We start from the raw sequence: 72,089 nt of genomic DNA on the forward strand, positions 1-72,089 counted from the left end.
TAAAACTTTTTTTTAAACTTCCTTACCATATACACTTCTTGATTTGAGTTGAGTGAAGAGTATGATTTCTTGCTCGTTCCTTTTAGCTTTAAAAGCTAGGTTATGAGTTGGCTCTTTTTTATTTCTTAGACCTGTATATCGAGTTTCGTGTAATTCTAAAATTGAAAACAAACTTTCTAAGGTACTTACCTCAAGATCCTCGGAGATGTAGAAAGAATCTACTATGGATGTCTAGTCTGGGGTTCTTGGAAAGACATTGAGAGCGTATCAGAGAGAATCCCAATTTGTTACTGTCTCTCTGAGGTTGGTGATTCTGATAATCAATTCTTTGAGTCTAGAGTGTAGCTGAGCAACCGTTTCCCCTTCTTTAAGTCAGAAGTTGCTGAGTTGGTTCTAAAGGAGATCTCTTTTTGAGAGTTTGGTTTTCGAGGTTCCTTCGTGTAACCCTAGGAACTTCTCCTACAATTCTTTAGCTGATCCATTAGTGCCGACCCAATTGACTTCTTGTGGTAGTAGTACATTCAACAGATGAAATTCTACTTTTTCGTTGGCCACGAAGTCTGCTTGCTCCTTATTGGTCCAATATTGTTCTTCATTTTCAGCTCCATGCTGATCTATGAGTGCTAAAAAACTAAATTCAAAGTTAGTAATATATTGAAATTAGTTTTGAAGAATACCTCTATTTTCTTCTTTCAGATGGTGAAGTCCTCCTCAAAATTTATTAGATGAATGCTCGCTTCGACTATTTCTTTTTGCTTCAGTTGACGATTAGTCCTTCTGAGATAGTTGACCTCTGATATCAATTGTAGGTCCCGATGAGGGTCGGTAAGAGGGGGTGAATTACCTATAAGTTAAAATTTAAACCAAATTATTTTGCTATCGTTCTTAGCAAAGACGAACCCGAGTTAGTTGAATAATAAAAACATAAATTAAAATAATAAGAGATAACAAATTTTACTTAGTTACAACCGGGGAGGTTGTTAATCCAAGACAGATGAACACACACTATCAAGCTCCTTCATTGAAGGTGGGGTAACTTCTTACAACATTTAAGAATAGAAATGAAAGTATAGTGTTCATTGTTAAGAGTTGTGTTAAAGTCCTAGAACCAGAGCTTTATTTATAGCTTACTGGTTGATTTTGTCTGTTGTCTGACGTCGTAGCTCCGGACGCCTGGAGCAGGTCCGAGCATTCCCAGCGGTGCACTTTATCTGCTTTATAATGGCTCTTCAACTGCTTAATGGTCATACTTGATCCTCGCCCGGGCGCATGGATCAGTCTGGGCGCATGGAGTGTTACTAACGTGGACCCAAACTCTATCCATGCTGCAATGTCTTCGAAAGGGCGCTTATGCTAGCCCAAGGTGGTCTGGGCACCTGGACAAGTTCAAGCACCTCAAGTCTAGGCTCCTAGACTTGGTCAAGGGGCCTGGACAAGTCAACTTCATGTTGACTTATTTTGTTGATGCTACGGTCACTTAGGTGATTCTCCAGTCATCCAGAGTTGAGCTCATCCGAACCTAACTCTGGCCTTCTCCTCGAGTAGTCTTTCTCTTCAACTTCTCATCCCTCGGAAGCATCGTGCGTGTCCTTCTCGTTCACCAGTGTACTCTTCTATAGCCCCCCATCTCTCGGATGCATCGACCCCGTCGACTCGCTTCCTATGTCATCCTTCTCGCTAGTTGCTTCTTCCACTTGACTTCCTATGTTCCTCCACATTTAGACACAAGGATCAAACACAGCAGAACCTAACTTAACTCCGTTGAACACATTAAATCTATACCGGGGTATTTACATATATAATATGACTCTAAAAAAGGAGTGGTTTGATATCTATAGGTCAGTAGATTTTGGTTCAGTGTTGATGGGAAATAATATATCATGTAAAGTTATCGGCATAGGAAACATCAAAATCAATATGTTTGATGTGTGATCAGTATATACTAGAACTAAGGAAGAATTTAGTCTCTAAATGGTATTGGTTGTAGTTATAAATCAGTAAATGGGATAATAAAAGTCAGCAAGGGAACTTTAATAGTAATAAAAGGATAAAAGTTAGTGGGGAACATCTATAAGTTGATAGAGACTACAGTTGTAGGTGAAGTCGCCTCAGTGGAGTCTAAATTAAACAATACTGTCTTGTGGCATATATGACTATGACATATGGGTGAAAGTGAGATAATAGAACTTCACAAGAAAGATTTGTTGAAGGACATCAATATATGTAAGCTTGAACTCTACAAATTATGTGTTCTTATGAAACATAGCAAATTGCAATTCAAATGGCAATGTACAAGATAGAAGGAATTCTAGACTATGTACATACAAATCTTTAGGAATCGGCCAGTGTAGTATCACGAGAAGGATACTTGTATTTTTTGAATTTTACTGATAATTACTCATAAAATGTTTGATATACTTTATACATCACAAGTCGAAAACTTCTGTAAAATTTAAACGATGTAAAATTGAAGTGGAGAACCAGATCAGAAGGAAGATCAAATGTCTTAGGTCAGAAAATAGGATCGAGTACACAGATTCAAAGTTTCAAGAATTTTGTGAGTAACATGAGATTATGTAACATTTCTCGGTTCACCGGACACCACAGCAGAACGGTGTGGTGGAAATGTTGAATAAGACAATCATTGAGAAGACAAGATGTCTCAAGTTGAATGTAGGACTAGCAATAAATTTTTAGGCGGAAGCAGTTAACATAGCATGTTATCTCATTAATAGATCATCAAGGGTAGTACTAGAAAACAAAGTATCATAGAAAGTATGAACAGAGAATCCAATAGATTACTCTCATCTTTGAGTTTTTGGATGTCCAACCTATATACATATATTTAGTGAAAAAATATTAAAGTTAGATATGAAGTCAAAGCAGTGCATTTTTCTGGATATCAGAAAGGAGTTAAAAGCTCCAAGTTTTGGGATCCTAAGGCAAATAAAGTGATAATCAGTAGAGATGTGATGTTCAAAGAGAATGCCATGCTACAATGTGTTGGATTGAATTTAAGCTAGAGGGGGGTGAATAGCGATTTAAAAATTAATTTCAAAGAGATGCAGCAGAAAAAGAAAAGACATAGAGAATCAAGAACACCAAGATTTTACTTGGTTCGGAGCCTAGGTCGACTCCTACTACAAGGCTCGCGGTCGTTGACCGCTTTTGGTGGGAAATCACTATCAATCCGTAAAATGGTTACAATTTGAAAGTACAAATATTAAATGAAGAACAAGTATACCGACAATGCAAAGGGTGAAGAAAATTAGAAGTCGGATGTCGAAGTAGCAGAGCGCAGTTGAAGACTTTGAAGCAGCGTATAGGAGCACACGATGTTTTGTTCGAATTGATTAAAGAGACTGCACCCCGAGGCTCCCTTTTATAGCAACTATGAGACTGATCCAAATCCTCGATCCTCGCGATCAGCTTTGACCCGAAGCAAATCGGTCGACCGATCCCCGATTCGGTCGACCGATCAGATGATCTCCACCTCATCTGATCTGCTCGCTCCGCTCCGCTCTGGTCAAATCCTATCCAAGGTTCGGTCGACCGATAAACAGGTTCGGTCGACCGATCAGTCTTCTCTGACCCGATCATCTCGGTCCACTCCAGTCGATGATCATCCTTAGTTCGGTCGACCGATCCCCTGGTTGAACCCGATCCAGCCGCTGGAGCTTTGACCTGCCGCTGCTTGGGGGTTCGGTCGACCGATCGAGAGGTTCGGTCGACCGATCCCGGTCAGTTCTAACCCTGCATAAAAATGTTAGTTTCCTACAAAACAGAGTTAGAACAGAAAAAAGAATAAATTAGATTCCTTCTCACCGAGACCGGAATCTAGTAAAGATCTTGACTTAGAGTTTCGAAACGGCTCTAAGTCGGATCGGCGCCTAAGTTCCCTTCCTGGGAACGCGTCCTCACAGTCACTCAACTCCAGTGACTTACCTTCACCCACCTGCCAAACGTCCGGTTAGCCCTTCGACCCGTCTGGACTTCGTGCCAGCTATCCGGTCAGCCCGTCGACCTAGCTGGGCTTCGTGCCAAACGTCCGGTCGGCCCGTCGACCCGTTTGGACTTCGTGCCAGCTATCCGGTCGACCCGTTGACCTAGCTGGGCTTTATACCAAACATCCGGTCAGCCCGTCGACCTGTCTGGACTTCTCCTGCACACTCAATCAAAGTGTTAGACAACAACAAAACTAATTTAACCTAATTTGTCATTCATCAAAATCTGAGTTAGACCGTTAGTGCTAACCGCACCAACACAATGTACTTAGGAAGAAAGAAACACCATAAAACAATAAAGAGAAAGATGTTGTGCATGTGAAACTAGAGAGTCATGACTCCGATGATTCTAGCTAAGAGCACATGGAACATTGCACTATAGCTAGTAGCAGAACGAGACAAGTTGTAAAGCCACCCACTAGATACGGATTCGAAGACTTGGTATCTTATGTGTTTATCACCAATAGTGAATACCTGTTGGTGTAGTTTACATTAACAGTCTAATTCAAGTTTTAGTGAATGATAAGTGAGTTAAGTCAGGAGTCTTTGTGTTCTAAGTACTCTACCAAGTGTGCAGGAATTGATGGATCTTGAGGACCTGACACCAGGTTGAAATCCAACTAGGTTCGCGGGACCGGATAGTTAGTGTGAAGTCCAGATAGGTCAACAGGCCTACCTGATATATGGTAGAAAGTTCAATTGGGTCCGCGGGACTTGACAGTCGATATAAGTCCAATTGGATCTGTGGACTTGACAGCTGACATGAAAACCTGGTGGGTCAAAAGGCTAGTCAACCGACTGCAAGTTGGTAAGTAAAGGTAAGTCAACGGAGGAGAGTGACTCGATGAAGGCGCGTCCCGATTGAGGGACAGTAGATGTTGGTCCAGTTTAGGTTCATTTTGGACCCCTAAACTGAGACCTTGACTAAATTCTGGTCTCGGGAAGACAGGGTCTAATTACTACGCAGTATTATTGTGCTAACACTTGTCTTACAGGTTATTATTTGGTTTATTGGACTAACACGCTTTGCAAGGCAATAAGAGCACAAAAAAGTCTTGGGTGAATAGTACCCAAGGCACCTTTCACGGGATTGAAGGCGCCTTCAAGTACTGAAGGCACCTTGGCACTATTCATAGAAGGCACCTTCAATGCATGGAAGGCGCCTTCCACGGGATAAATTTCAGAATTCGTCAAAGATAAAAACCAAGCTGTTTAGGATAGACTTTCCACATTAGAGGTGCCTTCTGTTGGATCGAAAAGAATTTAGATATCTCCACAATTGCATGATATTGTCCACTTTGGGCCTAAGCCCTCATGGTTTTGCTCTTGGGCTCTCCCCAAAAGGCCTCATGTCAATGGGGATATCTTTTCCTCTTATAAACCCATGATCTTTTCCATGTGTTTTTAATATGGGACTATGTTTGCAACCTTGCAACCTTAACAATCCCCCCCTCAAACAAAGGACCATAGGCCTCCCACGTCCGATCCTTAACCCACCAGGTCTTCCTGCCCCTCGGTCCACCCGACCTACTAGGACTTCCTTGCCTAGTCACAACTAGGACTTCCTGTCTGGTGTCTGGTCCTCTTGATCCAAACATAGGAGCCCCCACTTTCTTTGTTTAAGGTCAATATTGTACCCACATGGTTCAATCAGATCATAGCTCTTGTGCACAGTCGGCGGTTAAACCTTCTGGCAGTCCGGGCTCTGATACCAATTGTTGAATCGAAAAGAATTTAGATATCTCCACAATTGCATGATATTGTCCACTTTGGGCCTAAGCCCTCATGGTTTTGCTCTTGGGTTCTCCCCAAAAGGCCTCATGCCAATGGAGATATCTTTTCCTCTTATAAACCCATGATCTTTTCCATGTGTTTTCAATATGGGACTATGTTTGCCATGCTCAATAAAGGGAGTGCTCTCCTAAGCCATCACATAATTCACTCTAACAATCATCTACACTTCCAATTAGACTTCCGAATGCTCTAGCTTTCTGCTACAACTCTGCTATGATGTTGTCACGCTCGTCTACCGCTAAGAAGCCACCCAAACACTAAGCTCAAGTCGACCTTCTTCGAAAGAGTGTTTGGTAATCTTTTATTTTGTACACTTAATTATTGCAAAAGGACAAGTGCAGTGTGTTGCACCTGTTCTAAATTTTTTTGTACTCGATTATCTCTTTCGGAGTTGCTGAACAAGGAATTTTAGTGGATTACCCATCGATAGGTCCGCAGGACCTGGGTCTTGGAGTAGGAGTCGCCGAAAGCTCCGAACTAAATAAAATCGACCATGTCTGTCTTTGTTCTTTTTAATCTCTATATTTTTCTGCTGCGTACTTTGTTTTAAAAATGAAAAAGATTTATTTTTTAAAACCACGTGATTCATCCCCCCTTCTCACGTGCAACTTGATCCAACAATATCTTACATCTTTTCAGGAGGTGACATACAACTCTAAGATGGACAAGTAGATGGATGCTATGACAGAGAAGATAGAGTTGCTGCATGAGAACCAAACGAGGGATTTAGTGAAACTTTCTGAGGGAAAATGAGCTATAGAGTGCAAGTGAGTTATTGCAAAAAAGATGAAAGAGGTTGACAAATTGAAGAGATTGCTGAGCAAGGAATTTAACATGAAAAATTTGGATGAGGGTAAGAAGATTCTTGGGATAAAGGTTCACACGGAAAGAGCTGCATAGAGATTATAGTTGTCTCAAAGTAGCTATGTGGAGAAAGTGTTGGATAGGTTCAACATGAAAAATGTAAACTTAGTGAGCACACCCCCATATTCAGTGTCCAAAGATGGATGAGAAGATTCAAGAGATGTCAAAGGTTCCTTATGCCAGTGCAGTTGGTTATCTGATGTATGTCATGGTTTGCATGAGATCAGATTTGACACAAGTAGTTGGTATGGTGAGCAAGTTTCTATCAAATTCTGATCGCCCACATTAGGATGTAGTGAAGTGGATTTTTAGATACTTGAGAAATACAACTGATTATGACATTATGTAGTAGACAACAGGAAAATCCTTTAGTTGCTGAGAAGACCTATCTGTTGAAATTTTATGATACAATCTATTATTGCATTATTTACTATAGAGTTGGAGTACATGGTATTGGTACCCCGTGATAGTTTTGATGTGATCAACTAAGTCACGTTAGGTCTTGTTGGTGTTTAACCCTGTGTCTAAGTGTGCAGGAGCTTAGGAGCAAAGGAAGTCGAGCGGAAGACGCGGCTAGCAAAAAAGACGGCACGGAAGATGCGGCTAGAGAGAAAGACGACATGGAAGAGAGCCGACGAGTTCGCTGTGTCTGAGGGACAAGGAGCTGCAAAAGAGTACACTGGCAGATGAGAAGGATGCACCCAGCGATCCGAGAGACAAGAAGTCGGGGCGGAAGCCTGCTCGAGGTGAAGGCCGGAAATTGAGTTTGGGTGAGCCTTATTTCAGTTGGCCGCGATCACCCAGGCGATTGGAGCAGTAGAAGAGTGAAAGGAGGCTGGAAATACAGCTGGAGACGCCTTGAAAGGGAATTAAAGGCGTCTCCAAGGTGTCTGCGCGGTGCCTCTGCGCCTCACTGTGGAAGGCGCATTCGATGAACAGTACGAAGGTGCCTCCCAACCTTATGGAAGGCACCTTCGACCAAGTAGAAGTGAATGTCGACGAGGATAAAACTTTATCCTCGCTTGCCTCGTTGGAGGCGCCTTCCAGCCCTATGGAATGCGTCTTCCAACCACGGATAATTTTTCCCAGGGACTATAAAAAGACCCCTGGACCTAAGAAATTGTAGAACAACTTCTGTATTCATTTGCTAATTACTTTCTGAGTTTCCAATGAGTGTAAGAGGCTTCTCCACTTTCAAAGAAGGAGATCTTTAGTGCGTTTACTTGCCTTGGATTAACAATCTCCCCGGTTGTAACCAAGTAACTCTTTTGATCTCGTTTTTTTTTCATTGTTCATTTAGTCTATACTTTTTACTACTAATCTGAGTTAAAAGTTCGAGGAATGTTCATTTTTTATTTCAAGGCTATTCTCTCCCCTCCTTCCGACCTACCTGGGCCATCAAGTGGTATCAGAGCCCCACAGCTTCAGGAGGATTAATCGCCGAACGAAACACACGAGATGGCCGAATCAAGCATCCACCCACCAAAATTTGAGGGGGGATTCACCAACTGGAAGAAAAAAATGAAGGTATTTTTCAAAAATGATTTTGATTTGCTTTTAATAATGGAATTTGGTTTTGTAGCACCCAAAGATAAAGAAAAATACCATTAGACCAAAAAGGAGCAGGTCGATTTTATGGCAAGCGGCAAAGCAGAGTTCCATCTGCTGAGCATTTTACCATCACAAGAAGTCAACTGGATCAGAGCCTAGTAGTTTGCGAAGGAGCTCTGGGAAAAATTCCTAGAACTACATAAAGGAACCTCAGAGGCAAAACTCACGGGACCGGATTTGTTCAAAAACCAGATCAGCAACATCAAACTGGAATAAGGTGAAACCGTTGCACACCTTCACTCAAGGATCAAGAAGCTCATCATTGGACTCAGGAATTTCGAAGAAAAGGTAAGTAACCGAGATTCACTAAGGTACGTTCTTAATGCATTCCCTAGAAATACTGAATGAGCATCATTAGTAGATGCTTATTATATATCTAAGGATCTAGTTTCAACTACTTTAGAAGAATTATTTTCAACTTTTAAAATCCATGAAACGAGATGTGCAGGTCCGAAGAAGGAGCATAACATTGCCTTAAAGGCAAATGCAGACGAACAAGATTCAAAATCTTCTCTCGACGATAATGATACATCACTGATGGTATGTAAATTTAAAAAGTTATTCAAAACTAAAAGATTTAATCAAGTGCAAGGTAGAAAAAAAATGATAAGATACTACCACTTCAATGAAGAAAGACATATGAAAAATAACTGTCCTAAATTGAAAGACAAGGACAAGAGTAAGAACAAGAAGTCAACCCAAGCGAATAAGTACAAAAATATGAAGGCGATGTGGGACTAAACATCGTCCGAATCAGAAATTGAAGTCATCGTCGGACTTGTGCTAGTGGCAAGTCACCAAGATGAAGGAGACGAAGCAAGCTCATCCGAAATGAGCATCGAAAACATCGATGAAGGGGAGCGATATCAGAAGAAAGTAGTACTTCAGGGGAAGCTTCGGATCACGGGATCGATAAGGTAAGTCAAATACGATCTCTTCCTCCTGACAAATTATTTCAATTTGTTAAATCATTAACAAAGAATTATTGTAAATTAAAAAAAAAGAAGTTAAAGACTTAAAGTCAACTCTAGCTAAATCGTGTCCATTAGAAGACTATGATAAAATAAAAATTGAAAATGAAAACTTGCAAAAAGAAATAGAAACTTTGAAAAATCACACATGCTCAAATATTCAACATATTAGAAAATATACTAGATTGAATTGATACCTTAAATACCATAAGGGACAAATTAGGAAATTTTCAAAGAAACATGTACCTAAGAAATTTTAATTAACTCAGTAGGAAGGAACCTATATTGGGTTCCAAAATCATATTTGGATTAAATGTTTTTAAATTATGACTTTCAGAATAAATTAAATATTAAATTTCTTAAATCATACTTTCAAGAGGTTTTCTCTAGAAATTGGTTGTTGTTCCAATATTCAAGAAGACCTAGTGTCTCGCTACAGCCTGAGAGCCAATTATTGAAATAGGTATTTAATTGACTAATTGTTAAGTATTTAGAAGTTATAAAAACACTTTAATTTTCTGTTAAAAATTAATTAAATATTTTTTTAATTAATTCTTATCTTTTTAAGAATAGTTAGAAATCTTTTCACTAATTTTATTATTTTTACTCTTAGACTTTTAAATGAACCTCATTTTTAACGTGTTCAAAAGGGGGAGTAGGGAAGAAGTACAAGTCTAGAGGGTACTTGCAATTTTTTTTAAAAAAAATTAGTAAAAACTTTTTTTGTAAAATTTTTCTAGCAAATTTTATTTAGAAAAATTTTCATACTTGCAAAAAATTAGAAATTTTTTTAATTACCCTAACTTAACTTGGGTTTGATCACATCAAAAAGGAGGAGATTGTTGGTACCTCGTAGTAGTTTTGATGTGATCAACCAAGTCAGGTTAGGTCCTATTGGTGTTTAACCCTATGTCTAAGTGTGCAGGAGTTTAGGAGCACAGGAAATCGAGTGGAAGACGCGGCTAGCGAGAAAGATAACACGGAAGAGAGTCGACGGGCTCGGTGCGTCTAAGGGACGAGGAGTTGCGAAAGAGTATACCGGCGGACGAGAAGGCACCACGTGGCGGTCCAAGGGACGAGAAGCCGGAGCGGAAGCCTGCTCGAGGAGAAGGATGAAAATTGGATTCGAGTGAGCTATATTTCGGTTAGCCGTGATCACCCAGACGATTGGAGCAGTAGAAGAGCGAAAGGAGACTGGAAATACTGTTGGAGGCGCCTTCAAAGGGAATTGAAGGCGCCTCCAAGGCGTTTGCACGGCACCTCCGTGCCTCACTGTGAAAGACGCCTTCCATGGCTAGAAGGCGCCTTCGATGAACAGTACGAAGGCGCCTCTCAGCCTTATGGAAGGCGCCTTCGACCAGGCTAGCCTTATGGAAGGCGCCTTCGACCAGGCAGAAGTGAACGTTGGCGAGGATAAAACTTTATCCTCGCTTGCCTCACTGGAGGCGCTTTTCAGCCCTATGGAAGGCGTCTTCTAGCCACGGATAACTTTTCCCAGGGGCTATAAAAAGACCCCTGGACCTAGGAAATTGTAGAATAACTTCTGTATTCATTTGCTAATTATTTTATGAGCTTCCAACGAGTGTAGAGGCTTCTCCGCCTTTAAAGAAAGAGATCTTTAGTGTGTTTACTTGCCTTGAATTAACAACCTCTCCGGTTATAACAAAATAACTATTTTGGCCTCGTTTTTTTATTGTTCATTTAGTCTGTATTTTTTACTACTAATCTGAGTTAAAAGTTTGAGGAAGATTCGTTTTTTATTGCAGGGCTATTCTCTCCCCTCCTTCAGGCCTACCTGAGCCATCACATGGCAGCAGCAAAAGCAGCGAAGTTTTATGACTTACAAGGTTGGTTAGAGAACTGAGCGTTCATCAAGATAAAATTAAGTTGTTATATGATAATTAAAGTACTATTTATTTGACGAAAAATTATGTGTATCACGTGAAAACTAAGTATATTGATGCAATGTTTAGAGTTGATTGTTTTTGAAGAAAGTTTATCAAAGTCATGTTCAGACCAAATGTTTTCTAGAGTGCACTTACTTTTAATAATTTTTAAAAGAAAAATATCCTTTTTTACCGAATGGATAAATAAGGACGCGCTTTTTATTTTTTACAAAAATTTCCTGTAGAGATGAAAATAGATAAAATAAAAATAAAAAATCATTTTCAACTTACTTAAAAATTTGTTAATAATAAATAAAGTGAAATAAGGTATTGTTTGATAACTATGCAAAACAACATATGAAAAAAAAATTAATAACTTAAGAACATGTAATTTATTATGTTACTAATAATTATAATTACTTATGTTTTAGTTGATCAAATTAATTTAAAACAACAGTTTGTAGCTAGTTAACTGAAGTTTGATCTTAATGACAAAAGAGCATGTCTCGCAACCATTGATCTAAATCTTCTTAGCATTTGGTTTCACTCCAAGCCATTTGTGATCTGTCGAAGAACAAGCTCTTCGTCGGTTGCAAGCTCGTTCATAGCCCGCTCAAACTGCGCAACCAATTCAGGATCAAACACGACTCCTTCATCCTCCCTTTTGTCTCCCTGCTTTGAAAATTTTCCGAATTTAGTGGTGACATAAGGCTCTTGGTCGTCTCGTTGCGGCCATTCCTTCTGACTTCCCGTCTCCGCGAACTCAAAAGGAGGAACCTCAAGCACTGAGAGCTCCTTGGCCATAGCTTTTCTCTTTGAATCAATGTTTGTTGTGACTTCTTTCTCAATCGTCTTGTCATTGTCTTCTTCTTCGTCGTCGTCTTCTTCTAAGCCAGCCAACAGATCCCAAGTATTGATGATTTCGACATGGACAACCGCATTGCTCTCCACGGGCATGGTTGAGTTCTTCTCATGCTCCGCTCCATTTTTGTAGCTGACCAATTCTTCCAATCCCTTTGCAGGTCTCCTTTTTAATCTTCTCTCAAGATCCTCTTGAAAGTGCCATGATCTAGCTAAAATCTTAGAAGCAGCACACCCCATTTCCTTTCTACTTCAGAAAATAAACAAAAACAAAAATCTTATAAGACTTTCAGAGTCAGAAAGAACTACATGAACATTCATGAAAAGGAGTAGTGTAGCATACCTGCTAAAAGGATTCATGAAAGCACTCCCTCCCTCATCTTCCAAGTAATGTTTGAGAGAGATTCGGCATGAAAGGAACTAAAGTAGTCCATTGCGATCCCCACTTGGAAAGGATCTCATTCTTAAATCTTAAGAGAATTCAAAACCCTTGTGGTCCACACATGGAGACAAAGACAATGGCTCTTTTAATTATCCAAAGAATGGATTAGTTGAGGATTGAGTTCTGGGTTTGATTTTGCAGTTTAACTTCAAAACTCTCAGTTGCCCTCGACCAAAGAGATTCCTGTTGCCTTTCTAAATTATCAATCCTTTTTTGGAGCAGTGACTTTAAAGAGTCAGCAAGAAACAGGGAAGCTGTTCTCTTTTAAGGACGCAGTAAAGGAGCTTTACCATCACACAAGTGCACTTGGATGTGCAACACATGTACTTCGAGATTGATGAATTTAATTCAAATTCATCGAATTCAACCAATGACGAACTGGCATGTGTCCAAACATTTTACCCACACTCAAGAAAGAATAAAGAACGAGAACAAACTAGAATAAATGACAACAATCAAAAGGAGTCCTAAATTATGTAAATCATCAAAGGACGTCGTTTTTCAAAAATAAAAAAATAAAAAATAAAAAAAATTCAAAAGGACGCCCCCACCATGTGTTTTATCCTAAAATACCCTCTTACAATATTATTAGTAGTTAGTTGTAACTACTACAACGTGTAGAAATTATTACGTGTAACACTTATATAATACTGTTGTAGTGTTGTAGTAGCTACTTAGTAGTTTCTACACATTTGTTTTCAAATGATTTTAACCAATTTAAAATATTTTTAATAAAGTTTAAATAATTTTAACTAAGTAGTAAAGAGTATTTTGATATAATAGTGTTCAGAATATATGATTTGGGGTTTAAGAGTATAGGTTTAAGATTTAATTACAACTGTTTTAAAGTGATTTTGATTAATTTAAAACGATTTTGATGAAGTTTTAAATAATTTTGACAACTTAGGAAAAAATATTTTGATATAATAATGATTTGCGTATAGTAATTTTGATTAAAGTGAAATAGTTAATTTTTCATATTGTCGCAACTACCAAGTAGCTTTTACACATTGTAGTTGTTGTACATTTGTACCTACACTCTAAATTTTAAAATCTTGAACCTTAAATTCTAAACTTTAAACAATATTATATTGAACTACTCTTTACCAACTTGATCAAAATTATTTAAATTTCATCAAAGTTACTTTAAAACAATTATGACAATTACTTAGTAGCTTTCTGCACGTTTTGACAGCTACTTAATAGCTTTTATACGTTGTAGCAGCTAGTCGTAGCTACTACAATAGCATTGGAAGTAAGAAACAATGTTGTAGCAGCTACTCAATAGTTACCGATAGTTACTACAACATGTAGCAGCTACTCGATAGCTACTACAACAACGTTAGATAAGGGGTATTTGGGGAATAAAATATTTGATGGGGCGCCCTTTTGATTTTTTTTAAAAGAACATCCTTTTGATGATTTGTATAATTTGAGACGCCCTTTTAATTTTTTTTCTTTTTTAAAAAGGAACGCTCTTTTGATGATTTGTATAATTTAAGATGTCCTTTTGATTTTTGCCATAGAATAAATATGCTTATAATAAGGACAAGAATTTAATTACTTTAAAATCTAATAAATAGAATAAATATGCTACTTTTATTATTCCTAAAATATTTAATATTGTATATTAAAATGTTGAGCTAGACTTGGCACATGGGTCATGCTTGACTAGGCTCGTGTTGTGTCCCGCCAATCCTGATTCATGTGGCAAAAGGCGATTCGCTCGCCCCCAGCACCCCCGCCAACCCGTCCCTAGGCTAACACTGAGGAGGTAAATCACGGATGGCTACTAGCCATTAGTACAGGTGGTAAGACATGGGGGGAGGCATGCTCGCCGCCTATCTTGATTCATGCTTGTGTTAGGGCAAGCATGTGAGTCGTAGCCCCTCCCTTGAGTATGGACCACAATACGGGCCAAGCATGCAATGACATGATTCATTTCCATCTAGGGTAGGTCGCGGGTGATTCTCCTAGTTACCAAAGTCAATGTTGCACCCCATGTAACCTACTTGGACCACAAACACTTGACAGTTCAACCGAACTAAAGATGACACTCCACTTGCTTCTACTAAACTTCTAGTAATTCAACTGAACTAAACATGACTCTCCACTCAACTTAGTTGATCTCTTCCTGCCCTATCTTCTCTAGCCAACTTTCTCAACCAAGGTTTAAACTATATCTAGCAATTTACTCATGTTGTTTAGAATCTTACTTTCTGTTGAGAGATCAATAAGAAGATTGCTTATCGATCTCAGAAATGAATTCAGCCAGTTGAAAGAGAATCTATATCGCATGCTATCTCCATATGGAGGATAAAGTCTAGATCTTAAAGAGCAGTTTAAAGCAAGAAATGAGTAAAAGACACCTTTAAATAAGAAAAATTATGGCTGATTTCTTTCTCTGTGTTCTTTTAGATTTTATCTGCTGAACACTAAACACAGATCTTTTCAGTAGTTATCAAAAACAACAAGGATAGAAAGTAAGCAAAGCAAAGGAGACTGTCTGGTGTATTATAGCCATTTAGAACTTGTAATTAGGTGCATGGATTATGGAAAATATACATATTTCTTGAGCAGAGCTAAACCTTACAACTTTTGAGAAAGTAAAAAAGCTTTACCTCGGAAAGGATACTTTCAGAGCATCATGCTATGCCTACCAAAACTCGAAAATTAAGATCTTTGTCGGAAACATCCCTTTTAATACAATAGCTACTCCAGTATTGTTAAGAAAACCAGCATATCGAACGGGGTTCTTATTCTTGGATGCTAGGCAGTCATCTGTGCAACTTCCAGTATCAACTGTCAGTATCGTGATCTGGTAATGAATAAGAGAGAATACCTGATCCTTGATGACAGGTTTCTGTTATCTGCCTCTTTGCACTATCAAGATCACCGCAGAATTGCAGGATAATAGAACGATGGACCCATCCGACTTGATGCAGGTGCCTGGAAATTTGGATATGGAATAAGAGCACCTTGGCTTTGTGTGCTGAACCTTTGATTCATAAAACTAGCATTTGTCACTGGTTGAAAATTAGCAAATAAAGCTGAAGGTCTGCCTGAGACATTCCTATTCTGGCTTTCCAATGGAAAGCAAGCAAAGGGTCTTGGAGCTAAAGCACTCGGCCCATACGCACTAAGCAATGAAGTGTTTGTGGTATTCTTTAGGGAGCCTTTGAGTTCATTCTCATGCTGTGAACATCGGTCATCAATGACAATCACCTCATTCATCGCATAAGGAGAGCAAGAGCCATGCCTTTGGAATGGTGTCTGCTGCATGTGTTGATCTGGTTTTATTGTCCAAGCAGGATGAAGAGGAGCCCTGGCAGTGTTGCCCATTGCAATGGTAGGTAAATGTGGAAACACAGTGGGGTCACCAGTTAATAAAGCATGATGAATGGCTTGCGAGCCAACTATAGGTTGATGGCAGTGATATGAACTATCTTGTTGCATGAGGTGGTTGATGGAAGCAAATCCAGTAGAAACAGAATTCACATACGGTGTATGGTCTGGAGCAATAGTTTGAGGATACATAAGCGGTTCGTTGTTTACAACCATTAGGTTTTTACCCATCAATCGAAGTACCGGGTTAGAACTGGATTGGTTCAGTGACTGAGGTGATGGAGAACCTAAATCAGTGTATGATCCATAACTTCCAGAAAAATCAATTGAATTGTTGTAATTGGACTGCTGTGATGATTTGGATATACTATTACTCCTGGGACTCTGATATGTTTTGAAGGAGGAAGATATTCTTGGCCCAATAAACAAGTTTGAAACTCGATTTTCCTTAGTTGTCCTGGAAGTTTCATTATGGCTTGGTAACTGTAAATCTTTCGAAATGCTCTCCCTGCATGAACAGCAAAATGGCTTCTCATTCAAGCATTTCTTAGGTGTTGTTTCTGCTAGATCATCCTTCTTGTGTTCTCTACTATTGAAATTTCTTTGTTCAGTATTCTCAGTGAGTTCAGCAGTCTGAGATTCAAAACTCCTCATTGAGAGTTCAGGTTCTGGATCTTTCGATCTGGAGCCTTCATAAGGCATTAAGGAGACATAAGATCCTGCAGAAGTTGGTGATCCAGATTGGCCAGTGTCCAGGTGCAAATGCCTATGGTGATTTTCAGCTGATATTAATGAAGTCATTGATGGGCTCTTAGAGGGCACCTTGAGTTCCATACCCCCGTGACTAGTTAGACAACCGATAGAATCTTGAGCAGATGTGGTTTCAGCTTGATATTTTTTTAATAGAACTGCACAAGAGACTTCAACATCTTTGTCTACAGTGGCAACTTCCATTTGAATATCTTCATATTCAACATCTTCGCAGGATACATCATTGCAAATGAATTCTTGCTGGCCAGATCTTTTCTCAAAGTTATCTACATGGACTTTGCCAACTGCATGTCGAGAAGAACATGATTTGTTTCTGAAACTAATTTCCAGTTTATCTGAGTTGACAAAATCATTGGAAACATGATCACCACCAGCTTCTCCTGGTGCTCCGTGACTCTGATCTTCTACTAGAGCATCTGAGTCTTCAACTTGACTATTGTTGCACCGAGGTATTGCAGGGTGTATCAAATTATTGTGTTCTCGCTCTTCAACTGTCTTTGATAATCCTGGTCTCTCAGACTCTGTGTTATTGCCTCGGATTGGAAACTCATGGTTATTAGTAAAATTATTCAGCGAACCAAATTCATGATTGTGTACTGCCCTATTTCTTCTCACAATCAAATTATTGGTAGTTCCATGCACTCCATCATTAGGTAGTAAAAATGGTGGTCCTCTCTTGCAAGTTCTCAAAGCCGATCTGTGCTTACGGAACTTAAAGGTCTTAAGTGCCTTTTCATTTGACTCACCTTTACTTCCTTCCAAATGGAAATACGGTCTCTTAACTAGGATTTCCTTTTTGGAAGTGAAAATAGCTTCTTCCTCCAACGGAGATTGTAACGTATTCAAACACTTGTTAGATTTTTTACAAATGCCCAGGTCAATCGCCACTGGTTTTTTTCCACTAGATAGGAACTTATCAGATGGCTTTGACGATTTGAGGAGACCAATAGTTGAACAAGCACCTCTCGAAGACCATTTGTGATTGGAAATAGGTATTTCTGAAGACTTCCCTTTCATATCATTTGTGAGGCGATTGTCATTATACAAGCAATCAACTCTCTTCATTTTCGGAGAACCAGTCAATACTTCTGATGACCTAAAGAATTTATTGGCTTCACTACTGACAGCTGAAGAATTCCATTGGTGATTCTCCGCCAAAATGCTCCTATGTACTAGTGTTGTGTTGTCCACGCTCTCACTTCTGCTTTTAGGAACATTTATCGGGATATCTGATTGTATAGAGCAAACCCAAGGTTTCGAAGTTGCAGGAGCAGTGCTCTCAACTTGTTTCTCAGTATGCAATGCAGCTGGCTGAACATGATCTTGCTGATGGACAGCAGATTGATCATCATCATCAAATGTGGCTGCAAACTGAGAACAACATAACCGAATTCATGTTATATAAAGACAATCATGAACATCAGAGGTAGTTTCTCCATAAATAAACTGAATAAGTAACAATTATAGATCATAATCTTAGGACAAAGGCAAGTTGCTAGAATAGAACAAGGTGGTCCTCGGTTATTAAAACAATATTGTGGAGAATTGAAAGAGCCAAAATTAGAACTCAATTACTGTTGATATTATATATGTATAAAAACTGTGATTAAAGTTCTGAAGCTAAAAGTAGCAGTCATACAACCATGAAATAGTATATTGGATTATATTTGAAGGGGAGTATACCCTTATTTAGAAGTTTTTCCATTCCACTACAATTGAGGCATTGGGGAGGTTCATGATTGTCTTACAGGTCTTCCACAGTTATAGATTTTATGTAAAATAATATCATATAATTCTTTAATAAATTCAAGGTTCAATGACTGAATTTACCTTATGAGGATCCTACGTATTCTAGCACAGTGATATGAAAATCGATGGACATTACGGCTATCAAATGTGTGGTCTTTCTCATTTCCACCACTTTATTAATGGGTGTTGGTTCATTTATTTTCCTTTCATCTCTTCAACGCATGAACGTCAGCAGTACTTCCTTGATATATATGTGATTTTTCTTAACATTCCTTTACATGAGTCCCGCTTTGACTTTGTATTTGCTTCAAAAATTTTGCTCCGATAACATGTATTCTTATGGTCCAAGTTGTGTCCTATTCACATTATTGTTTCGTGCAGCTTCCTTTTCTTCTATCCTTCTTTCATCTTCTATGCGCTATTTATCCTTTCGCTTTGTCCAAATGTAAGTTCATTATCAGCTGGATGATAAACTTGTTTGAATCAAATGGTTAGAAGTTCTAGTATTCATGGATAATCCACCTTTGTATCTTAAGGGACTTTCTATTTCACACAGAATATGAAATTCTTAAAGATTTTGCCTATTGAAATTTGCATAACATTATTTCGGTGATGGTGAACACTAAAAATTCTCAAGTGAAATCACAAGTTATCATATGGAGCACAATAAAAGTACCTGAGTTTTAGACTGTTTGAATAACAGTTTCCTTTTTTGTGCCTTCATTTTAGTATCCTTCAAGTGTTTCAGTGCTAAATCCTTCTTCTTTCTTTGCAAAATACAATTTCCTGGTTCTGCAATTGCATTCTTCCACATATTAAGGTCATCCGGTGCTGGTTCATTAATCTTCGACAAAATCCCAAGTTTCATACCTTTTGAGTCAACATAAACAGCACTGTCATTTCCATTCTCTAGACATTCAGTTGCAGACATCTTGGGTCTCTTGGTCTCATTGGCAACCCCACTGGTTGGTGTTGCCAGCAAAGCGAGCTCCACGGCCCAATTTGTACCATTTCTCCTATCAAGGTCTTCAAGAGTGGCACGAGGAGCTGTCATGTAAATCTCGGTCATCAATCTCTTCTTCCTTTGTTTAGCTTTAATCTTTGGGACCTCGCCTGAAATGCCCTTCACATTTGAGTCCATGGAGAGACACTGGTCGATGTGCGCATTCAAAGTAGTGTTCGAACTGGATGAAAATGCTTTACAAACTGGACAAATCTTCGAAGCCATAGGATCCGAAACGGAACCGGAATTATCTAGTGTGTTGCCTTCCTTATTGATCTCGGAGATAACACCCAGCTTAACTTTCAATCTGCACTTCTTTTCGAGTGGCTTCTGTAGCTTCTCCAACTTCTGTCTAGGCACAAGAGAATCAAAATCCGGTGATGCTTCAGTGCTATCGGCTACGGAACAAATGAGTTCAGCATCATGGTCATGTTGAATCAGTTCATCTGAATTTGTTCCTTCATCCAGTGGAGATATTTCGGCCTCAGACGTCGACTCTATAGCTGGATCAGAAGAGTTTGAATCGAATTCCTTTAAAAGTAAAGGCGATTCCAATCTGATATCTGAAGTCTTCCAGATGATGGCACCAACATTTCTAGGCTCAATAGGATCGACTTCGGCTTCGGCTTCGGGTTCGACAATAAGTTGTTCTGACTTTCTCAAGCACTGGGATCTCACCAGATCAGGAGGTTCAAATGGTGGAAGTAGATTCTTGACACCATGCTTCATGCAAATTTGGAGGAACTGCTGCGAAAAAGGCCAACTAGTCTCGATGCAGCTACGCCGCCGCGATGCAAGAACATAATTCCTGAAAATAAGATCATGAGCTCCATCACCCTCCAGTGGAACATGAAGAAATCCTACTATATTTGGTGGTTCTACAAGGAAGAACATTCATAGTTTACACAAGAACAATGAATCAAATTAAATTGCACACCTAATGGAAAATTTAGAGGTTGGATTTTCTTCAAGTTCTACTCTTTCTGCCTCTTCGAAGGCAATCGTTTCAGGAGCCTTCTCATGAGATTTCAGTGCTGCGAGATCTGAGGAACATGAAGGATCTGGAGGAGTTTCGATGGATGATAACATCTGCAGAAGCCCTCTTCAGCGTCCCTCCCTGAATCTTCAAACCCTACGAGCCCAAGAGCTTTGCTGCTACAGGGCCTTCTCTGCTGATTGGCCTCCAGCATAACCAAGGACATAAAAAAAGAAGAAGAAAAAGCTTCCAATCAGGCAAGAAGAAGGCCCAACTTTTTCCTCTCTCTACAATTGATTTGATGCCTGTGACATGATACGGCACAAAATCAAGCCAAAAATAAACAACAATAAGATCGACTGATCTTCTGTAGCATTATTTCATGTAGAGCTAAGTTAACATTGAATTAATTAGAAACTTAGGATTTCCAGATGATCTTATATGTCAGTCACCTCTCGAGAACTATCATTTTATGTGAGCAAAGAGGGGAACAGGAGCGTGCTCAGAAAAGTTGTTGGCAAAAGTTAACTCTTCTGGATTACTAGGAAGATCAGCAAAAGAACAAAAAGGGTGAGGTGGGAAAAAACAGAAATTTGTTGCAAAGCCATCACATGAAATGATAAGAAGATTAGAAGAAGAAAAAATCCATGGTGAATTTCTTCTCCGGTAGAGAAAAACCACACAGGTGTGAGGCTCCCAGCGGAGTTCATGGAGGAAGAAGAATGACATGGAAGCTCTATAGAACACTTGGCCTAAATCATGACCTTGGAAAAAAAAAAAGAAGAAGAAGAAAAGGAAATACTATTTCCAGATTCTATCGCGAGTTGATTGAGACCCAGCGAGTGATAATCCCAAATCACAACCAGAGAGAAAAAAGGGGGGAGATGATGAGAAGATTAGAGAGTGATCAGGAGAGTTTGAAGAAAAACCAACAAATACAGTGGCCACTCCACCGGAATCTACTACAAGGAGAACGCGAACCGAAGAAGAAGAAGAAGATCGTGCCAAAAAAAACTTACTTTCTCATGGATCCTAAAGAACCAGACAGATCGAGCGAGTTTGAGAGGGGAAAGGAGGCAGCTTGCTATGCCATGAGTGGCGAGGAAGAGGAAGAGGAGGAGAAGAAGACGAGGAGGAGGAAAGCAGCTTCTCTTCTCTTCTCTTCTCTTGTATGTGGATCTCTGGGAGAAATAGAAGATAAGAAGAAACCAGCACCCACTCAACTCATCCTCATCCCAGGCATCAGGTTCTCCACCAAAAGCAGGCTTGCAACAGCAACATCACAAAGAGAAAGGAGAGAGAAAAGAGAGAGAGAGAGGGGAACATGGAGGAGTTTACAGGGAGCTGTCCTATCCTACACCTACAATATTGCAACCTTTGTTTATCTTCTCCCTCTTTCATGATTGTGGATGAATTAAAGCGAGGGTAAACTTTTGACCCTCCTTTGCAGTAAAACTACAAGATGCCTCCTTTACCTTTCTTTTCAGTCGCTGCTGCCAATGTCATCCATCGTCCAAATCTCTCTCTCTCTCTCGCTCTCGCTCGTCGAGCCAAAATTGCCCCTGCCTATCTGCCCTCATCCATGACTTTTGCGATCTTCCCAATAAAAAAAGACGCAAATTTATCAAAGCACGCAAGAAAAATGCTCAGTAAATCCACCAACTTAAGATTAGATTTAGATTTAGATTTGGATTTAGAAAAATTCTAGCAAGAACAGGAGTGGGTCCTCGGTGTCTCTTTGTACTGCACTAGCGAGAAGGTGATGGGGAATCATCGGCTTTTACGTAGTACCTCCATTAACAACACAAGTAGTCAGTATATTTCATTTTCTGCTAAAGATCAGGTCAACTCTAGACTGCCCAAGGTGAGATCACTCCCACAATTACACTAATGTTCGTGCCTATCAGGAAGTAAAAGAATTATACCGTAAAAATATATCCATAAACAAGGTGAAAGGAAAGTAAATGGATAAAAAACGAACAAGCAGAAGTAGGTGACATTTTTTGCTCATGGTTAAATCAGGATTTTATTTTAAGAGATTAAATTTAAAGTAAATCATCGTCATAAAAAAACTAATACATCATATTCATAGACGGAGTTAAAAATTTTATATTGAGGGAACCAAATGTATACATTGAGGGGAGTCAATCGTATTGTTACCTTCTATTCACTTCTCTTTCATTCTCTATTCTTATATACCTCATACACTTCTTATACTTAAAATTTGAGAGGAGGTAATCGACTCCATCATCCCCTTTGGCTCTGTCCTCATCATATTATATAACAAGTCTTTCCTAAGATAATATTGTAACAAAATATAAAAATAAATAATTTTAAAAACAAAAGATTAAAAGAGTATAAAAAAATAACCATACAAGGCTCTAAACATATAATTAATCAAATTTATTGATACTATGATTTATTTTACAAGATTTCTCATCAAATTTGGGTTAAATTTAAAATCTTGGATATAGAGAAGAGAATATATTGGACTAGTTAAAAAATTTATAATGGACTTTGAGTATTTAGATTAGGTAGTATATCCCTATGAGGAGGGGCTAGCCTAGGCTTTTAGCCCGGGCTAGCCCCCTCTTATGGTTCGCCTCTGTTTCTGTTGTCGCGGTGAAGTCGTGCCTTAACCTGGGAGTTTGTCGTAAGGTCACAACCTCGGACTCACATCTCGTTTGAAGATTAGCGAGGACAAATAGAAGTCAATTCCGTCTAAACTACAAAAACTACAAACAAATTTAGAATTTGTGCGTCTATATTATTTTTAATAAGTAAACAATAAAAAATACCTCTACTAGTATCCAATCCATCTTTTATAAAGGTGACGATAAATTGAATTCAGATTGAATTTCATATCTTTCATCTCCATACTCATCGACTATTAGAAATTCATCCTCGTACTCATACCTAATAAAGTATCAAATATCTTTTATATTAATAAATTTTCTTCTTTCCATCAAACTATCATCTTTTAACAAAATATATTAGATAAATTAAACATCAATAAAGTTTACCTCTCGATATCCTCTCCTATTCAGATAGGATATCGGATCCTATATCAGATCTAGAGAAAATTGTCATCCCTATAATCCTCCTATACCCTCAAGAAAATAGAGTATAAATAACCAAAAAAAAAAAAAAAACTTTTTCTATCCGCTTTGAAGTTTCAACGCAGATGGCTTCTTATTCTGTCCATGAATTCGCCATCTTTAGATTAAACCTGGTTGACTTAGCTCCGCTTTATGTTCTTCCCCATGGCGATCGATCGCCCTTCGAGTGTTGGCGAGCCAACTCATTTAAGGAGATGGATGGCGATGGATAACAACATCCACTCAAACGGGTGGCGAGAAGCCTAGCAAGGACAGGTTTAATGCTTTTCTGGATTCATTAAATTTTCACCTTTGGAAGAAAAAAAAAAAGAAAAGAAAGAAAATTGGCTCGTCCTCATCCTCTTCTTTGGGACTTGAATGGAGCTGCAAAAAACTGAAAAGAAAAAATAATTGTAAGACAATAAAGAAATGAGTGGTTTTTGTTTTTTATGTGGAGCCGAATTTCCAGGAATCCCATCCCTGCTTTTGATATTTTAGAACAGATGCATCTAAAGTGGCAAAGTGCCCTACTCCTTTTTCACAAAGGCAAATGGACAAGTGGGTTCATTGCAGCAACGATCTTGTTTTGTTCTTCGCCTGCTAAGCCTCATGTGCCATTGTTTTTGTTTTGTTTAGATTTAGCTCAATTAAGATTAATTTGAAGGGAGACGATTTTCTCTTCTAATTCACCTATCAGCTAAATTCGGATAATTTAACTTTGCTGCTAATTCTGATGATCTTATTTATTCTTTTAAATATTTTGAGACAACATATGCCTGTGCTTTACAGGTGAATGGATCTATTGTTTGGATTATTATAAAAGAATCTATTCGATTATTAATTTCTAAAATATTTAAATAAATAATATGAATTATAGAAGTTTAATGAATCATATATCTTTTAGAAGACTTAAGTCATGTTTTTTAGATTTATGAATTCAAAAACCTTTTTAATTTAGTATTTTTAGGGATTGATATGTAAGATATTGGTGACCTCCATGTATAGTCAAAAAGTCAACGTTTTAGGTGACATGGAGGTTAAAGTATAAGATGGACCAACTAAGATAAGTCATCAATCAATCCATTAAAGGTAACCAAGCCGAGCAAATCGCCCTAGGCGGGGGGATTTAACTCCTCACAATATATTCCTACCAATACAAAAAGATTAGCCGGTCCGGTTTCCCCAACCCCATCGACTCAGTTCAACACGACACAATATATGCCTTTAGGCCGAGTGCAAAGAGACTAGTCGGTAGGGTTTCCTCAACCTCAAGGGCTCAATTCCCCACAACACATTCCTCTCTGCTAACGTAGAAAGGCTAGCTGGTCGGGTTTCCCCGACTTCATGGGCTTAGCTCCCCACGACAAACAACACATGTCTCTCGACCAAACACAGAGAGGCTAGCCGGTCGACTTTTCCCGACACCAGGGGCTCAATTCCCCATAACAATACAACACATTCCACTTTAATGAATGCAGAAAGGCTAGTTGGTCAGGTTTCCCCAACCTAGCAGCTCAGCTCCCCGCAACAAAATCATACATTCCTTTCTACCAAATTTAGAGAGGCTAGTCGGTTGGATTTCCCTGATCCCATGAGTCAACTCCCCGTAACAAAACCACACATTCATCTCTGTAGAACTCATCGAATTTTGTTGAGTTCCAGGACTCTATTCCTTTTATTTTTCACATTCTCTTGATGGGCCCTCATCCCTAAGAGCCCAATAAACGAACAGTACAGTCTCATAGACCCCCATGGTCTACGGATTGTATCCTCATACATGCCATATGTATAATTGTCAAAAGCATGTGCAACAGTAATCATCCTACGACTATAGAATATGGGTGATATGACTATACAATACATCCAAGATACAACAATGGGATATTTCTCACTCCGATAAGACATCCAATTAATGCTAGAATGATGTATTATAAAAAGGGTCTCACCCTGCAAACGTGGGTATGCTTTCTCTTCATGAAAACTTTACATTTTGTCACTATTAATCTACAATTTCTCACCTTTGTCGTATTAACTTGAGTGCCGGAGTGGTCACGCCAAAGATCTCCTAGCTTACTTATTGACACCCTTTTCCCATCCTCCTATGTGTGCTCATAGGTGCTTCTTATTTGAGGTCTTCTTCCAGCCGTCATTTTGTCTAACTTACCGATGCTCCAACCTTAATCAATTTCAGACGGTATCAAGGATTATAATATAAATAATAGATCCATGCTTAAAAGATATTGAGATACAAATTAGAAGTACTCCTTTTTATAAGAATCCTAAAAAGACATTTCTCTTTATTTATTTTTTCTAAAATGACGCTCTATTCCATCAAGCCCTTGTAAAATTATATAAATACTCTCAGGTATAATGTTCATTCGATTTTACCTTTTTGATAGGTCAATTTTAAATTTAAATCTTGAATCGATTGATCAATTGAGTGAACAAGATAAGTTTATGTCGTAGCAATTATAAAATTATAGTAAATATGATTTTGTAATTGTTATAATACAAATCTTATTGAACATTATAAGTGTGTATTATAATAACTATAATTTAATAATTATTATAATATAAATATTAGATAAATAAGTTAAGTCTGTGTTGTAATAATTATATTTAATAATTATTATAATGTAAATTGTAATAGTTAATAAACCCTAATTGCTATAGGGTGAATATTATTATTTAATAAGTAAAGTCCATACAGCCGATTTAAGGTTTAAAATTTAAAATCTATATATCAAAATATCAAAATGTATGGAACACTCTAGCCGAGGACAACTATATAATTTTAAAAGGAGCTGCTGATGTAGTGATGTGGATGTTTTTTTATAAAATAAAAAATAAAAAATAAAATGGGAACAGCACGTGATTGATATTGAAAAAAAAAAACACTTCTTTAATGTTTTTCCAAAGATATTTTGGATTGATGAATGGTCGGGGGCAATTGTTCTTGGGACGTGAGCTATTAATAAACTAGTCGTGCTTAAAATATTTGGTGTGTTTTGACTATGCATCACTGGTTGTTGTTGGATTATTAGGGTGGCGGTGGGGAACGTGAGTGCTAGGATAGCTATGATTTTAGGTGTCTTGGAATATTTGTATTCATTTTTTTATTTAAGAAAAAAAAAAATAATAGTTCTAGTAAGGAAACTAGTCATAAAGATAGGTGTAAAACTAAAAAAAAAATTAAGAGCAAATTGATGTCTTTCTGATGATTTTATTTCAAAATAATTTTTAAATTTAATGATATGGTAGAAATTACTGAGTAATTTCTATAATGTGTAAAATCTATTGACTAATTTCTATCACGTGCAAAAGCTAACAGATAGGTATTACACGTTGTAAAAATTACATGTTAGCTTCTATTCGCTTCATTATAAATAAATTATATTTATTTGAAATGTAATAAGTGTCATAGAGTCTACATATTTATTTTATTTATTAAAGTAATATTTTTAAATAGGTTCACTCAGAGAAGCAAAATCAAAATGATATAAAGTAACCATTGTAATAAACTTCTACATATTGTAGAAGTTAGCAATTAACTTCTACATATTGTAGAAGTTAACAACTAATTTCTGCTACATAATCGATCATTAATAGATAATGTTCATTTGAAATATAGTAAATGTCATGAAGTTTCTATCATTTGTTTTGCTCGTTAAATATTATTTTAATTATGTTATCACTAAGAGAAGCAAAATCAAAATACATAAAATTTAATTTCTACATGGCCGAATGATCAGATAAAATAAGAATATTTTGGATAGTTCATGTTAAATGGGATGTCCATTTGACTTTAATTGAACAATGAGACATCCATCTGATGATGTTACAAAATAATGGAAGCCCTTTTAATTTTGCCCTAAAGAAATCTCCTAGTTTGAATTCGCATGGTATGACTTAAAATTTTAATAGGATTTTAGTTTGATTGGATGAGACAAAGGGATTCAATTAGGAGTGAGTATTCAGTTAATTTGGTATTAATTTTGTATATTTTTTTATTACTTTTTTAAACAAATTGTTTAATTTTGTATTAACCGATATAATCTATTTTTAATTTAATTCAATTAATCCGGTTTTAATAAAACTTTGATTCGATTTAGTTAGCCCATATTAAATCGATTTTTGATTAATTCAGTTAATTTATATATCGAATTAATCGAATACTCATTCCTAGATTCAATTACAATTTGAGTGATTTTGAAGGAACTTAATAGAATTTAGATTTAGTTGGACCGACTCAAAGATGTATAAATTTTCACTAGTTGATGATCGATTTTAGCCAAATGACTAGAAGGGAGAAGTTTGTCCATGAATACACGAAAGTTCATTTAGATTAGATGATTTATCATTTTGTCATATGAGAAGGGGGCACCTGATAGATTTTGAGAGCATCTACTAAATTTCGAGTTCAACGGTGATGGTTTTAGCTTCTAAATTCATCTAAATTCGAAGTGGTTTCTTCTCCTACATTAAATGCATATATATATTTCAGCTTACTATTTATAAGTAATATTAAAAAAAAATTTTGATTAATCATATTAATAAATAAATTTCTTATACGGTTTTAGACAAATAATGACATAAGAGTCTCCTAATGACTAGCACATGAGGTATTATTATCATGAGATTTACATGTGCTAGTCATTATTCTAAAGACTAGTAGTCAGTCTAGTCATCCGTAATTTATCTTCTCCGTGTTAGTCCTGAAATAGATTATCGGGAGCTCGGGGACCAAGAGTTTTTGGATCGAAACTTGACCGTATCATAGCATATATTTTTTCATATTTTGCTCCTCTACCCTAATAGTTAATAATTATTTATAATTTATTTTTTCTATATTAATCTAAAGACATAAAGGTGATGAAAACACTTAAAATGAACAAGTATCTTTTAACCCTTAGATAAATACATGAATTTATAATATCAATCTTGATTAACCATCTATTAAAAGGTCAAATGGTAACACTCATCATAATTCTTAATGTGAGATACTTTCACACACTCACCGTGTCACACCAATCAGTATAATGCTCATAATTTGAGGCTGTCCCTCATCTAGGAAACACTCCACTCAAAGGGCCAATAATTTGGCCCAATTTTTTGATGGCACATTCACACTTGAAACGCAAGGATCATTCTGAGCGGTGGATGCTCGTGGGGTAGCGTTCGATTATTAGAATCAAATCGAATTATTTGAAATCAAATAAATTATTTTTTTTTTAAAAAAATAAACAAATAGAATAGATATATAAAATTAATTAATTCAATCAATAATTCAATTAATTTTTTAAAATTTTTAAAAAATATATATTAAAATTTTTAAAAAATTAATCAATTTAATAAAAAATAATAATATATTTGTTAATTTATTATTATTAATTGATATATTTAATTTGATCGGTTATTTCTATTTAATCAAAATTTATTTACAGGACACTTCGCCCGTGTCCTGCTATACAGTGCTACAGCATCCTGGCCATGCCATGCACCACCATTTTGGCACTGCACGATCAAAAAGTGCTCCTAGAAAAGACCCCACTTTCTCTCTCTCTCTCCATGTCCTAGGAATTGTCCCTGTCCACTGCTGCGCCACCATCATGACTTTCTTGAGCTTCTGCCTCTTGAGTCATTGCAATAATCAACCTTACATCTTCACTAACATTGTGCAGCAAATGCTTGATACGGTAATGTAGTTTTTCTCAATCCCACAGGATTATCTGATATGGTAACTGATAGTTATATTTATAGCTGAAAATATGAAATCGAATTATAAAAATATCTAGACATAAATCTCTAGACTTTGCGTACCTCACTTTATTCATCATTTGTCCTCTTGACTATCGAAATTTATTTTCCTCGTGATGACTTTGGATTGGACGTGACGGAAGCGCTGAGGACGAGCGATTTAACCTTTTGCAAGTAATGTCATTTTCTCTATTGGTCACATAACAGATTAATAAAAAATATTAAAATAAATAAATCATCTTTTACAATATTACTATGGTGAGAAAATATTTCTGGGACTATAATGTCGTAGTAGGATATTTAAGTTATCACCGCTTGCAGTTTAATTCTCAACTATGACATATTTATACGAATTTTTTCTCTAAATGGAATACACAATTAAAAGATATTGGACTTCTGAACTATCTGTAAAATATTTTATAGAACCAGATCGATTATTCTAGGACTAGTCAATAAAACTGAGCAAGTGACAAACTTAGTAAATTGAATACGAATCGATTCTCGAGAATTTCATCTTCTTATAATATGCCCTTTGACTCACATACTAATTATATACCATAATTTATTTATGAGCCAGGTGAAATTAGGATTTAAAACTACTTGAGACAAACTAATTATCTATTATAATTCATACTATAAATTAATTAATTTTAAAATATAAATAAAACAAAAAATTATATAAATATTATTTTTTTAAAAAAATATGTAATAAAAAAATTTAATATTTAATACATTAAAATTATTAGACAAAATACAATTAATTTTTTTTACCATCAATGATATTAAAATCAAACTCATTAATTATTATTTCCTTATCAATTTTTTAACTAGGTCCCATTTAATATAGATAATCATAAAATCTATTAAAAATACTTTCACATTTTGTCACAAAGAACTAATTTAATAAGTTTCATAGCTAAAAATGTTCATTTGGTTGTTAGTAAAGAGATGAAAAGAGTTAAACGAGACACATCAATCTGTCAATTAAATAAATATATTAGATTTACTATATAAAATGATATAATTATAATTCTAAAATATCACAACCAATGAATTATTTTTCCAAAATTTACAACAATAAATTTTTAAGCAAAAAATCTAAATTTAAAAATTCATAAACATCATATCCAAATATTATCGCAACTCAAATAATCATAATTAAATATTCGACATAATTTTAAAGTTAATATTATCACACCATATTTTTGGTACAATATTTGATGTAAGATGAAGTTAAGAAAGAAATGATTGAAGCTAAATAATTTCAAACGTTGTATTTGCTTTAGTTTTATATTTTGTCTCAGTACTTGAACGAGATACCGCAAATTACTTTTTTGAATTCCATGAGATATGGTTTCATCCAAGAAATATTGCTATCCGCTAATAGAACGTCTGTCTTAGGAAAACTTGTCAATCCAAATCACTATAGGCATATAAATCTCAAGATGATTGATGATATAAAAGAAAATCACGTAGAATAATACTTTTGAGATAACGAAGTATTCTTTTCACACCTTCCCAATTTTGTTCAATGGGAGCATACATGAACTGACAAGCACGGTTTGTTGCAAACGTAATATCAGGACGTGTGATAATAATATATTGTAAGGTTCCAATGATGCTTCGATAAATTTGTGGATTAGGCATCATAAGAGAGGATGAAGTTGCAAAGAAGTTATTTATAGCAATAGGTGTAGAGACCGGACATACTTCATCCATCTTAGCTCTTTGAAAAAGACAGTAATGTATTTGTTTTGAGAGAGGAGATAATATTCCTCATGTAGAATAAGTTTAATATAAAAAAAAAACGAGCAATACACAAATCTCGAGTAAGAAATTCTTGATTGAGAAGACTTAATAAAATTGTGATACTTTTATAATCATTGTCGGTTATTATGACGTCATCCTCATAAATAAAAAAAACATCATAGATTCATCGTCATTTTGTCTCTTCTGAAATTATTCATTGAGTCTCTTGTTCTCATACTTCAGAACAAAATATCTATACTGAGAGAAAACATAGACATATAGTTAAAACTGTCTTAGCTCTTCTTCATCACCATCAATTCCATGTAAATTTTGGATGAAGCTGTTAGCACTGTCGCATATCTTATAAATCAATTTCCTACTTTATTGCTTAATCATAAGTGTTCTTTTGAAAAATTTTATAATCAACACCTGATTACACTTTCCTTCGAATTTTTTGTTGCACATGTTATCCGTGATTATGCCTCTACTTTAAAGACCAAACTTAACTCTCATTCACTACAATGTGTTATCCTTGGTTATAACATTTTACACCATGATTATCTTTACTTGCATATACCAATAGGACGAATTTATATTTCACGATATGTTACTTTTGATGAATTTCGATTTCCTTTTTCAATAGCTTCTTTGATCGGAGAATTTTATCTCAAAATTACACAATTTCAATTTTACAATACTAAACCGACCAATAAACAATATTAGCCCGATATGAGTAAAAAATTGAACAAAAGTAATTGAATAAAATTCTCACTACATACCACAAATCGACCAATACAAACTGGACTCAAGCTTTAGCACTCTCAAAATCACAGCAAAATCGAGTTGACACAATTTCTAACAATCAACCACCTAAAAAAACTCAAATAAAGGACATGGAATTGAGTTGAAAACTCCTCAGAAAATAATGCAAAATTGATTTTGGTCAGAATAAAATGTGCAACAATTATTTTTTTTCTAAAATTAGGGTAGAAAACTCGAAGGGAGGCAATGGCCATGACCATGTTTGGTCAAAAATTTTCCTAGAGTTTGAATACACACATCTCATAACCCAAATTCTAGGAAATTGCTGACAAAATGTTAGAAATCGAAAAAGAATGACTCGCGTATGACCTACACAAATTAGAATTTATTTTTCATCATTTTTTGCTAAATATTCTGATTCAAGTCTTTTCTAGTAATTTTTTTTTGTGATAATAGGATGGAATTTGGAAGGGGAGGGAGCTAATGAAAATAGTGAAAGAGTTTGTGGGGCTGAAAAAAAAAATCAAAAGATATACAAAAGGTATGTGGGGCTAGAGTCCATCCTAGCCCAAGAGTGACTCCGCCCTTATATGTCAATATCTCATTGTGATACTGACAATACTGAATCACTTGAGATAAGTGAAATTATCTTTTACTAAATTAATACGATGATAAAATGGAGAGACGAATTTCCAAAGTAATTAATATTCAATTTACACACAATATAAATAAATACCTACGGTGTTCAAATCACTTGTGATGTTCGATCATCCCTGTGACCTATCTATGCTTCTCAAATTTATCCGATGATACATGAAAACTTCCGTGAAATCGAATCAGCCACCTCTAGGTGAATGAAAATACAAAAGTAGGGACAAGGTAGAAGTTGAATTCATCAAAACAGGTTTGGACCCCCACTCTTGAACTAGAACAACTCAAGCAAGAGTGATAAGTCCTTTATCTGCATCTGGTAATCTTATCTGCAACTGGATATATATATATAGATCATAGAAAAAGCATGTTCAGATGCTACTTAAATTGTATTTAGGCACCTTGAGAACTGTCGGCCTCATCGTCTTTTTTGCGTTTGGAAGTAAAAACGTTCATCAAGGATGAAACACCAACATTCTTTCCTCTTTTTCTCTTCCTGACGTTTTCCGCCCAATTATGCAAAGTGGTTTGCATTTGCTGGTCGAATATTGCTTGCTTGAACATGTCACCCATCTTCATAAGATAGTGAGTCGTAGTTAGTGCGTAGATGCGGCGATCTGCCATGAAGAAATGGACTCATGGTCCTACAAACCTGGGTAACAATGACATACAGTGGGAGGGTGCTATAACTGCAAAGGACTTGAATCACGACACTGTAAATGGGATAGTAGAAACATAAATCGGTTAAACCGATGGAACAGGCAAATCTGCAATATCGACAAATAAATCCATTAGTTGCATTACTGAGCATTACCCGATGACAAGTCTGGGGACGACGTAACCAGTTCTTTCCATAATACAGGATTTAAATCCGTAGGTGCACTACGAATGCCAAGATTGATGTTAGAAAAAGAATCTTGTAATGGCAACATGGTTGTTGTGGATATGCTCACCAAGATCCAGAAGAAAATAGCCAGCCCAAATGCATTCTGAAATAAGATAAAATGGATCAAATGTAGGACTATTCCAGGCCTACCGAACCAAAAGTGGCGATCGGATGGCTTCACTTGTGGTGCCTCATGACCATCTGCAGGCTTCTTTGCAGCTTCTTGAGCCAAGCATGTAATGATCTGCTCCAACTTTGTGCCAACTGCTAGCAGAAGCTGAGATTTCAACCCCCGATTAAATTCAATTGCTAGCTAAAATTTCAAGTCAATAATATTGTTAAGATTTCACAAAGTGCATTAAGGAGCAAAATATGGATTTGGAATGTGTTTGAAATCATGAGTAGGTATACACTCATCCCAAAAGCTTAAGCTAATGAGAAAATGATTTTACACATATAAGAATTGCCACTACTTCGCTTTGTTTAATAATTTTCATCAGAACACAACATAATGGGGCAATGAACTATTCTATTTAATCCAATATCGCGTGTCACATTTTGCACTATGCACTATTGATTAAGCGTCGTGTGTTGTTTTTCGAAGTTTGTTATGATTGCCCACATATTCCATTGTCACATTCGTCAATAGATAACCATATTAGAATGTGGCTTCATGCAATGTGCAACTCCTTGAGTTTCTCCCCCCAAAATAAAGCTCTTCCTAAACCTCTCTAAGTGGGAAAAACAATATATAAGGAGAAATGCATTATGTTGGAAATTGGATTGCTGGTGGGTCACAATGAATGATAACTTGTCAATTGATAAGGATCTTGAAGCATGTAAATGTTTTCTTTAAGGCTAATTTCACCCCCACCAATGGCATGCAATCAAAGTCTAACAAATTTCCTATGATAGGAACAACACCATTTCGCAACTTGCATTGCACGGGAAGAGCACCCTTAGCTATTAAAGATTCTTTTTGGGTAAAAATCAAAAGGACGCTCCTTTTAACGAATCATTAAAGGAGCATCCTACTTTAATTTATTATCAAAAGAGCGCCCCACCTCTTGTAAAATGACACATCTATCCTCCACTATAAAGTAACAACTTATTTTCTATCTCCTATAAGTGGCTACAACTACACAGTTGTAGCAGCTACGGTTTCGTAGCTACTACAACTAAGCTGTCACACAATTGTAGCAGCTACGGAATCATAGCTACTACAACTACAACTAAGAGTGGTTAGTAAATGATACAGGAACGACATAGTAAACTTCCAAAATCCATAATTTTTTTGACTCGGATATCAGAACGAGGTGCTTTTTTTTTTTTCTTTAATTGAAGTTTGTTCAGAGATCTATATTTGTTATGGGTGAAACCTAAAACTGGCCAAGTTTCGGATCCAAATAACATCATTTAGGGCCTTTTCGGAGACCTTTGATAATTTTCGATTTGTTTATAAGAAACGAATTCAAATTTACTCGAACTCAGATTAATTTATTAGAAACAAATTCAAAGATGCACACATTGGATTAGTTTCTTGACTCGGAATAAGAATAGAAATGAACTCAAAGATGCACACATCGGATTAGTCAAAAACGAATTCAAAGATGTATACACTGAATTAGTTTCTCGACGTGTAACAATCTTAGATTCAAAAAAGTTCTTTTCAAGAAAGCTACGAAACCGTAGCGGCTAGAACACAACCTCAAATCAAGATTTAGGCGGGAATATAGGCGGGACTGCGTGTGTACATGCATGTATCAAAAGCAATTATTGTACCGGAGGATAGAAGGGTAAATGTATAAGGGGTGGGGGGCCCTTTTGTTAATAAATTAAAGTAGGACGCCCCTTTGACAATTCGTTAAAAAAGGGACACCCTTTTGATTTTTGCCCATTCTTTTTAATAGATATGACAAATTATGAACGTTAACTTATGTTAATTATGCTGAATTAAGCTATGAACAAAGCAACGAATCCTAGAAGGAATTAATAGAATTGTAAGAAGACTTACAACAAGTGGCAAGAAAGACAGCCAAAAAAAAGTGTGCCATCCTGAAATAATTAAACAAAGGCGATAGATGTTAGACATGGCTAGAAATGAGCAGTTTCATAGTAAGTGATAGTATTTTATAAGTTTGTTAGTGTTATTATTTAAGAGTTCCTGAAGAGCTATTGGTTGTTTCCAACATACCATTCACATTCAGCAAGAGGAATATAACAACAAAAAGCCACAAGTACCAGCTGCATATGAGCACACACATTTAACTTGATAGAAAATCAATTAAAAGTAATAAATGGACTTCAGTTTGCCAATAATCCACCTTATACCAACAACCATCTTGAAATCATCCTCAAGAGTGCGTAACATATATTTGTGAAAATCAAATTTTTGGTTTGTACTGCAATGTCTCTGGCATGATTTTATGTGAAGAAAAAAGAATTAGATGAATAGTATTAAAAGAAGAAATTACAGTTATAATTTGATGAAATTTTACAACTCACCATTATAAAACCTGATCTCAATGCTCTGTAATCTGATTTGGTGACAGAGGCATGAAACTGCTTGAAGAATGACATCTATTCAAGCACATATAACATGGCAATTAACTTTAAGAATCTGATACTAACAGAGCATGCTTTTAGAGGTTTTTAAGGGACATGCATTATCAACTATTTTGGCAATGTTGAAGCATTATTCAACCGTTAAGACTTGTTGTCATCATCTATAACACAAAATTCTGTATACTTATTAAATTTGTGGGTGGAAATAATGGCACGCATAGGCATCATATGTGAGCAAACTGTTACATTTAAAAAAATTGGAACTTACTGTCCAGCTTACGATAATTGACTTTTGCCAAAGCCCTATTGCACGCTTCATCACAAACTCATGATGGTGACTGGCATGTGTATCATGTTCATCTATAGAGACTGAGGAGAAACTTATCGCAACCAGGAGTAAGATCTTGTTTGTTGACAAAACAATTTATAGGGGCAGAAATTGATGGTGAACTAATGAAATAGCTTACGATTTTCTTTCTTGAGCTGCTGCTTCCTGATATCATTTTCCCAGTGTTTCCATTTTCTGATCTACAAAAATATTATTCAATTCCAATATAATAAACTCTGCATAGATTTTTTTGAACTTGTGTGACAGTTACCTTTGCTCCTCCTAGAATCATGGTAGTTGCACAGAACACAACATGGACAACTGCTAGCACAAATATAAAGATGTGCAGCTGTTCTAATGCCTCAATCGACAAAAGTGGAATTTTGCCCTGTAATTAATAACTAATAATTGTTAAAGATGATTCCATAAAATTGTTAAAGAAAACTTAATTAATGTCAAACTACTGGGATACCCACAACAAAAATGAACTTTACAAATAAGGTGCAAAGAGATTCAACGTATCACTTGATGATCTTTTTATTTTTATTTGTTACTTTATTAATGCTAAGACTAGGAATTTGCATCATGAAGGACTTATTTATCAATATATAAACACAGAGATCAATACACTTGATGATCTCATATCGGCGCGTGGAACAACACGAGATATGGTTGTGAGAAACTACTTCCTCTTCCACGAGCATCTGTGAGTGAACAAAGCACAACTAGCTTCCTCCTCCATGATAGTCCACAAGTTAATGGCAAATTTATGCATGACAAAAATTTCCAATTTACAAGACTATAGGAGATGAAGAAATGATCAAATGCTATTAAGCTAATGGCAAATTTGTTCAAATTTTAATTGGGACATTTACTTTCAAATAAAATCTTCCAAAAATCTAAGCTAACCTTACTCAGGCAAATATCAGTATCCTCATTCTCAGACAAAAGCTTCCTATGTTTCTGGGTTATTTGATGGTTCACGCCCTTATCATGATGAACCTTCCCATTATGGGAAAAAGATTTTTCGTTACATGGAAGCATGTGGAAGAAATAGCTTTTTGGAACACATATGTGGTTAATGGTCCTTTGAAAGACTGTTAACAAAAGGGATATAAACCCAAGGAGCATCAACTCTGCAAGAAAATAGTCACTTCGTTAGTAGTAATCCTACAATATCCAATACTCATCAAGTATGGAAAAAAAAAATGTAATACAATAGGTAGTAATTTTCTAGGTCCTATTACATTGAAAAACAGTATGCAAGATGGAATTGAAGATGTAGAATAGTTCATCCAAATTATTCCAGAAGAGGAGTAGATTTCTAGAGTAATGGTTTGAAACTAGCGGTAAATTATTCTAAACCTGTTACAGCTAGAGGTAAATTACAATGAAACTCTAGGATAAAATGAGGGTAAATTAAAAAATTTTCTAGACACTATTCTTTATTTTTGAACTATGCCAATGTCAACTTAGCCTATTTTTCATGTTATAGTGGTAAATCAAAACCATCTTGTATATATATTCATCCTATCAATGCATGACAAAAATAAGATATTCGACAACTTGCTTACTAAGAGGGGGATCTAAAGCTAGTCATTTTGTGTTCAAAATTGCCTTGGAAGATTAGGCGAGCTCTTCCAACTAAGCTTACCTTCTTTTAGCTTTTGTAAAGCCTCATACAATGCATTCTGCTGATTATGCTTCAAAATCTGAAAGGAAAAAAAAATTGTTATGAAAAAAAAGAAGAATAAAAGGTTTGTATAATATTAAGTGCTAATAAAACTAGTATTGTCCTAAGCGAAGTGAATTTACTATAAACTTAGAAGTTGATGCATACTTGTTTCGACAAAATCAGCCTAGATGGAACTTTCTATCCATTTATATGCCATGTAGCTTTGTCTCGCAGTCTAATGACTTAAAATCGTAATGCTGAATTAAAATAATGGGTGATAGAGTAGGACAAAAAGAAAACTCTACTTAATGAAAAAATAATTTAATTCACTGACCAATAGCCTCAATAATCTCTATTGAAATCTGAAAACCCCAAAGGAGATATGAACTACTATAAAAGCTAAATACATGAACAAGAAAAAGGTAACAAAAAATTTTTTGGTGATAAAATATTTTTAAATGATCAAAAACATGGCAAGTATGGGTCAAGGAACAAATTGTAGATTTCGATTCCATAGTTTGGTACATTACAAGTTAGTGTTCCTAATTCTCTTCAAGTGAGAGGTATTCTTCAAAGCTTCCTTCCTCCTTTGGATGAATAGAGGAAGAAATATTGTTCCCTCATGAAATATTTTATATACAGCAATTCACTACTCATTTGCAAATTGATGCAAGTTTTTTTGCATGTGATGCTCCATGTTTCTGAGCTCAAATGTTAAATGTTGTGAACCACAATGGTTCTGATAAGGCTCAAAACTCTTTAAAGTCAAGAAAAATGAGAACAAATTAAAAAAAACACGTATAAAAAAGAATAAGTCATACTTTCACCATGAAATGAAAGGGGATCATATAAAGCAATGTAAAAATGTTAAAATAATAATTGTTTCTAAAATGCAGATAGGCACGATTCTCTAACTGCATATGACTGCATCGTGAAAAGAAAGGATAAAAGATGGAGAAAAGTCTTCACTGGAAACCACAATTCACAATCAAACACCATGAGCTCTAGTGTAAACTCTTGGCCATTTAGAAAGGCTGTGCCTCTTGCCCATGGTGACTGCTTGAAATTCCTATTCTATAAAAGACTAACATCAATCGAGATTATGATCATTCATAATTTTTAACACTTTGTTGTGTCCTGAGAGCATTTTTGCCTTAGGAAAGTGATAACATGCCTCTAGGTCACCTACCACTTTCAATAATTCTCCTTTCTTCTTTTGCATCCTTTAACCTTAGTTTTTCCCGGCCTATTAGCCTATGAAACATGGTTATTTAGAAAAACTGTGCCTATTGGCCATGGTGAACAATAACAGAATGGATCTTATGAGCTAGAACATACAAAGGAATAGCAAAAGGAAAAAGCCAAAAGACCATCCTCGAGAATAGGAAATGCATCATGATAATAACAAGAAGAATATTATACACGCCCATCTCTATGTCATCAGCTTCAACAACAAGGGAAATATAGCACTAGAACATTGAACAAAAAAAATAGTACTAATAATAGAACAAACAAGCACATCAGACAATAAATTAAAACTCTTCTAGAATCAAAATCGGAAGTTAAAAAACTTTCAATGGGTAACAAAAGGATATCAACTTCTACTGTTTATATCCATAAGAGCATCTCCAGTGGGGGATATTTGGAGGAGATATTTCTCCAAATATCCCCCACTCCCAAATATCCCCCATTGTGGGGGATATTGGATGGGGTAATAGAAATCACCGGACACTCATCTGTGTCCGGTGATTTCTTCATGTGGGGCCCACAAAAAGTGGGCTGCCAATACTTATTTTTTTTTGTGTTTTTAATATGGTGGGCCCCACCTTATATGAGTCTGCCGACAACTTTTTTGTTTTATTTTTTTTTAATTTAATTAAATTTAAACTATGCAAACATTAAAAAGAGTACGTTAGAAGATTTAATTGTCAAGGAATCAAACGTTCGGAATCAAACGTTCGAAAAATGAACCGTTCGAAAACGTTCGAAAAATTAACCGTTCGAAAACGTTCGAAAAATTAAACGTTCGATAACGTTCAATTTCTCCCTATATATACATCCTTTCTTTCATCTATTTTCATCATTTTCATATCCATTGCCTACCAAAAATTTAGAGAGATGGATAAAAATTCTGATCATTATTTTAGGGATTTGTTCAACTCTCCAAATATCGACGAAAATTCAAGTGAAGAAAGTTCTCGAGCCCGTCCTAATTTCTTCAATCCTCAATTCCCATTTCCCACTCAACATCCACCAAATTTCCAACCTTTTCCATACCCACCACCATATTACCATAATTTCCAAAGTTATCCAAATTCTTTGAGTGGCGACCCTCGAACTCCGTTTTATACATATCCTCCAGAATATTGGCAGAGTAATCAGTATTTCATGCAAGGCCCATCTCATGGAATTAATCATCTTCAATCACCATAGATTCATTCAAATGAATCGAGAAGAGCTAGTATTGATGCAATTGACAGTGATAAAGGTACACCTTATGCAGTCCCCGATTCACAATTTCTTGTATTTTCATCTGAAATAGGGTCTGACGATATTATTCTCAATCAAGCACCAGAGATGGGCAACGAATCAGATGAAGACCATAACAAGCGAACAGTATGGACAGTGACAGATGATAAGCTCCTTGCAGCGGCCTACACAATTATGAGTGAAGATTCAGTAGTTGGTAATGCCCAGAAGAGTGAATCATTTTGGAAACGAGTTGTGACATACTTCAATACCAATCAAGCTAAAGGAGCTAAAAAGAGAATTGCGGAGAAAGCAAAATCACATTGGGCTTCATTGAAAAAGATCGTAAATAGATACAATGGAATCTACAATAAATGGTAGAATGATTGACCAAGCGGATGGAGTGATGAGGATTTGATGGTGCGAGCTCATGAAGAATACAAGAGTACTTTTAAAATTACTTTTCAATATGAGCATGTGTGGAGAATCGTGAAAGATAGTCCTATGTATGCTCCTCAATCCTCATATCGACGGGCAACAAAAAAAGCAAGAACATCAGAATCATCAGGTGCACATACTGACTCTTCTAATCCTAATACAAGTGCTGATATAGATGATAGAGAAATCCGATTTCGTCCAATGGGACAGAAGGCAGCAAAGAGGAAAGGCAAAGAAAGAGTAGGCCTACTTGATGAATTGAATCAGGCTATGCAACAATCAATGGCGCAGTTGGAAGAGTATAATAACAATAAGAAAGTTGATCAACTCATCCAAGCACATCAACTCCTCGTAATGGACACACGAGGCATGACTGATGAACAACTTCAAAATCATCTAGCGATATGTGAACAACTGAAGAAAAAATTGAACATGTAGTTAATTTGGTTTATTTTAGCTGCTCCATGTTACTTTTATTATTTATAGTTTATTATTATGTATTTTATTAATTAAATATGGTTTTGTATCTCTGTATTGTAATTTTAAATTTATAAAATATTTGTATTTGTATTTGTATTTGTATTTGTATGAACTTAAATTTATATTTCTATTAAATTTTTGTTAGAATTAAATGTAAGTTAATTAAATTTGATGAGATATTTAATTGTGGAATTGAAGATATTTGAGAGTGAATATTTGATGAGTGGGACCCATAAATATTTGATTGGTGGAATATTTCATTGTGGAAGTTGAGATATTTGAATAGTGGGATATTTAAAAGATGATATGGAAGTGGGGTCCACAAATACTTGGGAGAAATATCCCAAGCTATTGTGGATGCTCTAATATAACGATACAGAGAGAGGAAGAGATTTTACTGTTTATAATGAATGACACCAGAAATAAAGTAGGAGTTTGAACAAGTAAAAGACAGACAAAAAGGCGAAAGTTTTATTTCATTACAGGATTACAAGTCGTGAGAAAAGCAGATAAAAAGGTAGCCGGCAGAGCGCTGGTGAATAAAAATCGTACCTTTCCGAGGAAATGGAGACCGCGCTCAGCGAGCAGAGAGATAAAGACAATAACGGTGCAGACTGCAGCCAGAACCCATGTCGGCGTGTATTCCAGTGCCTCGGAATGCTCCGAAGCCTCCATGGCCTCCCTCCAGCACCAGGCTCATCGACCAACTCAACAAAGATGGGATGGGAACAAACCATATTTGTGAAGGTGAACGATTGGGACTTATCGGTTGATGCCTGCGTGGCACTTGGAATCGAGGGGAGGATAACGGAGGGTGTAGCTTGTGGTGAATAGTGCAACGCAGGACACTACCAGGCCGAAAGCAAATTGAGTGCATCTCTCTCTGTGGTGCCTCCCTGCGTATCCCATTTGGAACGTAGCGTACGTAGGTCTTCGAGATGGCGACAGAGAATAATTCTCTCCATGCAAATTGACAAGGGATTGCGGTAAAGAATCCGTGAGGAGCTCTAGGGTGTGAGTTTAACCCGGTGGAATTCACCGGGTGGAGAGGAGAGTTCCGATTTCGAAAATCCTTCCACCGTATAGCCGGTGGATAACCAAAGGAGAGATTTTTAAAATCCTCTCCGTTAACCTAAAACTCGGTGGACGCACCATTGTAGCATGGGAAGGGAAGAAATTTTGATCGAGCATCCCGGATAGGGCGTCGAGAGGGCGTTCATCGAAGTCGAGCGGGCGGCAGGCGACGGTCGGTGGGCGTCGAGTGGTCGTGCGTCGAAGTCAGCCATGCGACGGGCAACCGTCAGTGGTCGCGGCGCCGGGCAGAGCGGTCGGCAGACGTGCGGATGGTGAACCAGAGCAGATCTCCTGGTCCACTTGCGATCCGGACCACCAGAGCGACGGCTAAAAATAAACCGGTTCAATTTGGTAAACCAAGAGTCTAAATTGGACTTGGTTCGAAATTAAACCTGTTTAAACCTGCATAAACCGAACCTGAATCACTTGTAAAACCCTAATTGTCCAATGGATTCAGCCTAAACCGAACCGGTTGGGATCCGCCGTCTCTTTCGTTATATCCTCTCGCACATCTCCCTCTCGCGCACGGCGATGTCGGCGATCCGGGTATGTGTGGCGCGTAAGCAGCTTGCCTTCTTCTTGGCGATAGCGTTCGCGAGCGTTTGAATGTGGTGACGGCGTCGGCTTCTGGGGCCAGGGAGCGACACGTCTCTGGCGTCGGTCATAGCTCTTACTATTGATCGGCTAATTCAATCAGTAGTCTTCCGTCCTTCGGTGACGCCGTGACGGTGTCCGGTGAAGCGCTTACCTTCTGGTAGCAGTGTGGTTTTCTACTACATTTTGTTCACGTTCCTCGGCGACGCATGGTTCCATGTTGTCTAGGTGTTTTGTTGTGATCGTGTTGCTGCGTTAGCGTAGACGGATGCAGGGCGATGCATTGTTCTTACCTGTGTTAGACTTGATCAATCGATTGACTTATTCGGTGCACGACAATCAAAGGGGCATCAGATATTTGTAATGGCTGGTTTTGACCGTAAACCCGTTCAGTTGTCTTCTCGATGGTTCATGGTTGTGAACCTTGTTGGACAAGATGATCAAATCTGGTATGGTATTATTATCTATGACTTGTCCTTGTGATTATAATCTTGTGTAGTTGTTCTGCATGGCTGGTTTAGCTGTGGTGGTCGGTCATATCTGAGCATGGACGCTGGAATCAGCATAAGGATGGTAGATCTGCTTAAAGCAATGATCTTCACATTTGTCAGGTGGATTTCCTTCTGTCGTACAATTAGATAAGGCATGTTTGTGATTGTGCTAATTTTCTTATCCGATTGTTGCACATTTATCCATGATTGGTTCTGTTATTTATAGATATTCTTGATTCACATTCTTGCATGTTTGGATTTGGGATTGTGCTGTGTGTTTTTATGATAACATCGTAGTTGTGATATACATTCTTAAATCTGTTTTCCTATAGTTCTAATGACATGTTAAATGTGATGTATAGACATGATATTGAATTGTGAGCATCTATAATTGCTGGTTATTTCTGCTACATTGTACTGAGATTAGGTTTCATTTATTACTCTGTTTTGTTATTGCAACCAAAGGAAATAAATGCTTGAATTGCCATCAAATATTCTAGTATTTTCACTTACCAACCTTTCATGCTATTTTAATTGTTTCTCATGAAAATCAATTTGTTTGTTATTTTACAGTTTATGAGAAGGGAAGAAGAAATGGTGCATATGTCAACAACTGTTACATGCCAACTGTTCTTGGATTCCTTCTAGTCTATGAACAGTGGATCTCTAGAATTTGCAGTTTGTGATGTCTATACGATTTGTTTGGAACTATGTTGGATGGTTTTGATCTCATTGAACTGTCACTTATCCCTTCTAGAAAATTTTGATGATTCTTAGAAACAATCTGCCCCTCATCCCATTTGTCACTTATTCCTTCTCTTTCCTCATTACCCCCAATTTCTAAGGTTTATTCAAGTTCTAGTAACAGATTTCACCTTTGATCCTTTATTTATTTATCTTTTTCCCATTAAGCATTTGTTTTAGCAATTTGCTACATTGTACCAAGGTTAGGGTTCATTTGATGTTGCCTTAGTCCCGAGTTATGTTGGGACACTGCCTACACAAGCAGGGTCGAATTTTCTAAATTTTTCATTGCCATTTTGCTCACCGAACTTCCCATATTTGATCACTGATTTTTATGGGAAAACAATCAATTTTTGTTTCTTCTTTTATGCCATTTATATATAAAAAAGGATTAATCAGATTGGGTAACGTCGAAGCTGGGATGACCGGTCTCATCATACAGAAGTTTTTTACTGGCCACAAGCATAAATCGGGAAGTACTTGCGGCTGATGGTCCAGAAGTCCAGCATCTCTTAGTTGCAAGTTTTATTTGGAGGAAAAATCCCTATAAATATGTCGCAGTTGAGAATCGAATTTGTGTGTCTAAGAGACAATTAAGCACCCTTACCGTTGTACCATAGCCCCCGGGGGCTTCATTTATGCCATTTATGTAAAGGGAAGAAGAGGAAAATGGTAAATATATCATCCATTGTTAGAGCCCTTTAAAGTATATAAAGAACTATGTAACTAGATTATCTTCCTAGCAAGCTACTATCACCTCTGTAATTTCCATCCTGCAATGCCTACTGTATTTGTTTTTGATTATTTTGGTTTTTATTTGTACAATTTTACTCAGCGTCGCCGATCCTTTTAGAAAATTTTTAATGACACTGTACAACTGACCTTCTGTTCATCCTTTTTTATAAAGTTTCTGCCTAGTCTTCCTTATCACTTACAGTTTCCACTGTTCTCTCAACTTCTATTAATGAATATCTCCTTTCTTGCATTTATTTTCTTCACTGACTATTTGTTTTGGCAATTGGTAGATATTTCTGCTACATTGTACTGAGATTAGGATGGATCTCTGTGCCTTTGGTTGTAGCAAAGGGAAGAAAACTGGTTGAAATTGTTGTCAAAATTTTCAATGGCATTTCGCTTACCAAACTTCCCATACTATTTTATTGCTAAATTTCCATGTCGACAATCCTTTTATTTTTATTTTCTTATGTTATTTTTGTTAGAGTGTATACTAAAAGTCTACCTTTTGGTATAAACATTTATCTAGAAATAAGAATCACATTGGTCAAATGTCTACATTTATGATAAATGTAGTTGTTCAATTAATTTATATTGTAGATAACATGGTGTGTGGTGTCACACACAGAGGATCATGTTATCAGTACTTTATAAATTATAAACAGTAGCTCACGACCATAATGGAAAGGAACAAACCATTGGAAGGTCGTAGTGTAATTAGGTATTAGTTTATCTTAACTATATAATTACACTAGTACACTTAGAGTGTATTGAGTAGGACCATTAGAGGTCATTTCTTTTATACTGACTTTATAAAGAAACAAAGACTTCAGTTATTATGGAAGTGTGTGCTCTTAATCCTAATATAATAACAAGCACATATATTTGATATTTATTTCTTTAATTTATCAATGGGTGAGATTTAGTTCGATGAATCAATAAGCGATAAGTTGGGAAATGATATCACTTATAGTGTGTGTTGTTGATTATAGAAGAAGATGTCCTAGTGATCTAGGTTGAGAATGTCCCAAGAGGAGCTCATAGGATTGTCATGTTAAACCCTGCGGTGGACATAATCACGATGAAGTTGAGTGGTACTACTCTTGGAGCTAGATATTAATTAAGTGAGTTGTCGTAACTTACTTAATTAGTGGACATTGTTATCTTAAACACATGGAGACTAACACACTCATAATAAGAAGGAGCCCAAAATGTAATTTGGGATTGATGCGATGGTTCAATAATAGTTCTTTAGTGGAATGAATTATTATTGATGAAATTAAGTTGTGTGTTCAGGCGAACACGCTTAATTTCATCGGAGACAAAACCAATTCCTCCTCTCGGTCCTATCGTAGCCTCTAGTATATGAGATTTATACCCACCGCATACTCACCTTCTTACCCATCCAGTGGGCGGCCAAACTAGCTTGGAACCCAAGCTAGGGCCAAGACAAGTGGAAGTTGGTGGCCGGCCAAAGCTTGGGTCCCAAGTTTAGGTGGCCGGCCACTAGAATATTAAAAAGGATTTTTATTAAAATTATTTCTTATGTGGATATCATGATTTTAAAAGAGAGTTTAAAAATTAAAAATTTCCTTTTATAACTTTCTACAAAAGATTAAGAGAAGAGATTAATCTCTTTCCTTATTTATAGATTAAAAGGATGGTTTTAATTTTTGGTAAAAACTTTCCTTATTTGTAAATCATCTACATGTTTAAAAGAGAGTTTAAAATTTGAAATCTTTCCTTATTTGTTGATTAAAGGAGGATTTTAAATTTTAAGAAAACTTTCCTTTTTAACCATGTTCATGATTTAAAAGAAAGTTTAAAAATTAATAATTCTCTTTTATTAGTTTCTACAAAAGATTGAGAAAAGATTTGATATATTTCCTTATTTGTAGATTAAAAGAGATTTTAATTTTTAGAGATAACTTTCTTTTTATCCACATGTTTAAAAGAAAATTTTAATTTATTAAATTTCCTTTTTATAAACCAATCATGAAGGGATTAAATTATTGAAGAAATTTTATAAATTTCTGGAGACAAATTAGGAAGTTTTAATTAATTAAAACTCTCCTTGTTTGTAGCTTTGGTGTGGCCGGCCATGTAAATTGAGAAAAGGAAAATTGTTTTAATTAAATAAATTTTTCCTTTTCATGGCAAAAGAATTAAGGAAGTTTTTAATTAAATTTCCTTATTTGCCAAGACCAAGGATTATAAAAGAGGGGGTAGAGAAGGCTTCATGGTTAACAACCTCTATTATTTCTCTCCCTCTTTTCCTTGGTGTTGTGGCCGGCCAACCTCTCTTCCTCTCTTCCTCTTGGTGGTGGCCGAACCTTCTCTATTGTCTTGGAGCTCTTGTGGTGGCCGGATACTACTTGGAGAAGAAGAAGAAGAAGGAGAGAAAGCTTGTATCCCTTGGAGCTTGGTTGGTGTTTTGTTCTTCGTCCTTGGTGAAGCTTCTTTGTGTTGGCCGAACCTAGCTAGGAGGAGAAGAAGGTGCTTGGTGGTTTCTCATCTCGGAAGATCGTTGCCCACAACATCCGAGGTTAGAAGAGGAATACGGTAGAAGATCAAGAGGTCTTTCTAAAAGGTATAACTAGTAATTTTTGTTTCCGCATCATACTAGTTATTTTTGGAAATAATACCAAATACAAGAGGCTTACGATTCTAGTATTTCGAATATGTTTTTCGATGTTGTGTTCTTTTATTTTATTTTTCCTTGTGATTTGATTGTTCTTTTCGGTTAACCTAAAGTTATTTTAGGAAATTAAATATTAGATTTCTATAAAAGGTTTTGTCTAGTCGGTGGTGGTTGCTCCCATATCCAAGAAGGCCGTGTGCCTCGCCACGTCAGTACTGGGAACCGATTATGGAAATTAATATTTAATGGAATTAATAACTTAAGGTGATTTGGGTCGAACGTGTTAAGTTCCGCAGGAGATCCAAGTCAAAACCTAAAAGAACAAATAGATTAAGTTTTGGATCAAACGTGTTAAGTTCCGCAGGCGATCCAAAATTTAATTTAAAAGAACACATGGTAGCTAGGAAAAGATTCAGACCTTTGTACAAAATTTTTGTACAGTGGAACCTCTAGGTTTTCCGAGTAGCAACCAACAATTTTATGATTTATTAGAAGCGCAAGAGAGGAAAATGGTGCATATGCTAGCAATTGTTAGAGGCCCTTATTCTATTTGAAGAGTTATTTAGGGGGCGTTTGGTTCTTTCCTAGGAATAGGAATCGGAATGAGAATCAGTGTATTGTGGAATGAGAATGTGTATGAGCATGGATATCACTCTTAAAAGCAATGTTTGGTTAGTTGTATATCTTTTATCGGAATAAATCAAAGTTTCCTTTTTTACCCTTAAAGGGAAATAAGAGAAAAAATTAGATGTGAGAGAAAGATGAATGTGAGAGAAAAATATGATGAAAGAGAATGATGAGAGAGAAAGTATTATGAGAGAGAAAGTAAGATAAGAAAGAATGAAGAGAGAGAAAGTGTGATGAGAGAAGATATGATGTGAGAGAAAGTATGATAGGAGAGGATGAAGAGAGAGAAAATATAGTGAGAAAAAAATGAGGAGAGAGAGTGACATGAGAGAGATTGAGGAGAGAGAAAGTATGGTGAGAGAAAAAGAGAACAGTGAATATGATGGGAGAGATTGAGGAGAGAGAAAGTATGATGAGAGAGAGTGTGTTGAGAAAAAAAGGAGTAAGTGTGATAAGAGAGATTGAGGAGAGAGAAAGTATGATGAGAGAGAAAGTGTGTTGAGGAAAAAAGGAGGAAGTGTGATAAAAGAGATTGAGGAGAGAGAAAGTGTGATGAGAAAAAAGAGAGTGTGATGGGAGAGATTGAGGAGAGAGAAAGTGTGATGAGGAAAAAAAAGAAGGAAGAGAGTACGATGGAAGAGATTGAGGAGAGAGAAAGTATGATGAGAGAGAAAGTGTAATGAGAAAAAAAGAGGAAAGAGAGTGTGATAGGAGAGATTAAGGAGAGAGAAAATGTGTGATAAAATGATGAGAGAGAAACTATGATGAGAGAGAAAATATAATGAGAGAGAATAAGGAGAGATAAGTGATATGAAAGAAAAAATAAATAAATAAATTTTGATATTTGATATTAATGGAGAAAATTTTAGTTTTAAGTCAAGGGTATTTTTGGAATAAGGAAATATTTTGATTGATGAAAATAGGGTAATGGCTCATTGAAGGGGAGGTACATGGGAATGAGTTATTACCCAATTTCAAGGATTCATTCCCTTATTTGTATTCCTATTCTTATAATCCAAATATTAACAATGGGAATCAATGATTCCCATTCTCATTCTCTACTTCTATTATCCTAAACCAAACGTCCCCTTATTTCGGTTATTTTCAGAGCAAGTTGTTTCCATTCTGTTTGCATGATCCCTTTTAGAAAATGGAATGTGTCGACAATCTTTTTGGGCCTTTTCGCGTATCTAGAGTTATATATACGGCAAAAGAAAAAAAAATGTTCTGTTTTTTTTAAAGCGGCTTTTTATGCGGAATTTTTATAATGGTCCTCTAGTATTGTTTTACTATTATTCTTTTTATATTTTTCGTTTAAATTATATAGGTTGCATTAGTTATGAAATTATAACAGTTATAACATGAATTTTTTTAAAGATTAAAATTATTTGTAGTTTTCAAAAAGCTTTCAACATGTGCTTTGAGTTTAAAATCTCTCTAAATTATTTTTAATTTGATATATTATACATTGTGTAGTACAATTTGAATTAAAATAAGATATATATTTACAAAATTATCACACAATTATAACAGTTATAAAATTTTAATAGTGTGTGTTAAATTTTAAATTTTGAGAGATTATAATTTTTTAATTTGAATTGAATGATGGGACATTTAATATATTAAATTAAAGTTTATTCAGAAATATACAATTGGTTATGAGATGGTACTTGAAACAATTCGATTTTAGGTTAAAGGAACTTGAAGTAATTCGATTTTAGGTTAAAAAATATCGTTTAAATTTTTTTTTTAGGTTTTGAATAATTTTAGTCATGAAATATTAATGTGGTTGTAACTATGATTGTGTAAGAAAGAGATGGTTTGCTCTTTTGAAAATTATAGGACATTTATATTGTTTTACCCGAGTAAAATTATCTAGATTTACATTTTATAAATACTTTTTTTAAATTATTCTATCAAACTTTAGGATAAAATATTTGAATAGAGTAATTGATAAAGATTCATGAATTATATAGTGAAAAATAAATATCTAAATTAATAAATTAAATTTTCTAACCTAAATTTTAAATTTTGAATAATGAATTTGACATGTTTTAATATGTCTTTAATACAAAATTAACATAGACGTTCTTTTTAAGCTTTACGGCAAGTTGTTTCTTGCTCTGTGGTTTGAATATTATGTCTACTGATACAAAATATTAGGAACAAATTTAGGTATGACGTGACAGTTAAAATTAAAGTATTAATATAGTTAAAGTTAAGATGAGATAGAGGTAGCAGTCAGGGAGTCACTCTCAATAGGATTTGGCTCCTTACTCAATGCTAAAGCTCTTAGTACAAGGATGATTAACCCAGAGGTCGGTCGAACCAAAGGAACATAGTGCTCCTCGTCTGTATTAAGACACTTAGTATATATTCGACCAACTATTGATCGTTCGGATTCAAGAGAGTCCCGACCGATCACAATGCCATATAAGCAGAAAATAGACAATCAGATCTCCAAAATACTAGTCAACCAATCTCATCAAGAGAATACTAGTCATCTAGTATTAATATCTTAACTAATTCTATGGTATCATCACACATATAATAAATAACGGGGTCAAGATTAAGTAATCCTTATTTGAAGGGAAAAACCTAGTGGAATATGTTATCCCTCTATTAGGAAGTGATTTTCATCAAGTATAGGTTAGCATCATCTCACTAATATATATGCCCTCACAAGTATAAACTATATTACATATAATATCAATACCATGCAGGCGCGAGCCTAAATATATAATCATACTATAATATAAATGCACGAATATAAGCCTATAATTAGACTATAGTCTGGTACTATCATGCATATATGTAAATCGAATCATGAATAACAACCAAAACTATATAGCTATCAACAATAGATTAAAGTATTAAGACGAACAATAAGGTATCTAACTCAGGAGTAATATACAATAGATTTAAGATAAGCGAGTAACTGCGACCTAATCAAAACTGTTAGAATTGATTTGTAGCTAGAGGGGAGGGTGAATAGTTCGTCGTGCTTCGGTTGCTTGTTTGGTGATGATGATGTGTAGTGGAAAGAACACGAAACAATAATACAACGCTAATAAGTAAATTTACTTGGTATCCACCTCAAGATGAGGTGACAAATCTAAGGATCCACACACACGAAACTCTCCACTAAGAAAAATACTCCTCGGTAATTACTGGAGTTGGAGAAACCTTGCACAACACTCACACAATAAGATACAACACATGCAAGAAGAAAATACAAGAATGGAAATGGAAAACCTTCTTCTTGCTTAACCTTGTTGATGAAGACACCTCTAGACTAGCTGGAAAGTGTAACAACACTGGTCTTCCACACTCGAAGTCCGACAAACAGTAGCAGTGAAGGATCGTGTGAGCTGGAGAAGAAAGGGTTGTAGTGTTTGAACTCTTTGTTGCCTTTATATCTGTGTTTCTAGGGCTTCCAATCGATTGGGACTCCTCCTAATCGATTGCCACGTCAGATCCCAGCGATCTTGGTCGTCCAAAACTTGCATCCTGCACAATGGTCATATCCCAATCGATTGGGGGAGGCTTGAATCGATTGGCTGATCGATTCAAAGCGCCTTTGTGCTCTGCTGGAGAAATCTGAATCGATCGACTGATCGATTTAGTATTTATCGTGATTCGTGCGATTTTCAGCTCCCAATCGATCGACCGATCGATTGGCGATGCCCAATCGATCGCCTGATCAATTGGGAAAGCTTCTGTGGTCGTGATTCAGACTCCCAATCGATCGACTGATCGATTGGGCCAGGCTTCACTTCCAGCCACCTCCAATCTATCAGCTGACCGATTGGACTGCGGTTCAATCAATCAGTTGATCAATTAACCTCCCTTTGACTTGCTTAACTCAAGTCTACGGTCTCCAAATCCAACATCCGGTCAACCGTGACCTGTTAGATCTCCTCATGCCTAGCATCCTGTCAACCATAACCCACCGGGACTTCTTCACCAAGTGTTCGGTCAATCCTTTAACCCACTTGGACTTTTCTTCTCGTGCCAAGTGTCCAATCAACCTTGACGCACTTGGACTTACCGTCTCGTGCCAAGTGTCTGGTCCTCCATAACCCACTTGGACTTCCACCAGATGTCCGGTCACCCTTGACCCATCTGGATTTGCTCGTGCCTAACTTCACTCACTAGGTCTTTTCTTTTGCCTAGCTTCACTCACTAGGACTTTCCATTTGCCTAGTTTCACTCACCAGAGCTTTCGATATGTCTGACTTCACTCACTAGGACTTTCACCTGCCTAGCTTTACTTACTAGGTCTTTCACCTGGCTTCACTCATCAGGATTTTTCAACTGTCTAACTTCACTCACTAGGTCTTTCACCTGACTTCACTCACCAGGACTTCCAACCGCCTGACTTCACTCACCAGGATTTTCACTTGCCTAACCTCCTGTTAGGACTTTCTCAGTTAAATATCCGATCAACTTTTTAACCGACTTGACTCTTCTTTACATTAAACTGGTCAGTTCTTGACCAGAGGGGAATTGTATCAACAATCTCCTAAATCGGACGATTGCATCTGCAATCTCTATGTATTGTCAAACATCGAAACTCAAATATCAAGACTCAAGTTTGAGCCAACTCAAGCCTAGTCAACCAGGTCAACCTTGACCTAGGGATATTGCACCAACAAAAACATGGCAATAAATAATCGTGCACTATAATCAAAGCTCACAAAAGATAAACAGAATTTACCTACCTTAAATGTAGATCCTCCTAACTGTCTTCAAGTTAGATGAATTTGCTTCGCTCTCAAATCTTACAAGTACAAGATACGAAATAATTCTAAGCGTCTTTTATACGTGCATCAAACCATCTACTCATCCTATCAATTAATCCATCTTTTAAATAAGTTAACTTATTAACAGACCTATTAATTAATCAAACGATAAATTAATTAGATAATCACTAATCCAATTAGCAATTCAATTAACCACCAAGTCCATTAATCTAACTTAGTAAATTCTTAATTGATACCTACGTACTCAATTATCCATTTAATCATATAATACTAACTAGCAACTTATTAATTGATTAATTAATCAATGCATTAACTAATCAACTTATTAATAAATCCCTTGCTGTTAGTTTATTATTTCATTTACTCTTAATCATTAATTCCCTCAATATTTATCATGTCAAATCAATTTCATCATATCCTAATTATCTTATGATAAATCTATATCTTAATTAACCTACTAAATCAATGTTAATCAACACATGGTAACTCTAATCTCCCGCTAATTAAATAATAATCCTAATTTAATTAACTTTACTTACCATGGATCTAATGGTCGATGATGGCATTGGACAGTAGACACAGTCAGCCGACCATGGCCGCCCCCGTAGTGACAACAATGATTGTTGTCTGTGGCAAGTAGTCAAGGTGAGACATGCGACGACATTCGGTGGTCAAGCGGTCTACAATGGCGGCGGCGCACAATAGCTTAATTTAATCGAGTTTAATTAATTTAGATTTGGTTAACTACTTTTTATTTTAGACCTAGACCCATCTCACCCTTTTCTAGATTGTCAATCAAGAAACGTTATAAGTTTTTGTGAGATGATTAATTTTAATCTTTAATTTAAATTCAAATCTAAGGATTGATTTACATTTGAGTTAGACTAAAGTTTAACAATTAGTCAATTAAATATTTATTCTAATAATTGATTTCTAGGCCGTGGCGAAGCACTAGGCCTTCTTGGGTATTGGTTCATCAACCACTTTTATACAAAGCCTTTTAAAAATAAATTGAATACTTAATTTCCTTTCTGAAAATCTTAGGTCTAACTAGTTAAGTGTAGATCAAGCCTAAGTCCTTATCTATCCTAATCTAAGCATGGATAATAAAAAGCGATAAAGCGAGCATCAAACACATTTATTTAATAACGGAGATGGTCTTTCTATTGGCTCTCCCTAGATCATAGTCTCGATAGGGTCTATTAAGATAATGGATTTGATCCTTGGGGATCTAATATTGACCAAGTCCAACTTGATTAATCAAGTTAGACTTGGGAACCCTTGCTTGGACTATTCTTCTATTTGATCGATTCACTAAAGATAAGCAAGGCTTGAATCGATATTTGGTCTTATATCTAAGTCCGGATTGGTTGTATACGACCTTTTATTTTCCAAGAATTATGTCAAGATTCTTGGAACCCAAGGTGAACCGTTCCAACGTATTCTTAAGTTTCTTGACTTGACTTTTCAAATTGGAATTCTCTTCCTCAAGTTGTTAGACTTGAGTTGAGGTTTCTTCTTGAATTTGCTTAGTCAAAGAACTCGAGTTAGTCACTTCCTTAAGGATTGTTACATCTTTTTGGAGTGACTTGACCCGGAGATTGGATTTAGCCAATTTTCTTAACAAGTATTCAATTAAATTTCGTAATTCGTCTATTTGAGTACCAGCGAACAAAGAACTTACAAAGTTGTTTGGCCTTTCAGAAATGGATATGGATCCGTGGCTTCTTTTGAACTCGATTTTTGATTATGCTCTGGTTTTGGATTCATACTCAGTTTCGGCAATGTATGCTTGTGCTAGTAGAGCAACGAAGCTTGCTTGCTTGTGTTCTTCTTCATCCGACTCTTCCGATGACTCGGACCATGTTGCCTTCAACACCTTCCTTCTTCCTCGCTTCTAGTTTGGACATTCAGGCTTGTAGTGTCCCTTCTTGTTGCAGCTGTTGCAGGTAACTCCAGACTTGACATTCGTGTTCAATTGAGTCACCTTCTTCTTCTTAAGTACTTTCCAAACTAGTTTGACTAGTTCGGTGGTGATTTCGTCTTCTTCTGAATCTGATTCATCTTCAGACTCGGGTTTGGTCCGGTGCTTAGGCTTCGACTTTTTGTTCACGAGTTTCCCTGCAAGTAGCGCAATACCTTTCTCAGCCTGAGTAATATTAATTTGTTCATGAAGTTCAAATTCGTAAAATAACTCGTCTAATTTAATTTGTAAAAGATCTTTAGACACTTTATAAGCATCTACCATGGATGCCCACAAAGTGTTCCTCCAAAATGCATTGAGTGCATACCTGATAACATCGGATTTTTTACCTTTTGTCCAATTACGTGGAGACCGTTGAGGAGGTCTTGGATTCGTGCGTGAAGTTGGCTCATCGTCTCACCTTCTTGCATTTTTATATTATAAAGTTTATTTAATATCAAATCATGTTTGCTTACCTTCGTGTTGGAAGTTCTCTCGTGCAGCTCGATTAACTTTTTCCATAGTTCTTTCGTGCTTGAAAATGGGCTGACTCAGTTCAGCTCTTCTTTGGTTAGTCCACATAGTAGAGTGCATGTTGCTTTGGCGTTGGCCTCGATCTTCTTCATCAGATTTGTGTCCCAGTTCTCTCACGATATTGGTTTTCCAATGCCTTCGAGAGGGAGGAGGAGGCCTGTTTGGATGATTATCTACATCTCAACTTGTATCTTAAGGTGGTACTCCATTCGACTCTTCCAGTAGTCGAAGTCTTTGCTGGAGAAAAGGGGAGGGTGTGCAGTGCTATACCCTTCTTGATGGGTCATTTATTGAACAAATCTAGCACACAACAAAAACAAGTAGACTTGTCCTAAGACTTGGTCTTAGATTAATAGTGGTAGAGAAAAATAAAATAGTATTTCACTAATTTCAAGAAAAAATAAAATAATAATAATAATAAATATTATTACAAATTTTGTTAAATGTGATATTTCGTCAATATTGACCAATGATGAAAAAATAAAAATGAATTTTTTAAAAAAGTTGGAGGGAAAAAATGAAAGGAATAAGAATTTATTTTTTGAAAAAAAGGACGAAAAAAGTAAAAATTACTCAAACGGTAGTTGTACCGATTCAGAGTGGCCCCGCTCTAATACTAATTATAGGATCGTTGTGCTAGAGGGCGGTGAATAGCGCTCGTGGCTTTCACGTTCGTTTGAAAATGTTCGAGTAAAATGCAGTAGAATAAGAAAGACAAGACAGAAAGAAAGTAATCGTGAATACCAAGAGTTATTTGGTTCGGAGCCTGTGACGACTCATATTCCAAGGCACGCATGTGATACCGCTTTCGATGAACAATCCAGTAATCAATCAAAAGTTACAAAGAGATTTACAATTGTAGTACAAGTAATTTTTAAATAAAACAATACTAACGACTTGGAGAAATAGATCTTCAGCGTAGTCATTGTCAGAGTAGCTTTCGGGTGTCAAGAGAATTTATTGAAGTAGCGCGCAACTGTAGAAGTCGTTCTGAATGTTGTTTCGTAGCCCCTAGTCGAATGCCGCTTATATAGGCATTTTCAGGCGCCTGTACCACGCTCCCGGCCAATCGACGCACTCCATGTAGGCTTATGAATGATTTTTCAGGTCAGGGCGCCTGGACCGAGTCCGGGCGCTCGGATCACTTGAGCCCCCAACCCGCCCAGCGCGAACTTGATCCGGGCGCTCAGATTAGCTCCAGGCGCCTGGACTCTAGATGCCCGGATCCCTTTCGGGCACCCAAACTAACTTTTTTAGCCTCCTTTTTTCTGTAAAACAAAATTAGTCTAGACAATAAACAATATATAATATGAATTTGACAGCATCTGACTGTTAGATTCTGACTTTGAGTTTTGTTGAAACTCTAAGTCGAACTGACGCTTACTGTTCCCTCTTCGAGGGAACGCGTCCTCACCTACTCCTCTCAGGAGAGTTTACCTTTTGCCAGATCGATCCTTCAGACCGTCTAGACTTTTGCTCAGCGTCTGAAACTTCAGGTCTTCATTCTGAACGTCTGCTCAACGACCCGTCCAGACATCTATCTGGTCCGCGACTACCAAGATTTTCACTTAGAGTCCCCGACTCTAGGATTTCATTCAAAGTGCTCGACCCACCAAGACTTCGCCTTGCCTAACTGTAATTAGGACTTTCCACCACCAAGGGTTACCTCTCCCTAGGATTTTCTACCTTCCTAGAATCCACTAGAACTTTTACTTAAGAAGACTTAGGACTTTCCTACAAGCTCATTCACACTTGTTAGACAACAAGTAACCTTAACTTTGGGTTCTTTGCCATAATCAAAACTTAGGTTCGATCATTTGATACTCCCTGTACCAACATCTCCTACTAGAAGATACTCATTTGGGTCTTCTAGTTTATCCCATGACCACTTAGCTCCTTGAACCGAAGCTCTCTAATATTTTAGTTGGTCTGGTAAGGGTAAGAAAGCTTTGCAATGGATGTCAAAATTAGAAGTATAGTAATCAAACTCTAGTGTGTGGCCATTGAGTTTGTCAATGTTTATTTTAATGAGGTGCATAGCAGACTCTATTTTTAAACCAACCCATTCTAGAGGTGAACTTTCGAAAGTACAGATACAAATGTTTCTTTTTCTTCTAGAGATATAGTGATAATTTGTCCAAGTTTTCTTTGGAAAGTCCTGGAGGGAGTCTGGATCATGTATCCATAGTTTGTAGAGCAAACCATAGTCCATTAAAAGGAATGGAGTAATTACTCTTCCTTTAATTGTTGGTGGTTCATATGTGTCCATGTTTATATGTACTTTTCAGAAAGCATATAAGAGGTTGCATTGACATTCATATTTTTCTGAAGTTTTAGAGGTTTTGGTATGTTTGTGGCATTTAAACTTGGGGCTACTTTCTCCTTGATAATGATTGTCATCCCCTTTGAGACCTTTTCTTGGTGTAAAATCTTTAAAGCTTCACATAATTCAACAAAGGTTTGAAAAGTAAAGTCTTATGCAAGATGCCTCATATATATAGAAATTTCATCTGGAATAGTGTTGGGAAGACCCAACAAAACTACTTCTGAATTTCTTTATATGGATGTGGTTGTAGGATTGATTCTTAATTGCCCCAATGTTAAATAATTGGGCCTATGTACTTGAGGTTTTGTATTGTTTGGAGAAGTTGTAATAGTCTATAGATATGTCTTTTCTGTTGGATTGATATACACGTGAGAAGGGGGGCGAATCACATGGTTTTTGAAAACTCATTTCTCATTTTGAAATCAAAGCATACGCAGCGGAAATAAAAAAAACAACACTAGAAAATATAGGCGGTTTTACTTGGTTCGGAGCCTTCGGCGACTCCTACTCCAAGACCCAAGTCCCACAGACCTATTGATGGGTAATCCACTAAAAATCTCTTCCGGTACCTCCGGAAGAGAGAATCAAGTACAAAGAAGATTGGAGAAGTGTAACAGACTACACTTCCCGTTTGTAGAATTTAAGTACAAAAAATGTTACCGACACTTAGGGAATGAGGTAGCTTGTTTGTGTGTCGATGTCGGTCTGCCAACCACCATTAGAAGTCCTCGGAGTAGTCGTCAGGTGCAGTAGCTTTGTAGCAGAGTCATAGCAGGAGCCCAGAGCAGTCAGAACTTCAAATGGATGCGTAGTAGCTTGTATATGTGTTATGGTTTAAAACTTCCTCGAGACTGCCTTATATAGGGCATTGAGGGTGCCTTCCATAGCCTTGGAAGGCGCGTCCATTGGGATAAACTTTATCCTGAACAGTCTGGCTCTTATATAAGACGATGTCGAAATTTCATCTCGCGGAAGGCGCCTTCCATAACTTTGGAAGGCGTCTTCCATGAACAATACGAAGACACCTTCAGCTGCTTGAAGGTGCCTTCTAACACTGTTCATTCGAAGGTAAATTTACTCTTTTATCCTGCAAAATAACGATAATCTAATAAATCAAATAATGACATGCAAGACAAGTGTTAGCACAATAATAATGAGCAGTAGTAATTAGTTCCTATCCTCCTAGGACCAGGAACTAGTCAATGTCTCAGATTAGGGATCCAAAATAGACCTAACCTGGATCAACGCCTATTGTTCCCTTAATCAGGACACATCCTCACTTAGTCACTCTCCTCCATTGACTTACCTTTACTTATCAGTTTTCTAGTTATCTGGTCCGCAGACCCAACTAGACTTCCTGCCAGATATCCGGTTGGCCTGTCAACCTATCTAGACTTTGCACCAGCTATATGGTCGGCCTGCTGACCTAGTTGGACTTCACACTAGCTATCTAGTCAACCTGTTGACCTAGCTGGACTTCCCGCCAGATATCCTGTCGGCCCGTCGACTTATCTGGACTTCTCACCAGATATCAGGTCAGTCCGTCGACCTATCTGGTTAACTCCTGCACACTTGGTAAAGTGGTTAGATCACAATTATACCTAACTTAACTTATTTATCATTTATCAAAACTTGAGTTAGACTGTTAGTGTAAACTGCACTAATAATCTCTCCTTTTTTGATGCAATGATAACCTGTGTTAAGTTAGGAAAACAATATGCAAATTAAGCAAGAGAACTAAAAAGTTAATCTTTTTTTTTTTCTTTTTTTGCTCACTTAACCCCTAACCCCCCCCCCCCTGACATTCATAAAAAAAACATGAGTAAATAAGTAAAACAATGTTAAGTAAAGTAATGAGAGAAAGTAGTGAAATTTTGGTAACAACAAGAAAATTTTCATAATTATTGGGAGAGTTTAAAGAAAACTTGTTCAAACTAATCAAAAAATAAAGTTGGCAAAACACTTGTAATTTTTTAACCAAAAAAATAACAAAATTTTTTAAAGGAAAGCTTTTGAAGATTTATATTAGATTTTGAAAGCTAACCTTTACATAGCTAACTTTAAAGTTTAAGTAGATGTTAAGAAATTTTAAAATTTGAATAAGTTTTAAGGAAATTTTAAAATAAGTTTTGCAAGAATGACACTTTTCAAAAATTTTCAAGGATGAAACTTTTTCAAGAATGAAACTTTTAAAAAACTAGGTTTTACAAGAATGAAACTTTTTCAAAAACTATTCAAAAACATCTTTTAAAGTTGGTTTAAAAGAAGTTTACAAAAATTGAAATAGTTTTCAAAATAATTTTTCAAAATATATGATTTGATAAGTATAAGAATTTTTCAAAACATGTGATTTTTTAAAATATGTTAAAAATGATTTTCAAAGTAAGCATTTTGAAAAAGAGTTTTTAAAAACATCTTTTCAAGGATGTGTAAACACTAAAAAAATATTTTGAAAGTCATTTTTAAATATTCTCCCCCTGAATATGATATTATTTAAATTAATCTAGTCAACTAGAAATTGTCCTAAAGTGTCTAACCGTTAGTTACTAACTAACTATCAGAGGATAGCAGTGTTCACTTGGTTAGTCAGGTTAAATGATTGTATCCAGTTAGTGTTTGACTAAAAGTGGATTACTTAACCTGATCACTGTTCTGTTTGGTATTTTACGCCTAGACTTGTATTGATGCACTGATATAAGCATCTTAAGTCCAGGCAAAGAGCCTCTGCATCTCAGGCCGTTCTAAGTTTTGAAATACACAATCAAGGTTAATCTATTGTGTTTGTGAGATGCTTAAGTCCTAAATCTATAGGAACATGATTTCTATAGATTTGATCTACACTAAGACTAAAATTTATTTTGAAAAACTAAGGAAATTTGAATTTTTTTTAGAAAAATATAGGTAAGGGGGTTTCCTTAGAATTTGTAAATCATTTGAAAACTATTTTTGAAGATAATAGTCTTATTCTATATAACACATTCCTAGTTGTTGACGTAAATTGCTAAATTCACTTTCAGGGAGATGTTTGATAAATATGTCAGCTAAGTTGGACTTGGGCTCAATGTAATTGAGTTCGCCTTTAGCTACATGATCCCTGATAAAGTGGTGTCTAATTTCGATGTGTTTAGTTCTTGAATGATGCACTGAATTTTTTATTAAGTTAATTGAGCTAATATTATCAATTAGTACTTTTATATTTTTGAAGTTTAAGTTAAAATCTTTTAGGGTGTGCATCATCCATAACAATTATGCAACACATTCTCCTATTGCTATATATTCTGCCTCGGTAGTAGATAAAAGCAACACAGTGTTGCTTTATACTAAACCAGTTGACAAGTGATGGTCTAAGTAATTGACATCCACCACTTGTACTCTTTCTATCTAGTTTACAGCCAGCATAGTCTAAGTCAGAGTAACCTATTAGTTCAAAATTAGTTATTCTTAGATACTAAATTCCTACATTTGGTGTTCCTTTTAGATATCTAAAAATTCTTACATTAGTTAAGTGAGATTCCTTAGCACAAGTTTGGTATCTAACACATATACTAACTACAAATAAAATATCAGGTTGACTAGCAGTTAAGTATATGAGGCTGCCTATGACACTCCTATAGTATTTTAGGTCTATGGATTTTCCATTCCAAATTTTTTAAGTAATTCTTTGATATATTTTTGTTGATAAACATAATTTCCTTCACTAATTTGTTTAATCTGTAACCCTATAAAGTAAGTTAGTTTACCTACTAGGCTCATTCAAATTCTTGTTCCATTAGGGTTATAAATTCTTGTAAAAATTTTGAATTGTTTGAACCAAAGATTATATCGTCTACATATACTTGGGCTATAAAGATATCTTGTTTGATTGATTTTACAAATAGTGTTGATCAATTTTTCCTTGGTTGAATCATTTGGAAATTAGGTAGGAGGTCAACTTCTCATACTAGGCCCTAAGTGCTTGTTTAAGAGCATACAAGACTTTCTTAATTTTAAAGACATGGTCAGGATGATCTAAACTCTCAAACTCGGGTGGTTGACCTACATAAACCTCTTATTTTATTAGCTCATTTCAGAAGGTGGACTTAACATCCATTTGATAAAGGTTAAATCCTTTATGAGCTGCATAGCTAAGTTGCATTCTAATGGACTCAAGTCTGGCTACTAGGGCATATGTTTCATTATAGTCAAGTCCCTCTACTTGACTAAACCCTTTAGCCACTAGTCTAGCCTTGATTCTAATAATTTTTCCATTTTTACTTAATTTATTTATTAATACCCATTTTGTTTATATTACCTTTTTATTAATAGGTAGTGGTACTAAGTCCCAGACTTTATTTCTTTTAAATTGGGTAAGTTCTTCTTGCATGGTTATGATCCAGTCTGGGTCAAGTAGAGATTCTTCTATCATTTTGGGTTCAATTTTAGAGATTAAGGCAATTTGACTTAGATTTATAAAAGCTAATCTAGTTTGGACTCTTAGGTCTGGTCACCAATTATTTGGCCAATTGGATGGTTTGGGTTGTAACGACCCAAATTTCCTCATTTTGAGCCCTAAAAATAATTCAAAAATATTTTTAAATGCTATAGAAAAATTCTAGAGATTTTTAGAAATTTTTAGAGTATTTTTATGTAATTTTTGGAGTTCGTTTGGTATTTTTACCAAGAGAAAGAAGTTTAAAAAAAAAAAAAGAAAAAAAAAGTGTTAAAGCTAATCTAGTTTGGACTCTTAGGTCTGGTCACCAATTATTTGGCCAATTGGATGGTTTGGGTTGTAACGACCCAAATTTTCTCATTTTGAGCCCTAAAAATAATTCAAAAATATTTTTAAATGCTATAGAAAAATTCTAGAGATTTTTAGAAATTTTTAGAGTATTTTTATGTAATTTTTGGAGTTCGTTTGATATTTTTACCAAGAGAAAGAAGTTAAAAAAAAAAAGAAAAAAAATGTTAAAGTCGAGTTTTGAACCCAAGACCTCGGACTTAGCTGAGTTTTAACCGAATCCAACCAGTCAACTAATCTGCGACCTGTTTGTGAGTATATATGGGATGAAATATATATAAGCAGTATTTATGAATGTTTAAATAAATTGGAAATAAAAGTGCGCGGATGAGGAATCGAAGCTGCGACCTGGGATTTGGTTAAAACTGGGTTAACCAAGTGTGCTAGCGGTCATTTGTTATTAAAGGAGGAGAAAAATTCTATTTAAGCAGTAGTTAGGAAACAGAGAATAATAGGAAATAAAATAGTTGCAGCTGGGATTCGAACCCGCGAGCCGCGCCCAAAACAGAATGCAACCAACCAACTGGGCCAGCGGGCTTTATTAATAAGAAGGGAAGCGAAAAATATATAAGCAATAGTAGTTAATAGAAATATTGGAGTTATAAAGTGAGAACTTAGGGCTTGATTACTCGTGACCAAAAAAAACCCTACCTCTTCTTTCTCTCCCGACGCCGTTCTCTGCTCGAACGAAAACACAAAAGAGGGCTTAGGGCTTCACTCCGGCGGCCGGCCAAGGCAAGGTTCTATGGATTCTTCACACCGCCGAGCTCCTCTCGACGAGGAGAAATCTGGAGCACGAGGAGGAGCCGCGATTTCGAGTCTTCCGATCAGAGCTCCGAGACCTAGAAGTCCTCCTTGCGTTCGGTTGTAAGTCCAAGAACGCTAGGTAAGTCGCTTCTCACCTGCAGTAGGAGTAGCTCCGAATTGGCTTTGGTGTTTTTTCTTGTTTTCTTGAATTTTGCCGTGAAGAATCTTGCTTTTTATTTGCTGCCGTGAACCTTAAAGAAAGAAGAGACAAATTGGTTTAGTAAGCATGAAGAACAGATTTCGGATTCCTGTGTTGGGCAAGGAACGAGGAAGAGTTTAGTTTCCTTTAAAGCATGTAGTTTGATTTTGTAGAATGGTATGTTATGATACAATACATGAAGAACAACCATATTTTCCTAGGTTTTCAGTAGCAAATCTTTGTTTGGTTGCAAGGTGTGTGCAATGGCATAGTGTTGGTGAATATGCTGTCAGATACTTGATTGTAGTTTAGTCCTTACAGCATGTAAGTAAATGTACTTCAGATTTATGCAATTGATATGGAATTTGTGATGTGTTCAAGATTGCTAGTGCAGGTTTTGTTGGGAATTAAGTCTTACTTAGGATGTTATTGCTTCTCCCTGTCGAATTTGCAACTGTTGTACCGATTTTGATAGATTAAGCTTGATTGATGATGCCTTTGTTCCTCTTTATGGCTTCTAGAATTTTTGTACAGATTATTGATAGGTTAAGACTCAATGGTTGGAGGTTTTGTTCTTTTGAGAGCTTCCAAAATCTTGGACAGATTCTGTCGGTGGATTTAGCTTGATGATTGGTATTTTGATGGAGATTTTAGAACTAAATCAGCGGATTAAGAAGAGTGAAGAGAACATAATCCTTTTGTTTGCAGGATATCGATTATGCTTTGAAAAGGTTTGAAGCAGATGAACAACTTGAACTATGTTTTCTAGATTAAGAGTCCATGCATTAGAGCTGCTGAGTAGAAGATCATATGATTTATTTCAATGAGGTTTCACTACATATAATCATATGTCTGTAAGATATAACATTCTGTTATACTAGTTTATTCAGGAGATCAAGTGGGTTCCATATTTAGGAAGATAATTCCTGTACCGATTATTGAGGTTAGTTTAGTCTAAAAGTGAGAAGTATGTGATGATTTAGTTATGCAAGTAATAAGTTCAGAATAGAAGTTTAGTTTAGAAGATGAGAAAAGAGATTTACATGTTGATTAATGTAGATTTTATAAAGTATTAAGATGCAGATTTTGTTAAGCTAGTATGCAGATTTCTGTTAAGCTATTATGCAGATTTTTATCAAGCTAGTATGCAGATTTCTGTTAAGCATTAGTGCAGATTTTTGACAAGTATTGTATGTGCAGATTTCTTTTGTATTTTATGCATGATTATGTGTTACATAGTTAGTTTCATTCATAGATGCATACGAAAGACACCCTAACAGTATTTTGGGTTTAAGAAAAGTATAAGAAAGATGAAGAAAAGTATAAGAAAGATAAAGAAAGGAAAGAAAAAGGCCAAGGCCTTAAGTAGATCCCGAAGTCAAGACTTTAGGGATTTTGGCACACAAGGTGCTAAAGAAAATGCCGAGGCATTATATATTAGAAGTATTAAAAGATAACAAGTATTTTACTTTTATCAGTGGCACTGTATTGGACTCTCAGTTGTCCTTAGGTTGGGCTCCCATAGTCGTCCCTAGGTTTAGATAACCTAGTAGTAACGGCTCGGCAGACGGTCGACGGTCGACGACCATAGGGTCGCCAAATGGGCCGCCAAATGGGTCGGGTCGTTACAAAAGTAAAAGCACAATTGCCGGGCCCAAGAGAAGTTGATTATTATTTTGAAGTACTATAAGTATAAGTTTTTGAACAAGTAAAAGGAGTTTTACATAAACATAAAGTATTAAAGATTAAGTTAGAACAAATGAAATAAAGTTTCATATAGTTCTAAAAATCAGTAAGTTTAGTTCTTTATTCTACCATGTTTATCTAGTAGATGAGTAGTTTTCCTATTTACCTATTAGATGAGCAGCATGATTAACTATTAGAATTACATGAGTAGATTCCTTAGCTTTTCTTTGCTATTAGTTTGACATGAGCAGTTATGTTTATGCTTTATTTCTTTTTAGAGCATATAGTTTCTAGTTCTTTTCGTATACATGCACATTCGTGATTTTGTGAGTTAGATAGCGCTTACTAAGCAAATTTTGCTTATAGACTACACTTCCTCTTACTGCAGATACAGGAAAGAAAAATATATAGAAAGGAAGGCGACAAGGAGGTGTTCGAAGGATGTGTGATGCCAGGACTATGGAAGCCTTGAGATTAGGAAAGAGTTTTATTCTAGTTTCTATTGTCTTTTGTTATGTTAGAAGTATTTGAGATAGTACATGATATTGTGATGTGATTAGGACATAGTAGATGAATTGTGATATGGTGTGATGAGTTGTGGTATGGTTTTCTTTATTTTGGATTTATTATACTGCGTGGTTGATTGATATGTGTTCCAGCCGCTTGTGGCTGAGTATATATTGCATGTATTGTTGAATATGGTCACCGGTACAGGGGTGACTCTGCCGAAATTTTTCGGTAGGGTTTCTTCGAGGATTTTAATCATACCGGTTAAGTAGAGTTAGTAGTTAAGTAACGGTCATCCTTAGAGAGTAGTAGTAGTTAGAAGGGTGGTTGTTACATGGGTTAGGTCTTATGGTTCTAGTAGGTTCATTCTCTTGAAGTTGATGTTCTTCTTTGTATTCATGACTTAGGATTTCACTTTCTGTTGGACCCCGTGGTAGTTTTGATGTGATCAACCAAGTTAGTTAGGTCTTGCGTTTTGTCTGAACCCTGTGTCTGAGTGTGCAGGAACTTAGGAGCGCAGGAAGTCGAGTGGAAGACGCACCTAGAGAGAAGGACGATGGCATGGGAAGGGAGCCAATGGGCTCGGTGCGTCCGAAGGATGAGAGAGCTGCGGAAGAGTACTCCGGTGGAGCGAGAAGAACGTGTGCGGCGTTCGAGGGACGAGAAGCCGGACGGAAGACTGCTCGAGGAGAAGGCCAGGAATGGGGTTCGGGTGAGCCCTATTCTGGTAGGCCGCAATCACCCAAGGAGTCGAACCGGAGCAAGTCAATTGGAAGTTGACTTATCAATGGTTCGATCGACTGAACCTATTGATCGGTCGACCGAACCCTTCATTAACCGAAGCCAGCCGTTGGTGACACGTCAGCAACACATCTGCCAGCGGTGAAGTGATCGGTCGACCGAACCTCATGATCGGTCGACCAAACCCAAGTTTATCCAGAGACTGAGTCGAGCGTTTCCATCAGGCCAGCGCAGAGGAAGACCGTTAGCTGATCGGTCGACCGAAAACAAGGATCGGTCGACCGAACCTGAGCTCGATCCACAGAGACTGCACCTGGACGGAAAGCTGGGCAGGTACAGCAGGTTCGGTCGACCGAACCTGGGGATCGGTCGACCGATCCCTCTCGAGTCAAAACCTGATCCCGAAGATCAGGTCATTCGATAAGCTTTAGAACCCCTATATAAAGGAGGGTCTCGGGCAGCTTTAAAGAACAACGATCACGAGCGAAACTCAACTCTTGTAATCTCATTCTCTTAGCAACTACTGTGCTTTCAAAGTGTAAAAGGCTTCTCCGCCTTCAAAGAAGGAGTTTCTTACTGTGCTTTCCATCGCCCTGGATTAACAACCCTCTTGGTTGTAACCAGGTTAAAATTCTGTCTTCAGTTCTCTTTCTATTTAGTGTTTCTTTATTTTAGAGTTGAAAAGATTTGAGGAGGGTAAGTTTTATTTGCAGGCAATTCACTCTCCTCTTGCCGGTCCCCGCTGCACCTACAAGTGATATCAGAGCCCAACAGCCTCAGAAGGACTAACCGCCATCTGAAGCACAAAGATCAGAACAATGGCCGGCGTGAACATTCATCCCCCAAAGTTCGACGGAGATTTCGCTACATGGAAGCGAAAAATGGAGGTATTCTTTAAAACTGAATTTGATATACTTTTAATAATGAAATATGGATATGCAGCGCCGAAAGATAAAGAAGAAAACACGTGGAGCAAGAAGGAACAAGCCGACTTTGTCGCTAACGGAAAGGCTGAGTTCCACCTGCTCAGCGTTCTGCCACCTCAGGAGGTAAATCGGATCGGAAGCTACGACTCCGCGAAAGATCGCTGAGAAAAATTCCTGGAGCTTCACGAAGGTACTTCCGAAGCGAAGCTAGCAAGGCGCGACATCCTCCGGACCCAGTTGACGAACCCCCGGATGAACCAAGGAGAAAAGGTAGTGCAACTCCAAGCAAGGATCAAAGAGCTGATCACGCAACTAACCAATCTTGGAGAAGAAGTAACGAATTGAGACTTGATCCGGTACGCGCTCAACGTCTTCCCGAGAACTCCCGAGTGGGCCTCCTTAGTAGATGCATACTACATCTCTAAGGATTTTGAGGTAAGTACTCTAGAACATTTGTTTTCTACTTTTGAACTTCACGAATCTCGAGTTGCAGAGCCCAATGGAGTAGAAAAGATTAGTCAGAACATCGCCTTGAAGGCAAGAACAAACAATTCTGACTCCGAAGCCTCGATCGACGGATCGGAAACGGCACTATTGGTAAGACGCTTCAATAAATTTTTTAAGTCTAATAAATTTAGATCGCAGACAAAGAGGCATCAGCAAAAGAAAAGGGTGGTTCGTTGCTACAATTGCAACGAAGAAGGACATATCAAAGATGACTACCCAAAACTGAAAAGCAAAAGTAAAGAAAAGAGTAAGAAGCTAGCTCGACCCAAATACAACCTAAAAGCCACGTGGGATGATTCATCATCCTCCGAATCCGAAGTCGAAGAATTCTCAGGACTAGCACTGATGGCCAACCATCAGCTAGAAGAAATGTCTAGCTCAGAAATTAGCATAGATGAAGGGGGAGGACCAACAGAAGAAGAAGGAAGCTGTGATGAAGGGGGAGCATCGCAAGATGAGGTAAGTAAGGTACGTGCCCTAAACCCTAAACAGTCCTTTCGTTTTATTAAAGCTCTTTCTAAAGAATTAGATAAAGTAGAAAAGGAAAATGAATATTTGAAATCAGAAAATGAGGTTTTAAAATTAGAAATTAAAAAATTGAAAACTGATGCATGTTTTAAAAATAATTTTCCAAAATCAAAACTTAAAATTTATGGAAAATTAAATTGGTATATAAGGAAGCATCAGGGTCAACTTAGGAAAATTCCTAAGAATTATATACCCCCTAAGTTTTTGACTAATCCTGTAGGAAGGAACCTTTATTGGGTTCCAAAATCTATGCTAAACTAAGCTCTTAAAATTAAAAGCTTTATAGAGAGAAAATTAAACATTTTCCTTATGAAGGCTTTGTCTAAGGAAGTGGTTGTTTCTCTAATAACCAAGAAGGCTTAGTGCCTCGCCACGACCTGGAAGCTGAAATATTGAAACAAAATGTTTAATTAACTTTCCAAAAAAGCATTAAAAGTAGAATTAAAATGCTTTGAAAGTGTACAAACATTTTTTTTGTGACTTTTCTAAGTTTTGGATTTTTTTAAAATTTTTTAACTTAGAAAATAGATTTTTACTTAGAATTTTTTTTAAGAACTTGCTTCCCCGTTTTTGCTGTGATCAAAGGGGGAGAGAAAAAGTACAAGTTTAGAGGGAGTTAGGAAAATTAAAATTTTAAATTTTTTAAACTTTTTCTAAATACTGTTGCAATTTTATTTATTGCAAATCTTATGCTTAAAATGCTAGTTTAGTAATTTTTCTTCAAAATTATTTTTCTGTGTCTGTTTTACCCTAACTTGAACTTGGGTTGATGCACATCAAAAAGGGGGAGATTGTTGGACCCCGTGGTAGTTTTGATGTGATCAACCAAGTTAGTTAGGTCCTGCATTTTGTCTGAACCCTGTGTCTGAGTGTGCAGGAACTTAGGAGCGCAGGAAGTCGAGCGGAAGACGCAGCTAGCGAGAAGGACGACACGGGAAGGGAGCCGACGGGCTCGGTGTGTCCGAAGGACGAGAGAGCTGCGGAAGAGTACTCCGGTGGAACGAGAAGAACATGCGCGGCGTTCGAGGGACGAGAAGCCGGACGGAAGACTGCTCGAGGAGAAGGCCAGGAATTAGGTTCGGGTGAGCCCTATTCCGGTAGGCCGCAGTCATCCAAGGAGCCGAACCGGAGCAAGTCAATTGGAAGTTGACTTGTCAATGGTTCGGTCGACCGAACCCTTCATTAGCCGAAGCCAGCCGTTGGTGACACGTCAACAACACATCTGCCAGCGGTGAAGTGATCGGTCGACCGAACCTCATGATCGGCCGATCGAACCCAAGTTTATCCAGAGACTGAGTCGAGTGTTTCCATCGGGCCAGCGCAGAGGAAGACCGTTGGCCGATCGGTCGACCGAAAATAAGGATCGGTTGACCGAACCTGAGCTCGATCCACAAAGACTGCACCTGGACGGAAAGCTAGGCAGGTACAGCAGGTTCGGTCGACCGAACATGGGGATCAGCCGACCGATCCCTCTCGAGTCAAAACCTGATCCCGAAGATCAGGTCATCCGATAAGCTCTAGAACCCCTATATAAAGGAGGGTCTCGGGCAGCTTTAAAGAACAACGATCACGAGTGAAACTCAACTCTCGTAATCTCATTCTCTTAGCAAGTACTGTGCTGTCAAAGTGTAAAAGGCTTCTCCGCCTTCAAAGAAGGAGTTTCTTACTGCGCTTTCCATCGCCCTGGATTAACAACCCTCTTGGTTGTAACCAGATTAAAATTCTATCTTCAGTTCTCTTTCTATTTAGTGTTGCTTTATTTTAGAGTTGAAAAGCTTTGAGGAGGGTAAGTTTTATTTGCAGGCAATTCACTCTCCTCTTGCCGGTCCCCGCTGCACCTACACTTTCTCCCCCTTGACTAGTATTACCTCGAACAAAGTCAATTGTTTGAATCGGGGTTTGTTCTAAGTTTTGGTTGAATTCTTCAAATTTTACATTTATGGTTTCTTCCATTCTTAGAGTGTTTTCGTTATATACTCTGTAACTTCTACTGTTTAATGAATAGCCCATAAAAATTCCATTTTCTATTTTGAGTTAAATTTACCTAAGTGTTCTCTTGAGTTTAAAATATACACTGGGCACCTGAATACTTTAAAGTATTTGATATTGGGTATTTTATTATAATAAAGTTCAAATGAAGTTTTATTATGATTTTTATTTATCGTGGTTTGGTTTTGTACATAGTAGGCTGTACTAACAACTTCCGCCTGAAAATATTTTGGAAGTTGATATTCGTTTAGCATTGTCATGGAGGGTTCAAGTAGAGTTATATTATTTCTTTCCACTATTCCATCCTGTTGGGGTATTCTAGGGCATGAAAATTTGTGATGATAACCATTTTCAAGGCAAAATAGATTAAATTTATTATTTTTAAATTCACCTCCGTTATCATTTATTCGTTTATTTTTTTTGGTTTTTTTCATTTTCAGTTTGTTTGCAAAAATTACTAAATACTTTAAATGTTTCATCTTTATTTTTTAAGAACTTTACCCATGTGAATCTAGAGTAATGATCTATTATTACTTGGTAATAAAGACTCCCATTTATGGATTTGATTCCATGGGAGTCAAATAACTCCAAATGCAACAGTTCTAGTATCGAGTTAGTTTGAGTTTGATTAGTTGATTTGTGGGTTGATTTGGTTTGCTTTCCTTGTTGACAAGCATTATAGATTGTTGCATCTAAGTTGAGTAATTTTGGTAAGCCTTTAACTAAACCATTTAATTTTGTTAAGTTTCTAACGTTTGTGTGGGACATTCTTCTATGCCATAACCAAGTTTCTTCTTTTTTATGTCAGATGATACTTAAGTGAAGAGACAGTTAGATTGATTACATAGATATTGTCCTTCCTAAACCTTTTTAGGTTTATTTTAGGGTTATCTAAGTGCTTGATTAAGCATTCAGAAGATAAGAACCTAACCTTATATCTAGAATCATATAGTTGACTAATGCTAAGTAGATTATATTTGAAGTTATCAACTAATAATACTTTTTTAACAATAAAGGCAGTTTTGAGTTCGATATTATCTATCCCAATTACCTTGAGTTTGTCGTTGATCCCAAAGGCAACTGTTCCTAAGCTTTTGTATGTTAGTTGAGTGAATTTGGTGTGATTTCTAGTCATGTATCTGGAACATCCACTATCCAATATCCACTTTGTTTCCTATAAAAAAAAAGTAGGAATTTCTATATTAATTGGATAGATTAAGTTGAATTCAAATTTTAAGGTTTAGATTTAATTTTAAGTTTTAACTTATTTTTTAATTTAATTTATTTATTTTCCTTAAATTTAATTTAATTTAATTTAATTTAAATATTAATTTAATTTATTTTAATTTTAATTTAATTTAAATATTTTACCTTAGTCATCTCACCCGATCTATATTTTCAATCAAGGAATCCTATGATTTTGTGAGATTAATTAAGTTCAATTTTAGGATTTGGTTTAACTTTGTGTTAGATTCAAATTTAGCTTTGGATTCAACAAATATGAATTCTTTAAATAAACTTCTGGGCTATAGTGAGTCAGCTGAACATCATTAAAGTAACCATGCCTTCGAGGTTTTCCAAATAGTCCTATCCACTGCACTTAGTACAAAAGCTTGGTCTAACTAGTTAGGATTCGTAAGAAGTAGCTTCAGTTAGTTCCACTAAGCCAAATGCACCAGGTCGAAGTCATATCTTCCTAGACACGCATAAACAGAGTTTTCCTAACTTACTATCACCCAAAACTTCACTAGTACCGTAGGTCAAGTTAAACTTTTGTCCCTTTTTAGACTAGTCCTAATTACCCATCTGCTTAAGTTTTTATTTTTAGAGGTGTCAACTATTTTGGAGCCTC

At 36.5% G+C, this 72,089-nt stretch overlaps 2 protein-coding genes and 1 long non-coding RNA gene across 10 annotated transcripts; 1 reads left to right on the forward strand and 2 right to left on the reverse strand.

Annotated features, from left to right (window-relative positions):
• Window positions 1-11,865: 11,865 nt before the first annotated feature.
• LOC122028873 lies at window positions 11,866-21,655 on the reverse strand. 7 transcript variants are annotated; one of them, XR_006124986.1, is made up of 6 exons: window positions 21,297-21,655; window positions 20,239-20,582; window positions 18,975-20,109; window positions 15,069-17,920; window positions 12,335-12,694; window positions 11,866-12,241 (listed from the first exon to the last, which is right to left on the reverse strand). XR_006124986.1 is itself a non-coding variant. In XM_042587817.1 (5 exons), the coding sequence occupies exons 2-5, from the start codon at window positions 20,388-20,390 to the stop codon at window positions 15,326-15,328; spliced, it is 3,804 nt and encodes a 1,267-aa protein (XP_042443751.1). In that variant the 5' UTR covers window positions 20,391-20,582; window positions 21,297-21,655; the 3' UTR covers window positions 14,913-15,325. The 7 variants fall into 7 exon arrangements, 3 of the variants coding, with proteins under 3 accessions (XP_042443751.1, XP_042443748.1, XP_042443749.1); XR_006124989.1 differs by lacking the exon at window positions 11,866-12,241 and having other exon boundaries at window positions 12,349-12,687; XR_006124988.1 differs by lacking the exon at window positions 11,866-12,241 and having other exon boundaries at window positions 12,349-12,616; window positions 15,055-17,920.
• A 10,656-nt stretch (window positions 21,656-32,311) lies between these two features.
• On the reverse strand, window positions 32,312-41,875 carry LOC122029522 (MLO-like protein 13). Of its 2 annotated transcripts, none has more exons than XM_042588541.1 (15): window positions 41,688-41,875; window positions 37,728-37,785; window positions 36,983-37,209; window positions 36,345-36,461; window positions 36,213-36,273; window positions 36,014-36,114; window positions 35,686-35,742; window positions 35,505-35,593; window positions 35,375-35,424; window positions 35,195-35,235; window positions 33,248-33,457; window positions 33,109-33,176; window positions 32,947-33,007; window positions 32,696-32,867; window positions 32,312-32,629 (listed from the first exon to the last, which is right to left on the reverse strand). In XM_042588541.1, the coding sequence occupies exons 1-15, from the start codon at window positions 41,808-41,810 to the stop codon at window positions 32,601-32,603; spliced, it is 1,464 nt and encodes a 487-aa protein (XP_042444475.1). In that variant the 5' UTR covers window positions 41,811-41,875; the 3' UTR covers window positions 32,312-32,600. The 2 variants fall into 2 exon arrangements, with proteins under 2 accessions (XP_042444475.1, XP_042444474.1); XM_042588540.1 differs by having other exon boundaries at window positions 35,686-35,760; window positions 41,688-41,873.
• A 20,962-nt stretch (window positions 41,876-62,837) lies between these two features.
• On the forward strand, window positions 62,838-65,622 carry LOC122029724. Its single transcript, XR_006125164.1, has 2 exons — window positions 62,838-63,293; window positions 65,428-65,622. It is a non-coding gene; the product is annotated as an uncharacterized LOC122029724 (long non-coding RNA).
• Window positions 65,623-72,089: the final 6,467 nt, after the last annotated feature.

Source organism: Zingiber officinale, chromosome 10B (genome assembly GCF_018446385.1).
Source record: "Zingiber officinale cultivar Zhangliang chromosome 10B, Zo_v1.1, whole genome shotgun sequence".
Classification (NCBI taxonomy): domain Eukaryota; kingdom Viridiplantae; phylum Streptophyta; class Magnoliopsida; order Zingiberales; family Zingiberaceae; genus Zingiber; species Zingiber officinale.

Excerpts from the sequence above, each read along its gene's own strand:
- LOC122028873 (XM_042587814.1), bottom strand. The coding sequence starts at position 20,390 with ATGTTATCATCCATCGAAACTCCTCCAGATCCTTCATGTTCCTCAGAT. Across the intron at positions 20,110-20,238 it reads ACCTCTAAATTTTCCATTAG|GAATTATGTTCTTGCATCGC; the intron begins GTGTGCAATTTA and ends TCTTATTTTCAG. Across the intron at positions 17,921-18,974 it reads TCAAACAGTCTAAAACTCAG|TTTGCAGCCACATTTGATGA; the intron begins GTACTTTTATTG and ends TGTTGTTCTCAG.
- LOC122029522 (XM_042588540.1), bottom strand. The coding sequence starts at position 41,810 with ATGGAGGCTTCGGAGCATTCCGAGGCACTGGAATACACGCCGACATGG. Across the intron at positions 36,274-36,344 it reads TGATTCTAGGAGGAGCAAAG|ATCAGAAAATGGAAACACTG; the intron begins GTAACTGTCACA and ends ATATTTTTGTAG. Across the intron at positions 32,630-32,695 it reads TGAGGCCGACAGTTCTCAAG|TTGCAGATAAGATTACCAGA; the intron begins GTGCCTAAATAC and ends ATATATATCCAG.